This window comes from Phascolarctos cinereus, unplaced genomic scaffold (assembly GCF_003287225.1).
Source record: "Phascolarctos cinereus isolate Bilbo 61053 unplaced genomic scaffold, phaCin_HiC Scaffold_4;HRSCAF=312, whole genome shotgun sequence".
In the NCBI taxonomy this organism is placed as follows: Eukaryota; Metazoa; Chordata; class Mammalia; order Diprotodontia; family Phascolarctidae; genus Phascolarctos; species Phascolarctos cinereus.
This window is the reverse complement of record NW_027555847.1, coordinates 158,778,212-158,838,899: the sequence shown is the minus strand read 5'-3', so window position 1 is coordinate 158,838,899 and position 60,688 is coordinate 158,778,212. Positions and strand designations below refer to the sequence as shown.

At 39.5% G+C, this 60,688-nt stretch overlaps 1 protein-coding gene across 1 annotated transcript; it reads left to right on the top strand.

Moving 5' to 3' along the window:
• Positions 1–705: 705 nt before the first annotated feature.
• FAM221B (family with sequence similarity 221 member B) lies at positions 706–47,927 on the top strand. The gene is made up of 5 exons (XM_078152725.1): positions 706–1,119; positions 16,764–16,907; positions 43,417–43,527; positions 43,708–43,905; positions 44,604–47,927. The coding sequence occupies exons 1-5, from the start codon at positions 780–782 to the stop codon at positions 44,759–44,761; spliced, it is 951 nt and encodes a 316-aa protein (XP_078008851.1). The 5' UTR covers positions 706–779; the 3' UTR covers positions 44,762–47,927.
• The last annotated feature ends 12,761 nt before the right edge of the window (positions 47,928–60,688 follow it).

Below are 60,688 nucleotides of genomic sequence, written 5' to 3'. Positions count from 1 at the left end.
AGACAAGGGTATTTGCATCCTTGCCCATATGGCTATAGTTACTATATTTCAGTCTCACTTCAGGTAGGTGTGGCCTAAGATGCCGGAAATTAGCTCTAGTCCAAAGCTGATTTAATGACCATGTCCTTGACAATACCTTTTCCTGCACTTCTATCCTTTTCCCTAGCAGCAACTTCCCAGCCTTGGATTTTGGGCCACTATTTGTGCCTGATTGTTTGCTCTTTATGCTTATTGGCTAAATCATAGGCTTCACAGACTCTTCATATCTCTACTTATCTTACCTATTGGTCACTCATCTTCTTCAACACTTTGTCTGTCTTCCAACCCATCCCAACCCTCCCCTCCTCCCACAACTCTACTGGTGTGAGATCTTTATCCTGTATTCACAACCTTATGTTTCCCATATCCCACCAGTGACAATGCCTTACTAACCATGCCTTACTTTTCCTCTTTGCTCCCCAGAGTACTTAGTTGTATTACTTTTTCATACCCAGAGAGCACTTGGACTTCCTAGTGACCTTACCCTAGAACTAGAGCTGCCTACCTCCCTGAACCACCCCTACCCACCCCCCATCTTTTATACTCCTCCTGCTTCTCATTCTCTGTTCTTAACCCTCATCTCCTTACATCCCTGGTATCACTTCTGACTCTGAGTCTCCAGATTCTACCCTAATAAACCATGTTCCCTTTCCTACCAACAGATGGACGTTGATAAGACAAGTCACAAGGAATCTTATATTACCAATCATGAGGCTTCTGCTCCTGAGTTTCCCGCCTCTATGGTAACCCCCATTTCTGAGGAGGTCCTCAATCTTGAAGAATCCATCTTCTTTGAAGAACCCACCACTTCAGCTCTCAATGCAGAGATGTTAAGTAGATCTTCTACTTTTGAGGCCCAGACCAATGAAAAGGAAGAAGAGGTCCAGAGTGCAGAAGATCTCAAGAGCCCGGTGGAGAATCCACTCTCTGCAGGTTGCTTCCTTCCAGACAAATCCCCAAAAACCATAAGAGAAAAACCCACAGCTAAAGAACATGAGGAACAGTATGAAGAAGGCATCAGTGATGATCACACCCAAGCAAGCAATCAAAATGCCAGAGGAAAGAAGATAGTGAAGAAACGTAATAACTGCTTCCACAAAACCTCCCTCAACACTCCCAAGCCCAGTATCCATTCCTCATCCCAGAAGCCCTCATCTAGGTGCCCAAACCTGTTCCCCAAAACCATCACCACAGTCCTGAAACATATGTCTTTCCCTATCTCAAGGTTCTTTATTCTTAGTCCCCAAGCTACTCTTGTCTCCATCCCAGAACCCCTGTTCAAAGCCTCAACCCTTCTTCTCCATCTCCACCTCCATTCTTATTTCTTCAGGTTATAAGGACTTCACCTCCCAAGTTATAAGGATTTGCCCCCTGCCCGCAGGTCACATTGCACCCCTCCTACATTATATAACCTCTATTTTTTTCATATTACATGACCTTCTCCCCATTCATCACCTGCCCCTGGGAGACTGCTCTTCCTATCAGATTATACAGTGCCGTCCCCACTGTCTTCAAGTTTCCATGCCCCTATCAGGTTATATGACCCTCTCTGCTACCACCACCTTCAAGTTAAACAGCCCCCTTCTTTTGGATTCTATAGCTCCTCTCTCTTGGGTACTTGTTTTTGTTTTGTTTTATTTTGCTTATGTGACAATTCTTTTAATTTGTTATTTTAACATTTATTATTTATTTTTAACATTCTTCTCTAATTAAATTTTGGGTTCCATATTCTCTCTTTCCTCCCATCTCTCCCCCACCCACTGAGAAGGCAAATAATACGATATCAATTATACAGGTTAAATCATGCAACACATATTTCCATATTAGCCATATGACCAAAAAAAAAGGAAAAAAAGCAAGAAAAATTATTCTTCAGTTTGCACTCAGAATTCATCAGTTCTCTCTCTTGAGGTTGACAACACTTTTTCATTACAAGTCCCTTGTAACTGTCTTGGATCAGAGTAGCCACATCTTTCACAGCTGATCATTACAATATTACTCGTACTGTGTACAATGATCTCCCAGTTCTTCTCACTGTACTTTGCATCAGCTCATATAGGTCTTGCTCATTTTTTTCTGAAACACCCCCACCCCATCATTTATTTTATATTTTTAAAATATATTGTTTTTTTTCCAATTACATGTAAAAGTATTTAACATTCATTTTTTCAAATTTTGAGTTCCAAATTCCCTCCCTCTCTCCCCTCCCCCTTCATTGAGAAGGCAAGCAATTTGCTATAGGTTATACATGTGCAATCACGTAAAACATAGTTCCGTATTAGTCATGTTGTGAAGGAAACATAGACCAAAAAAAAAAAAGAAAAATTTAAAAAGTAAAAAAAAAAAAAAAAAGGATGCTTCAATCTGCATTCATACTCTATCAGTTCTTTCTCTGGAGGTAGACAACATGTTTCACCATGAGTCCTTTGAAATTGTCTTAAATCATTGTATTGCTGAGCATAGCTGAGTCATTCACAGTTGATCATTGTGCAATATTGCTGTTATGGTGTATAATGTTCTCCTGGTGCTGCTCACTTCACTTTGCATCAGTTCATATAAGTCTTTTCAGGTTTTTCTGAAATCCACCTGCCCATCATTTCCTATAGCACTATTTCATTCCATCACAGTCATATACCATAACTTTTTCAACCATTCCCCAACTGATGGGCATCCACTCAAATTCAAATTCTTTGTCACCACAAAAAGAGCTGCTATAAATATTTTCATACATATAAATCCTTTCCTTTTTTAATCTCTTTGGGATACAGGCCTCGTAATGGTATTGCTGGATAAAAGGGTATGCACGGTTTTATAGTCTTTTGGACATAGTTATTTGTGTGAAAAGTGTTTTGTAATAGTGTGCATATAGTTCCTGAAATTGCCTTGACAGGTAGACTCCCAAGTATTTTATGTTGTCCACAGTTATTTTAAGTGGAATTTCTCTTTCTAGCCCTTGCTGCTGGACTTTGTTGGTAATAGAAGTGCTGATGATTTGTGTGGGTTTATGTTATTTGGCTGAAGTTGTTAATCATTTCAACTAGTTTTTAATTGATTCTCTAGGACTCTTTAAGTATATCATCACATCATCTGCAAAGAGTGATAGTTTTGTTTCTTCACTGACTATTCTAATTCTTTCTCTTTCTTGTTCTTCTTTTATTTATTCTCATTGCTAGAGCCAGATTTTTAATACAATATTGAATAATAATGGTAATAATGGGCATCTTGCTTCACCCCTGATCTTATTGAGAATGCTACTAGTTTCCAGTATTTGCGTATTCAAGGAAGAATAATGTCTCTGGTGTGAGAGTTGTTGAACCCTTTTCAGGGCTGCTTTCCACCTTTGGTGTCCACCTGCTACCCACTTGCATTGAAACCACAGGTTCCCCACCCCAGCTTATGGTATCACACTTTATGTATAAAACATGTACCCATTTTGACTTTATCTTGGTATATGATGTAAGATCTTGGTCTATAACTAGTTTCTATTGTTTTCTCATTTTCCCAGCACTTTTGTCAAATAGCGAGTTCCTGTCCCAAAAGCTTGGGTCTATAAGTTTATCAAACATTAGATTACTATAGCCATTTGTTACTGTGTCTGGTGCACCCAGTCTATTCCACTGATCCACCACTCTTATTTCTTAGCCAGTACCAGACTATTTTGATGACTACTGCTTTATAATACAGTTTGAAATCTGGTACAGCTAAGCCATCTTCCTTCACATTTTTTTCATTGATTCCCTTGATATTCTTGACCTTTTGTTCTTCTAGATGAACTTTGTTATTATTTTTTGCAGCTCTATAAAATAACTCTTTGGTAGTTTGATTGGTATGGCACTGAATAAGTAAATTAATTTAGGTAGAATTTTCATTTTTACTATATTGACTTGGCCTACCCATGAGCAATTGATATTTTCCCAGTTGTTTAGATCTGACTTTATTTGTGTAAAAAGTTTTGTAATTGTGTTCATACAGTTCCTGGGTTTGTTTTGGCAGGTAGCCTCCCAAGTATTTTATACTGTTACAATTATTTTAAATAGAATTTCTCTTCCCATTTCTTCTCTGAGCAGCCTTCTTTCTTGTTATTTATTTATTTTTAATTTTAGCATGTGTTTTTAAAACTTTGGGTTACAAATTTTCTCCCTTCCTCCCTCCTGGTGTCTACCCTCATTGAAAAGACAAGCATCTTTGAACAGCGTTCCTTAAGGACCACATTGCTCACCTCCTGGCCTGAGGAGGGGGCTAGAAAAGGCCCTAAAAAATTGTCTGCTTTATCTAACCCAACCCTGGCCTGCTTACATTGGCAGGCAGAGATCTTACACTGCAGTCAAAACACAAAGAAAATGTACAAAAACTTTTGTGAAGATGATTTCATTCACCATTGGTACATGGAATGTACATACACTTACGGACAACACAAAATCCAGTGGACCTGAAAGATGAACAGTTCTTGTTGTGAGAGAACTTAACAGGTATCACATTCAAATAGCAGCCCTAAGTGAAACAAAGCTGGCAAATCTATTTGGAACCAAATAGATTACCAAAGTTGGAACTGGATGCATTTTTGGGGGGGAGTGTCCACAGTGATGGGGAGCACAGTGAGGCTGGCATAGGTCTTTCAATCAAAACTAATCTAGTCAACAAGCTTGTATACCTACCAAATGGAGTGAATGATAGGATCATAACAATGTGATTGCCACTTGCAAGAAAACACCACACCACCATCATCAATGCCTATGCCCCCACCATGACAAACCCTGATGAGGTCAAAGAAAACTGTTACAAAGACTTTGAGATATTCATCATCAATGTGTCAAAAGAGAACAAGCTTGTAATTCTAGGTGACTTTAATGCTAAAGTAGGCACAAACTATCAGGCATGGCAGAGAGTCCTTGAAAGGAATGGAGTCAGAAACAGCAACAGTCACTTACTACTGAAGATTTGTTTGTCTCATGACCTCATCACCAGCACTGTCTTCTGTTTGCCTAAATGCAACAAAACTTCACAGATGTACCCTCACAGCAAACGTTGGCATTTAATAGACCATGTTACCGTAAAGAGAAGAGACAGACAGGATGTGAGAGTGATGAAGGCAAGGTGTGGCACAGCATGCTGGATCAATCTTAGACTTATCCTCTCCAAGCTAAACATTTGCATTCAACAAAAGCAGTGGCCCAAGGCAAGACAACTGCAAGAAAACTTAATGTCAACAGATTAGAGCACTTCTCCATGCCTGAACAGCTTGTTACTGACTTGGAGGGACAGCTGAGCCAACACACAGTTGGCAACAGTGAAGCAGAAAAGGTGTGGGCAGCTTTCGGAGATTTGGTATATAGCACCACATTTACTCATCTGGGTCAGAACACTCACAAACATCAGGGCTGTTTTGATGAAAATGATAGGGAAATTCAGAAGCTACTAAATGAAAAATGAGAACTCCACAGGGTTTACCAGTAGGATTAATTCATCCATCTCTAAGAAGGCAGCATTTAACTCCATCAGAAGTAAAGTGTAAGTGAAGCTTACAGAGATGCAGGATTCTTGGCTCACTAAGAAGGCAGATGAAATTCAGTTTTATGCAGATAGTAACAATTCAAAGTGATTTTATGATACTGCAAAAGCTATTTATAGGCTAAAGACCTATGGTGCATCTCAACTACTCAGCACTGATGTAGCCACATTGATCAGTGATAAGAACATAATTGAAATGGGCTAAACACTTCTATAATTTCAACAGACTGTCATCAACCAATGCTGAAGCCATTGACCATATGCCTCAGGTTGAAGTCAGTCCCTCTTTATCCAAACTTCCAACTGAAGAAGAGGTTTTAAATCTTATTAGGCTCCTCTCATGTGGCAAAGTGCCTATTGTTGATTCTATTTACAACAAGATTTACAAAGTTGGGGTCCATTGCTCATACAAAAGCTGACTGGGTTATATGACAAAAAGAGGTTAAACCCCAGGAATTCAAGGATGCCACCATTTTACATTTCTGTAAAGGAAAGGGAAACAGACTGTTCTATGACAATCACAGGGAGGTTTCTCTTTTAGTCATTGCCAGCCAGATTCTTGCCAGAGTCCTCTTAAATAGACTGATCCTTCACCTGCCCAGGAGCCATGTGGCTTCCAAAAGGGCCAAGAAATGGTTGATGTGGTGTCCTGCCCAACAACTCCAGGAGGAATGCTAGGTTCAGAACAGAGTCTGTACACAACGTTCATCAATCTGACAAAGGCCTTTGATGCTACTATCAGTCATGAGAGCTTGGAAGATCATAGCAAAATTTGATTGACCAGAGAAGTTCATCAGTAGTATATACCAGTTCCAATGACATGCTTACGTGGCTTCTGGATAGTGAATGATACTCTCATGCTTTCCCAGTCACCATTGCAGGGAAGCAGGGCTGTGTGTTTGCTCCCATACTTTTTAGCATGATGCTTTCAGTGCTGTTATCAGACCCCTACAACAAGGATGAAAATGGCATCAGGGTCAGCTACTGCACTGATAGTAAATTATTTAACTTAAAAGTCTACAAGCCAAGATAGAAGTGGAGGGAGACTTTGTGTTTGTGTTTTGGTTTTGGTTTTTGTTTACAAATGATTGTGCATTCAATGCAGACTCAGGCCGAGATGAAACAGAGCATGGATTGTTTCCCTGCCACTTGTGCTGATTTTGGCAAGAAAACAGAGGTTCTCCACCAGCCAGGGCTGCACCATCTGTAAGTGGAACCATCAGTTACAGCAAATGGAGAAATTTTAAATGCTATTTATGGATAAGTTCACTTAAACCTTGGAAGTATACTTTCCAAGGATGTACACATAGGTGAAGTGGTTGGTGTATACATTGCCAGAGCTAGCTTTGTGTTTAGAATTCTCCAACAGAAAGTATGACAGTGAAGAAGTATTAAGTGGCCTATAAAACTGAAGGTCTACAGAGCCACTTTGCTGACCTCATTGTTGCATGCCTGTGAAACCTGGACATTGTACCAGTACCATGCCAGGAAACTGAATTGCTTCCATTTGAATTGTCTTAGGAAGATTCTGAAGATCACCTGGCAAAATAAGGTACCAGACACTGCGGTCCTTTCTCAGGTAAACTGCTAAGCATTTGAACTCTATTGCAGAGAGTGCAATTCCAATGGGCTGGCCACATTGTTCAAATGCCAAATGTATGTTTGCCTAAAAGACTATTTTACAGAGAACTCATTTGAGGCAAACACACAAACAGAGGTCAGAAGAAGCAATACAAGGACACTGTCAAGGTCTCTCTGAAGAACTTTGGAATCTATTGCAAGACATGGTTGACACTGGCATAGGACCGTCCAGCATGTGTGCTCTATGAGCAAAGCAGAATTGCAATAGCTTAAAAGAAACATGAGATGCTCAAATTTAGAGACATCTCAACTCCAAATGATTATATGGGCTATTTGCATCCTACCTGTAGTAGAGCTTTCTAAGCTCTTATTGGTATGATCAGCCACAGTCAGACATCCTGTACCTTGACTCTTAACACAGTGATACCATTTTGGTCCTCTTCAAGCACAAAGGACAATAACTAACAACTAGTTTATTCCCATTACACATAAAATTTTCTGATGGTTTTAGATAGATAGTACATATCATTTTAAGCAAAGCTCCATTTATTCCTATGCTTTCTAGCGTTTTTAATAGGAACGAGTATTGTATTTTGTCAAAAACTTTTTCTGCATCTGTTGAGATAATCATATGATTTTTGTTGTTTTGTTATTGATATAGTAAATTATGCTGATAGTTTTCCTAATATTGAGCCAGCCTTGAATTCCTGGCATAAATCTCACTTGATCATAGCATATGATCTTTGTGAATATTTTGCTGTAATCACCTTGCTAGTATTTTATTTAAATTTTTTACCTCAATATTCATCAGAGAAATTGGTCTGTAGTTTTCTTCCTCTGTTTTTGCTCTTCCTGGTTTAGGTATCAGCACTATATTTGTGTTGTAAAAGAAATTTGGTAGGACTCTTTTGCCTATTTTTCCACATAGTTCATAAAGTATTTTAATTAGTTGTTCATTAAATGTTTGGTAGAATTCACTTGTGAATCCATCTGGTCCTGGTGATTTTTTTTCTTAGGTAGCTCATTAATGGCTTAATCAATTTCTTTTTAAGTATTCCGTTTCCTCTTCTGTTAATCTGGGCAATTTATGTTTTTGCAAATATTCATCCATTTCACTTAGATTGTTAGATTTATTGGCATGTAATTGGGCAAAGCAGTTCCTAATAATTATTTTAACTTCCTTTCATTGGTGGTACATTCACCTTTTTCATTTTTGATACTAGTAACTTTGTTTTCTTATTTCTTATTTTTTAGTCAAATTAACCAATAGTTTGTCTATTTTCTCTGTGTTTTTTTTGTCATAAAACCAGCTCTTGGTTTTATTTATTAGTTAGTGGTTTTCTTACTTTCAATTTTATTAATCTCTCCTTTGATTTTAAAAATTTCCAATTTGGTATTTAATTGGGAATTTTTAATTTGTTCTTTTTCTAGTTTTTTTAGTTGCATACCCAATTCATTGATCTGCTCTTTTTTTATTTTATTGATGTAAGCATTTAGAGATACAAATTTTCCCCCAAGTACTGTTTTGGCTGCATCCTATAAATTTTGGTATGCTGTTTCGTTGTTATCATTCTCTTTGACAAAATTATTGTTTCTATGATTTGTTCTTTGACTCATTCATTCTTTAGGATTAGATTATTTAGTTTTCAATTAATTGAACATAATTTTTATTGCATTATGATCTGAAAAGGATTCCTTTAATATTCATGCTTTTCTGCATTTCTTTGTGAGGTTTTTATACCCTAATACGTGGTCAATGTTTGTGTAGGTGCCATGTATCGCTGAGAAAAGGTATATTACTTTCTATTCCCATTCAATTTTCTCCAGAGGTCTATCATTTCTAACTTTTTTAAAAATTTTCTAACTTTTCTATTACCTGCTTAACTTCTTTCTTGTTTATTTTTTGGCTAGACTTATATAGTTCTGAGAAGGGAAAGTTGCATCATTCTCATTTCTTTTTCCAAATTTTTCCTCTACCTCTCTTATTTGATTTTTAAAATCCTTTTTGAGCTCTCCCAGGGCCTAAGACCAATTCACATTTTTTTTGAGGCTTTGCATGTAGCTGCTTTGATTTCATTGTCTTCTTCTGAGTTTGTGCTTTGATCTTCCCTGTCACCATAATAAGTTTCTATGGTGAGGTTCTTCTTTTGTTGTTTGTTCATTTTACCATCCTACTTCTTGAATTTTAACTTTATATTAAAGTTGGCCTCTGCTTCTGGGGTGGAAGGGGCGCATCTCAAGTTTCAGTTTCATGCTGTTGTTTTCAGAGCTAGTTCTGAGGGTCTGTGAGTTTTCAGTTCTTTCAAGGTGATATGTTCTAAGGAGAGGTGTGGTCACTGCTCTTTTGTCCTATGCTCTAGTCTGTGAGTGACCACAAGTACTCTTTTCTGCCCTGGAACTGTAAGCAGGGTCCCTGCTCCTGCAAGTATTCCTCCTCACCCTGGAACTTCAATTGGAACCTCATATAGACAATGCAATAGAGTCCTGATCCCAGTGCCAGCAAAGGGTTCCCTATAATCTCTTTCTGATCAATTTTCCAACCCTCTTACTATCTGTGAGCTGAGAGCTCCAGAAGCCATTATCACTGCCGTTACCTGCTGCTGGCTTCTGGTGTAGCCTGGGCTGGTTCTTAGTCTTCACTGGACTGCACTTCACTCTCACCCCTTTGAGCCAGACCTTTCCTGCTGACCTTCTAAGTTATCTTGGACTGGAAAATTGTTTCACCCTGTCCTTTTGTTGGTTCTGCCACTTCAGAATTCATTTTCAGTTGTTATTTTAATGTTGTTTGGAGAGGAATTTAGGGAAACTCAAGCAAGTCCCTGCCTTTATTCACCATCTTGGTTCTGTCCGTCTTCCCCTGTCATTTTTTTTTTTTAGGCAATTGAGGTTAAGGGTCATGCAGCTAGTAAGTGTCAAGTGTTTATTCTGAGGCCAGATTTGAACTCAGGTCCTCCTGACTTCAGGGCTGGTGCTTTATCCACTGCACCACCTAGCTGCCCTCTCCCCTGTCATTTTTTTATAGCACAGTAGTGCTCTATCACAGTCATATGCCACAACTTATTCAGCCATTCCCCAACTGATGGGCATCCCCTCAATTTCTAATTCTTTTCCTTGACAAAAGTAACCACTATGAATATTTTGTGCATATAAGTCCTTTTCCTTTTTCTCTTGTCTCTTTGGGGTACAATCCTAGTCTGGATCAAAAGGTAGGCACAATTTTATAGCCCTTTGGTCATAGCTCCAGATTGTCCTCCGGAATGGTTGGATTAGTTCACTACTTCACCCACAATTCATTAATGTAGCTATTTTCCCTCACACTCTCCAGCATCTTTCATTTCTGGTACGTGTAGTTTTAATTTGTGTTTCTCTAATCTATAATGATTTAGAACATTTTTTCATAGGACTATAAACACCTTTGATTTCTTCCTCTGAAAACTGTCTGTCCATATCCTTTGACCATTTATCAATTAAGGAATGGTTATTTTTATAAACTTGACTCAGTTTCCTATATATTTGAGAAATGAGGCCTTTATCAGTGAAATTTGCTGTAAACATTTTTGATATTACTTCATTGTTTATGGCATCTTTTTAGCAAAATGTAGCTTCCCTTCTTGTCTCTTGTAATTGGGTCTATTTTTGCTTTTGCTTTGCCTGAGATCATGATTGCCACCCCCAGCCCTCTTCAGTTCAGCTGAAGAATAATATATTCTGCTCCAGCTATTTATTATAACTCTGTGTGTGTCTTTTTGTCCCAAGTATGTCTCTTATACACAATTTTTTTTTGGATTCTGGTTTCCCATCCATTCTGCTATCAGCTTACGTTCTATAGGTCAGCTCATCCCATTCACATTTACATTTATGATCAATAACTGTCCATTTCCCTCCAATCCATTTTCCTCTGTTTATCCTTCTCTCTTTTTTTATCCTGTCCCTCCTCAAAAATCTGCCTTACTTCTGACCACTGCCTCCTCCAATTTGCCCTTCTCCTTATCATCACCCCCCTTCAGTATCTCTTTTCCCCTTCTCCTCATATCTCCCTATTGGGTAAGATAGATTTCTATACCCAACTGAATGTATATATTCTTTCCTCTTTGAACCAATTCTGATGAGAGTGAGGTTCAAGCATTTCCCGTGACCTCCTCTTATTTTCCCCTCCATTTTTCTTTGAGACCTTGCTTGCAGCTGTTTTCATATACCTCCTTTGTGTGAGAAAATTTGCCCCATTCTACCTTCCCTTTTCCCTTCTAATTGTGCATCCCTCTTTCTCCACAACTACATTCTTTTTGTGGAGATCATCCCAACATAATCAACTCACACCCATGCTCTCTGTCTATACAGATTCCTCCTAATTGCCCTGATAAAGATGATAAAGTTCTAAAGAGTTGCATGTATCATTTTCCCATATAGAAATGTCCCTTTTGATTACTCTTTCATATTTAACTTTTTATGCTTCTCTTGAGTCTTCTGTTTGAATGTCAAATTTTCTATTCAGCCCTGGTCTTTTCTTCAGGAATGCTTGAAAATCCTCAATTTCATTAAATATCCATTTTTCCCCTGAAGAATTATATTCATTTTTGCTGGATAGATTATTCTTGGTTGTAAGCCTATCTCCTATGTCCTTCAGAATATTATATTCTAAGCCCTCTGATCCTTTGACATGGAAGCTGCTAAATTTTGTGTGATCCTGACTGTAACAGCACAATATTTGAATTGTTTTTTCTGGCTACTTACAATATTTTCTCCTTGACCTAGGAGCTCTGAAATTTGGCCATGATATTCCTGGGAGTTTTTATTTTGTGATCTCTTTCAGTAGGTGATTTGTGGAGTCTTTCAATTTCTATTTTATCTTCTGGATCTAAGATATCAGGACAGTTATCCATGATATTTTCTTGAAAGATGATGTCTAGGCTTTTCTTTTGATCATGTATTTCAGGTGGTCCAATAATTTTTAAATTATCTCTCCTTGATCTATTTTCCAGGTCAGGTGTTTTTTTGAATGAGCTATTCCACATTTCCTTCTATTTTTTTCATTCTTTTGACTTTATTATATTATTTCTTGAAGTCTCATGGAGTCATTAGATTCCACTTGCCCAATTCTTAAAAGCTATTTTCTCCAGTGGACTTTTGTGCCTCTTTTTCCATTTGGCCAATTTACTTGTTAAGGCATTCTTTCCTTCGGTGAATTTTTCCCCTCTTTTATCATTTGGCCCACTCTGTTTTTTAAGATGTTATTTTTTTCAGTACTTTTGTGCCTCTTTTACCAAACTGTTAATACTTTTTTTTATAATGTCTTTGCATCACCCTCATTTCTTTTCTCAATTTTTTGTCTACCATTTTTATCTCTTTAACTCTTCTGGGAATTCTTTCTGGCTTTGGATCCAATTCCATTTTTCTTTGAGACCTTGCTTGCAGCTGTTTTCATATTGTTGTATTTTTCTAAGTTTACGTCTTCATCTTCCCTGCCACCACAATAGCTTTATATAGTCAAGTTCTTTTTTGTTATTTGCTCATTTTCCCAGCCTATTTCTCCACTTTGAACTTTATGTTCAAGTTGAGTTCTGCTCACCTGGGGTTGGGGAGGCACTGTTCCAAGCTTCAGGCTTTTACATGCTGCTGTTTCAGAGTTAGTTCTGGGGGTCTGCAAGTTCTCAGTGCTTCCAAGGTACTATAATTCTGGGAGAGGTGTGGTCACTGATCTCCTGGTCTATGTTCTGGTCTTCATCCAGGAAGGGCCCCTGCCCAACTGCAGCCCCAAGTGCTAGTGCTCTTCTCAGCCCTGGAACTGAAACCAGGGCTCTTGCTCCCCTCTGACTGAAGAGAAGCACTCCTATTGACATCCTGGAACTGCAACCCAGAACTGCTTCTGGACAATAGAGTTGCCAGTCAGTGTCAGCTGCACCCAGTGCCAGCAAAGGATCTCTTGCAGTCTTTTTCTGATCAGTTGTCCACCTCACTTACCATCTCTAGGCTGAGAGCTCCCAAAGCTGGTGTTGTTGCTGCTATTAAGGATCAATTCCAGGCCACTAGAAGAGCTTCCAACTACTGCTTTCATCCAAAAAATTCATATATGCTATAGTAGTGTGATCTATACACCCTCTACGGTGAACCATGTACCCTTAAAGAAGAACACCAATTGTATATCTAAAAAGAGGGAACATTGAGGGGAAAGGGGAGAAAAGGATTCAGAGTCTAGTCAAGAGAGCATGGAAGAAGAAATGCAGATGCCCAGTCCCACTTGGGCCTGGAAAGAGGCCTGCAGGCTATACCATTTGCTTGACTCCAAAGAGGAAAAAAGATTGGCATAGCAGACAACCATATGAACTGAGGAGCGACCTATATCTATTGCTTCACTAATACTGTGTGTATAGATCCCAAGAGAAAGTGAAACCCAAGAGGAATATGATTGTTTAATGCCTTCTAAAAGGAGGAGCAGAGTTTTTCCCAATTGTTGAGGAATTTTGGCATAATCCCATATGTTTCCATTGGATTAAGTAAAAATCTGTCTTATATTCAATATCTCATTACCCTGAATGCTTGCAAGGTAGCTGAGGCCCTTTTGGGGGGAGAGAAACAAGTAAAATTCTTATATTCCTAGTGTAAACCTTAAGTGGAAACATGAGTCAAAGAGACTTTGCGAGAGACTATATCTGAAAACTATATCTATTTCTAAGGTATCAGAGGATAGGGCCCAGTTAACCACAGATAACATAAGAATATTACATAGAGATATTTATAGAATTTCCTTCTTATGTGATGACATTAAGGGATATACAATTATATGTAGTTTAATTTTGTGGATAATATTGAGTAATAAACAATTTGTCCCTCAATGCCATCTTGTGGTAAAGCATATCTTCAACACTTCATGGCAAATTAATATTGGCAAAGAACATGGGTTATATTCATTGGAATGTTTCTTATATTGGTTGTGGTGAACCCCAGAATCATTGAATCAGTAGCCCAAGAGGTAATACTAGGAGTTCTTACATCACATTTCTATTTGTTCACCTATCTATCAAAGTCTAAAACTACTCCAACCTTCCTGAAGTCTTTCAGTGTTTATCAATGGTCAGGACATCACTGAAATATGGTGCCACTTTCAGAATACTAAAAATCAGGCCCTCCATGAAACACTGGAAAATTTCTGGACCAAATAAGATGGAGGAGTAGACATTTTCTCCAGTCCCCACTAACTCTCAAAAACTCCTCCCAAAAAAAGAATTACATGCCAGAGGAAAATCATTTCCAGCTCTTCTCATAGTCTAAGACACTAAGGCACCTAACAAGACTTGTGAGTTAGTAGCAGAGAACACTAATTTCCAAGTCACTCACACAACACACCTACCACTAGTCCTCAGATTCAGACAGGATGCACAACCCAACCTACTAGTTTGTGCGTTGAGATCCAATTCACTGAGCAATTTCCCTGCTGCTGCTTCAGTCTGTGCCAGGAAACTTTGTCCCTGACCTTATCACCATTCTGTAGCAACAAATAGAAGAACCCAGTTGTGACCACCCACTTTCAGAGGAAGGAGAGGCACAGGAAAGTATGAGTATACTCTCTCTAGAGTAGCAATGCCCAACCAGAGAACTAAAGAAGAAAGGGAGCTAGGGGAAGCTGGCAAGCATGCATATGGAGCTGTACCAGGACTCAAAGAGCCTGGCATCCATCCAGGACCAGTTCTGTTCTATCCCCACCAAATCTTCTTAGGGCAGGAACTGAGATGAGTGAAAACTAGAAAGAGACTTAGATAACTTTGAGGTCCAGCCCCTAGAGAACCACCATCATAGGGGAAGGAGTCAGAAAGTGAAAAATAAGGAAATATAAGAAAAAAAAAAAACTAAAATTGCCAAAGATCTCAGGAAGAAGAAAACTAGATGACAAGCAGATAAATCAATAGGGGAGATATTAAAATAAAAGGGAAGATGTTCATTCACCAAGACATATAAAAGACTACAAACATCTCAAGTAACTATTGCAAAATAAAGGAAATTGAACCGGTACCTGATGACACAGAAGAACCTGTGAAATCCCCAAAGAGCACAGAATTGCATCAGGATGTTCCCAAAGGGTTCAGGAGGAAAATCAGAATCTTAAAACAAAAAGCTAAAAGTAAGCAAATAGCAGAATTTATGCCCTACACAGCAAAAATAATTGACAGAATAGACAAACTTGGTGGCAAGTCTCTCCAAAGAAGCAAAGGAGAGAACAATTGAATGATTGGGAATACAAATATGCTGAAGTGAAAGACAATCTGGAAGACAAAAAGAATGTCCAAAAAAATGTGATCCCTATATATGCAAAATCCATTTATCTCAAAGGTAGGATGCAAAGAGAAAATTTAAGAATCTTAAGTCTCCCAAGAGAACAAGACAAATTTAAAAAAACCTAACCACCATAATGCAAGAAAAAATCCAAGAAAGCTGCCCAAAACTTCTGAATGCATAAAAAAAGCACCAAATGAAACAATTCACAGATACTCTCTGGAAAATCTCAGACCCAACAAAAGTTTAGAATTGAAGATATTGATCTTGAAATGCCTCTCACTGTGCTGTTATTGTTTGGTTACCTGAAATAGAATTATCAATGATTAGCCACCAATAATACAGTTATCCCTTCCACATCACAGTCATTAGGGGTACAATGTCCCCATAATCTGGAAACACCATGTAAAATTTTTTGCTTCTCCCTTTGTACCAGAGAAGAAGTCTGAATTTTTATTTTTATTTTTGTTTTATTGGGTGTTTACAGTACCTAACTGTAAAATTTGGGTTGATATTATACAACAATATATATATATATATGTCTATTTGTATGTGTGTGTGTGTGTGTGTGTGTGTGTGTGTGTGTGTGTGTGTAATTTCTGAGTTTCTAAACTTTTTCTGTGTTATCTGCTGGCCTTGGCGTGTTGTCTGCAGCTTCCGTAAAACTCCCCAAAATTCCCACTTAGTTTCTTATGCCAAACCACAATATGTTGAAACCATGATGGCAAAAGTCAAAATGTGGAAGGGATAACTGTATTGGAGAAGTTTTCTAAAGACCTCAAAGAGAAGCAAAGAGTTTATTGATTGAAAGCATCAATGATACTGAAGTTCCTAATTCTCAGTGAACTTATAATGTCTATAATATTTCATGTTCGGTTTAGAGGATTTTAAAAATAAAAATAAACTCTCATTCACTGTGGAAAATAAGGATATTTCATCATACACCTCCCCACCATAATAATAATACTTTTACATGGTGCCTTAGCAAAATCCTTTCCTCACATGAGGTAGGTAATATATTATTAACCCTATTTTTTAGATGAAGAAACTGAATCTCAAAAAGTAAAGTGACTTAGCCAAGGTTAGTAAATGTCAGAGTCAATATTCAAACATTTCTCCTGACCTTAAGTTTGTTGCTCCTTCCACAATGTCTCCTTTGGTACATTAACACCCTCCCTCTAATCACAAAATCCCCTTTCCTCCAGGCCACATGACTATCCTTTCTTCTGGTAACCCAGAGCCAAACCCCCAAGTTATTTGTTCCTTATCCTCTCCCAGATTACTTACATGTCTCTCTTCCCTCAGGTTTCATGAACATCCTTCCCCCCAGATTACAGGGCTCCCCAGGTTACGTGGCCTACTCCCCACAGGTTATACAATGCTCCCCATCGCCCCAGCCGACAAGCCAGAGGTGCTAGCAGTTGCAAAGGCTATGCACAGGGAGAAGTTTGGATGTCGTGTAAAGCAGCTTTTCCAGTGGGAGAAGGATGCCACACTGAAAGCCATCCAGTCAGGTAAGCCTCATCAGTAGGAAGAGGGAATGAGGGGATCTGGACAGAGAAGACTGAATGAAGAAACTGAGGTCCACTCAGGGAGAGAAATCTTAATACCATACACGCAGATGAGGCATAAGAACCCTATTTATATAGATGAAGAGGACCTGAGGACCATACAGGTAAGGCAAGAGGGAAGGGGGAAAGGAAGGAGGGGAAAGATCACATAACCACTTAGTTACAAGAAAAGCACAACTGGTCCTGAAATATCTGGAGAACCAATTCCATAGAATTAATCATTAATCATTAATCAATCATCAGACATTTATCAAGTGCTTACTATGTGCAGGGCACTGTACATGACATTCAACTGCTGTAAACAATGTTCACATTGTAAATCCACCTATAAATCTATGCTGTCCTTGTACAAATTCAGGTAGGCTGCATGTAGTTGTCCTTTTGGGGAATCTGGCTTCAGTCCCAGCTGGGGCAGTCACAGTCATATGTGATAGTTAAGGATAGGCTGAGCACAAGCCAGGGGAGGCAGCTAGCACAGAGGTTAGTCAAGATACAAGAAGGACCAGTGGCCCAGTCAAAGCCATGTGGGCAAGCTTCAGAGCTGCCAGAAACAGCAAGTCATAATTTGGTCCAGGAACTGAAGGATATGGTTCATAGATCGGAGAGAACTTTAGACCAAGGCAGCTTAGGACCCCCAAAGAATTATCTAGGGGAATTATCCTTTAGATCTTTTGTCTTCTGAGTGCTAGGCCTACATAGGAGCTCTGCCCTCTTGGGGATGTTTTCATGCTCTTAAAAGGACCCAACTCATGTCCGTTAAGTTTAATCCCTATGGAAATGAATAATTATTCTCACCCATCCCCAAGAACTTTTGCTTCTCTGTGTCAGATGAGAAGCCCACATTTTCAATTCCATAGGGGTTCCATGGTGGTGGTTGTCTTTTGTTCTCAAAGAGGACCAAAATGACATCACTGAGTTAGAGTCTCAGTGTGTCCAAGTGTGGCTGATCAGACCAATATGAACTCGGAATGCTCTACCACAGATCGGGCACAAATAGTCCATGTGAACATTTGGGGTGGATTCTCTAAATTTGCACATCTTGCATTTCTTTTGAGCCACTTTGATTCTGCTTTCCTCATAGAGTGATAGCATCTTCTTTGATGAGGGCATACCATGCAGGGTGGTCCTGTGCCAGTGTCTCCTAGTGTGACCTTGAGAGTGTCCTTGTATCACTTTTTCTGACCACCAGGTAAGCTCTTGCCCTGTGTGAGCTCTCCATAGTCTTTTTTGGCAAACGCACATTTGGCATTCAAACAGCATGGCCAGCCCATCAGAGTTGCATTCTCTGCAGTGGAGTTTGAATGCTTGGAATTTTAGTTTGAGAAAGGACCTCAGTGTCTGGTATCTTATCTTGTATCTTATCTATGATCTTCAGAATCTTCCTAAGACAATTCAAACGGAAGCAATTTCAGTTTCCTAGTATGGCACTATCCAGGTTTCATAGGCCTATGACAACGAAGTCAGCACAATATCCCTGTAGATCTTCAGTTTAGTACTCAGTCTAATATCTCTTCTGTCCCACACTTTCCTTCAGAGCCTTCCAAACACTGAGCTAGCTCTGGCAAAAAGTGTGTCAACCTCATTACCAATTTGTACATCCCTAGAAAGTATACTGCCAAGGTAAGTGAACTCATCCTCAGTATTCAAAACTCCATAAGGGTGGTGTGGTGCTGGCTGATGGAGCACCTGTAGTTTCTTGGTGTTAATTGTTAGGCCAAAATTAGCATAAGCAACAGCAAATTGATCCATACTTTGTTCTCAACTCCAGAGGTTGCATTGAATGCGTGATCATCTGCAAACAAAAAAATCATGCACCAACACTCCCTCCACTTTAGTCTTGTTTGTAGCCTTTTCAAGTTAAAGAATTTACCATCAGTGCCATAGCTGACCTTGATGACGTGTTTGTTCTCATTGAAGGCATTTTGACAACATGGCTGAAAATATCATGCTAAAAAGTATGAGAGCAAGCGCACAGCCTTCTTTCACTCCACTGGTGACTGGGAAAGCATGAGATCATTGCCCATTATCCAGAACCCAGGCAAGCATGCAGTCATGAAATTGACGTACAATGCTGATGAACTTCTCCAGGCAACCAAATTTTGACATAACTTTCTATAAGCCCTTGCAAATGACAGTATCAAAGGCCTTGGTCAGATCTATAAACACTGTGTACAGACCTCTGTCCTGCTCCTGGCATTTCTCCTGGAGTAATCAGGCAGCAAACACCATATAGACCATTCCTTGGCCCTTTCTTAAGCCACACTGGCTCTCAGACGGATGACCATCTTCCAGGTGAAGGATCAGCCTATTAAGGAGGACTCTGGCAAAAATCTTGCCAGCAATGACTAAGAGAGAGACACTCTCCCCCCTCCCCCACCCTGTCAATTGTCACAGGACAATCTATTTCCTTTACCTTTACAGAGATGGACAATGGAGGCATCCTTGAACTTCTGGGGGATAACCTCCTTTTGCCATATAACCCAGTCAGCTTTCGTATGAGCAATGGACCACTCCCCCCCACCTTGTAAATCTCAGCTGGAACAGAATCAACAATAGGCATTTTGCCACACAAAAGGAGACTAATGGCATTCAAAACCTCTTCTTCATTTGAAACTTCAGCTAGGGAGGTATTGACTTCAACCTATGGTACACAGTCAATGCCTTCAGCATTGATTGATGATGGTCTGTTCAGAATGCTATAAAAGTGTTCAGCCCATTTTCTCCAAGATCATGTATCCTTATCACTAATCAGTGTGGCTACATCAGTGCTGAGTAGTTGAGATGCACAATAAATCTTTGTCCCATAAATAGTCTTCAAGGCATCATAAAAGTGCTTTGGATTGTTACTATCAGCTTAAAACTGAATTTCATCTGTCTTCTTACTGAGCCAAGAATCCTGCATCTCTCTAAGCTTTGTGTGTACTTTACTTTTGATGGAATTAAATGCTGCTTCTTAGAGATGGATGAACTATCTTGCTGGTAAACCCTGTGGAGTTCTCGTTTTCATTTAGCAGCTCCTGAATTTCCTCATCATTTTCATCAAACCAGTCTTGATGTTTGTGAGTTTTCGGACCCAGATGAGTAAATGCAGTGCTGTACATCAAATCTCTGAAAGCTGCTCACTCCTTTTCTGTTCCACTGTTGCCGACCATGTATTGCTTTCCCTCTAAATTAGCAACAAGCTGCTCCCACTCAGAAAAGTGCTCTAATCTGTTGACATTGATTCTTCTGGTAGTCATTTTGCCTTGGGGTCACTGCTTTTGTTGAATGCGAATATTTAGTTTGGAGAGGATAAGTCTATGATCAGTCCAGCACTCTGTGCCACACATTGCCTCCATCAGTCCTACATCCTATCTGTCTCTTCTCCTTACAATCACGTAGTCTATTAAATGCCAATGTTTGCTGTGAGGGTGCCTCCATGAAATTTTGTTGCATTTAGGTAAATGAAAGACAGTGTTGGTGAAAAGAAGGTCATGAAATGTGCACATCTTCAGTAGTAAATGACCACTGCTGTTGCTGCTTCCAACTCCATTCCTCCCCAAGACTCCCTGCCATGTCTGATAGTATGAGCCTACTCTAGAATTAAAGTCACCCAGAATTGTGATTGTCCTCTTTTGGCACATTGATGATAAATATCTCCAGGTCATAAAATTTTTCTTTGACGTCATCGGGGTTTGTCATAGTGGGAGCACAGGCACTGATGATAGTGGTGTGGTGTTTTCCCACAAGTGGCAATTGCATTGTCATGCGCCTGTTGTTCACTCCTTTTGATAGGCATACGAGATTGTTGACTACATTAGTTTTGATTGCAAAGCCTACACCAGCTTCACAACACTCCCCTTCACTGCAGCCACTCCAGAAAAATGTGTATCCAGCTCTGACTTCAGTAAGCTGGCCTTCATTTGCCAGCTTTGTTTCACTCAGGGCTGCTATTTGTATGTGATAACTGCTGAGTTCTCTTGCAAGTTATTCACCTTTCAGGTCTACTGGCTTTTGCATTGTCTACAAGTGTGTGCACATTCCATATACCAGTGGTGAGTGGAATCACCTTTGCTGAAGTTTTTATACATTTTTTTGTGTTTCAACCTCAGGGTGGGATCCTGCCTGCTGTGGTAATCAGGCCAGGGTTGGGTAAGCAGACAATTTTTAAGGCAATTTTCTAGCCCCTTCCTCACACCAGTAGGTGAGCAGTGCAATCCTTAAAAAGCTGCTCAAACACCCAGGGGGCTGCCAAATTCTGCTCTGCTTCTCACTGCTGCTTCCAGTGAGAAGACAACCCTAAGGCTTGGGCTGTCTGTGTACAGGGTTGTGATGACAGCTCCCAGTTTATTTGCACCTGCTACTTCATCACCTCCCTGTTGCCATAGGACTTTGAGATAGGTAAAAATGGTAAAATGATATGGGTGATGTCTTTCGATTCATTCATAAATTGGATTTAAGTGAGGTAGAGTTGCACAGAGTTGTCAACCTCACTCTCTTCCAGAGCCGTCATAGTGGCTGGACAGAATCAAGATGACTTGTGATGGCCCAAGACACAGTGGATGACCTTGGTGTCTTTGATGTCTAACCAAGCTCTAAGCATTCCACAGCACCTGCTTCAGCTGCCTTCATGGCCGTTGGAACAAATTGTTCTCATGTGCCCATTCCACCAGGGAAGTCTTCACATGCTTGGGGTAGACACCTCCCTAATTCACCGATGGGTGTGAGGCCCCTTGGTTACCCTCAACCTGGCTTTTAGCCCATCCACTGAAACAGATTACTGGTGTGGCTACTGCGCATGCTACAGCTTCTTAGTGCCACAAGTGAGAGTTAGGTGGATCAGGTGGACACCAAAGATGGAAAGCAGCCTCCACACCAGAGGTACTAGTCTTCCCTGAGCACACCCTACACTCCAAGGGGTTCCATGAGGAGCTTCCTCTAGGAAGAGGCTAGTTAGGAAGACTCTGTCATCATCACACAGCTCTTTTTCTGGGGCTCCTTTCAGTCCCAGGTCAAAGACAAATTCCTAACAATTCTTTGATATGTATCACCTGTTCAGATATATTGTGTATTTGTATAGTACATATATTGAATCCCTATCTTCTGCTTTGCCTATAGATCATGTGTTAGCATATGTATGGTGTGTAAGTATATGGATATGGATCAATTTATAGTTGTAAATATCTTGATCTGTAGATATATCGATACTAAACATATTTGCCGAGTTGCAATATCTCTTTATTCAGACATTCTGCGCATGTTGTAATGTGACATAAAGAGTAGAGCCCTGCCAGCTGGTTTAGGCCAGGTGTTACAAGTGACAGGGGAAGAAAAGCAGTTAGTCTTCTGCCTATACTGCAGTTACCAACCAAAACTCTTACAGAATTCTGCATAACCCCAGAGAGCAGCTAGCACCCACTGACACAAGGAAGGATACTTAAAGGATACTTAAAACCAGGTGAGAAAGCAGACAACCTATTTCCTAGGATCCATGGTCATAGCTAGATTTCACTGTTCTATTTTTTTTTCCTTTTTTTTAGTTTTTTTAAAATTTATTTTATTCTCCATTCATGGAACAAACAAACATTTCCATAACACAGCATGATAAAAAAAAAAAAGATGATGGCACATGAAATTGCAAATCTACCATGTACAGCTTGCTGTTCCCTCCAAATATACAACAATTATCATGTAATTTTTTTCCTTTTTTTCTTCCTTTCCCCCCACCGCAGAGATGCCCGCTAACTGCATGCCCCATTAGATACAAATAGGCATATATGTATATATGTTATTATTCTATATATACTTCTATTTATCAGTTCTTTGTCTGGATGCAGATAGCATCTCTTTTCATATGTCTTTTATTTTTAATTCGTTATTTATAATAGTCAAAATGACTTATTCAAAGCCATTCTTTTTTAAGTCTTTTTTAGGCAATTGGGGTTAAGTGACTTGCCCAGGGTCACATAGCTAGTAAGTGTCAAGTGTTTGGTCTGAGGCCGAATTTGAACTCAGGTCCTCCTGACTTCAGGGCCGGTGCTCTATCCACTGCGCCACCTAGCTGCCCCCAAAAGCCATTCTTAAAACAATATTGCTATTACTGCATACAATGTTTTCTTGGTTCTGCTTACTTTGCTCTTCATCATTTCATGCAAGTCTTTCCATGCCTTTCAAAGATCAATGAGCTCATCATTTCTTATAGCACAGTACTATTCCATCACAGTCATACACCACAACTTGTTCAGCCATTCCCCGGTTGATGGGGATCCCTGCAATTTCCAGTTCTTTATCACCACAAAGAGAGCTGCTATAAACATCCCATTCACATTCAAAGTTATAATCACTGTTTTTGAATTTCCCTACTTACTATTTTTGCTTACTATTTTCTCTCTCAGCCTCTTTTCTTACCCTATCCCTGTTATCTTATTTTCTTCCCCCACCCTCCCAACCCCCCTTTCACCCACCCCTCCAAGAGTCCCCTCACTGCCAATCTCAATCCACATACTCAACCAAAAGTCCTCCCATCCTCTCCCCCCACCCTCCTAAATCCCAACCCACACACCCCTCTAAAAGTCCCTCCCCTATTCTGTCCCCCAGTTTTCTCACCTCTCTACATGTTCAGGAGACTTCTACACCCTTCCAGATGTACACATTGTTTCCTCTTCAACCCAGATGAGAGTAAAATTCCAACATTACCAGCCCTCCACTCCCAGCTGCTTCTTCTGTATTAGTTCTTTTTTTCACACCCCATTTTTATAATATAATTGCTGCTCCCTTTTACCTTTTCCTGCCCAATTTTGTTTTTTAGAATCACCCCCATCATACACAACTCAACCCCAACCTTTCTTTCAAACTACCTTAGTACTGCTGACAGTTTTAAGAATACTGATAATATTTTCATATATATAGTAAGTAAACTATTTGACCTTAATGAATGCATTATAATTAGTTTTATTAACCAGCTAAACTGTGTCACATTCTGACATGCGACTCCTTCTCTGGACACTCTTCTCTAACCATTCCTTCAAGTGTGTTCTGGACCCTGGTAATGAAATCCTACCCTTATACTTGGACACTACTGCCACCTGTGCCCATGTACCCAAACTGAATCTTTTGGTACTAAATCTTGACTGTATCATAGAATTTTAGAGCCAGAGAGGTTCTAGAAGGCATCGTCCTTGTCCAACCCCCTATCACATACAGGAATCATTTCTACAAAATCCCTGATAGATATTCATCATTCATTTAATAGTCCATGGTAGTTGCATCCAAAGGCCTGATGAAAGAAACATGAAATTCCATATACCTACAGTACACTATGGATACAGATTTAAGTACCAAACAATGATGAAACTTAAAACTAGAAACCCAATATCACTCCCATGATTATAACTAGCACACAAAAAAATTGGGGGTGCAGGGAGGAGGGGAAGGTATAGGACCTATGAATTCACTGGTATGGAGAATATAGACTGACCACTGCTTTGCAATTAAAACCAAAGCCATTGTTAGCAAAACATGACTGTAATGACTTTTGCCAAGCTCTTCTTTTGCCTAAAAACAGGTTTCAGATCATTCACATGGACACACTCATTTACAAATTCACCATGAAAAAACCCACCTACTAGGCCCTTAATCTTATATTGAAATTTATACTCTTATGATGTACGGACACAGAGAAATAAAGCAGCTATTCATTAGAATTGGGGGGCCCACAGTTCCAAATGTCTAGACTTTCTGAAACTTTTCTTTCACTGAAGTAATTAACTGGCGCAAACATACACCCACACATAGGCAGAAGCCTGATAAGTGTTGAAAGTCCCTTTGACTAAATAAAGAAAGGAACAATAAATTCTTAACTAAAATAACTTCAAAAAATAAGTGAACATATGCATTTAAACAGCAAGTTCATATGCAGATGTGTCAAGATATAAAACATACACATGAACACATATCAGGTTTAATATTCAATTGTAAGAGCTTCTGCAATAATCATTTGCCAAAGGGAGGGTACAAGTGCCTCAGATAAATGTTCCCAATATTTGGTGCTTAAATAAGGTGACTCCAGCTACTTTTCCCAAGCTTACATCAGGATTCCAGCATCTATGAACTTGAGCTTCAAAATCGTTGGAAGTCATCTACTGCCTTCTACTTGCCATCACCGACAACCCTCTGGGAAAGATCCATAGCTTCCCAGAGTTTACTTCCTTGCACATCTGACATTTTAGTTATCCTTTCTGGTGGATTTTTTTTTCATTTTTTTTTAAGGCAATGGGGTTAAGTGACTTGCCCAAGGTCACACAGCTAGTGTAGGAGGCTGCCTTTGAACTCAGGTCCTTCTGACTTCAGAATTAGTGCTCCATCCACTGAGCCACCTAGCTGCCCCCTTTCTTGTGTTTTAAAACCTTGCTATTTGGACACAAATGGTCCTGGGGGGGGGAATTGTTTTTTTCACCTGTCCTCTCCTTTTCACTATTTTTAATGAGCTCTCTCTCCTGCTTAGTTCTAAGTTCTTTCCAGTGAATGTTTGACTCCTCCATTATAGATGAGCTTGTTCTGAGTTCAGGGTGGCCCCTTGTCATCAAATGAGCTCCCCTCCCCTGCAGGGAATGAGTCTCTCCACAGGTATACCAGGCATTTATTTCTCTAGGGAAAGTGTGTGTGTGTGGCTCTTCACACCTGACAGTTTTGGTCTCTAGGATGGCTCTCTATTTTCTAACTTTTCACAAGATCGGAAAGCTTTCTTAGAGCAGTGTCATTGCTATTCTTATTATCTGAGACATGGCTCCCACCTCTTATCAGTTTCATTTGAGAGTGCTTGAGCATTTTTTCTGTGCAGTGGCTAGAGCACCAGGTTTGGACTCAGGAAGACTCATCTTCCTGAGTTCAAGTCTGGCCTCAGACACTTACTAGCTGTGTGACCTTGGGCAAGTCACTTAACCCTGTTTGCCTCAGTTGCTTCATCTATAAAATGAGCTGGAGAAAGAAATGGGAAACCACTCCAGTATCTCTGCTAAAAAAAAAAATGGGGTCATGAAGAGTTAGATGAAACTGAAAAAAAAATCTGAATGAGCATTATTTCTATTCTTTTGCTGAGGAATCCTTTACCTGTCATGAAGTTCTTGGTCTCCTTCTTGTAGATGTCAAGTAAAGAATTTGAATCTCCCCAATGTTCATTTGGGGAAGAGGCTCACCTAGCCTAACAGTTGTTTTCCTAACAGTTCTGCTTTGTCTGCTGCTAACACTGTGAACAAGGCCTTCCACTACCTGGCTACAATTGCTTTTATCTATTTTTGCTCTAGATTAGAGAGACCCATATTATCAAGACCCGATATATACCATCCATCATCCTTTCCCAAGCACTGCACAACATCTTCATGGGATGTTAGTAAATGTGGGCTCACAGTTACTTAGAGCCTTTGCAAGGACAAGTAGCGAATAGGATAGGGCTACCCCGCTCCCTGGCAGGAAAGGTTATACTGCCCCATTTTTCCCATCCCATCCCATCCCCAATCTTAAGTAGGATTGAGAACCATAGATAGATTCAGGAGTAGGATAAAGCCCCACAAGTAATTGAGAGGCATGATGAGCCTTAATAGATGGGTACATGAGAGAGGCCTTGTCCCCTGGACTGTGTTTAAGGGCTTCATCCTGTAGAATTATACCCAGGTCCAGCATTCCATGTGAGTTCCTTCTGTGCAGCTGGAAGTAGAGAGACTAGACATCCCAGCTGAGCATACAGGGACTTTCTTTCCATACAACTGGGGCAGGGAAGGCTTTAACAAGGTGGTCTGGTGATCTTCCTAAAGCACAGATCTGACCATATCACCACTACCACCACTCCCACTCAATAAATTCCAGCAGCTCCTTATTATCTTCAAGATTAAGTATATAGCATATAGCATTGGCAACCCTAACCCTAATTCCTTTATAAGCCGGCTCCTTCCAACATTTCTAGTCTCTCTGTGTACTTTATGATCCAGCAGCACCTGCCTTCCTGTAGTCCCCTCACACTCCATCTCCCAGCTCCATGACTTTTCACTGGCAATACCCATACCTGTAATGGTCTTCTTCCCCACCTTTACCTCCCAGCTTCCCAAACCTCCTTGATACTCAGCTCAAATCCCAACTTCTGCCAAGAGATCTTTCCCAGTCCCTCCAGCTTCAAATGCCTTCCTCTCTGACATAACTTTTCATCTAGTTACATTTTGTATAAACATAGTTGTTTAAATGTTGTCTCTCTCACTAAAATGTGATATCCTTGAGTTCAGAGACTATATGTTTGCCTTTCTTTGTATCCCAGTTCTTTGTGTGCTTAGGATAATGCCTGGCATATAGCAGTGCTTACTAAAAGCATGTTGACTGACAGGTGGGACAAGGCAATCGTGCAGCCACGGACCTCTCCCTTACCCAACTGCCAGCCAGGGCAGAGCAAAGCAAGAGTTGGAAAGGATCCTGAAGACCTGTGATAGCTGAAGCAGGGATCCAAAAAGAGGGATTGCAGAGCAAAGCCAAGCTTGGATTGGAGGAGATGAATAAGGCTGGCAACTGCCCTAAAATCCCTTAGTCATAGGAGATCAAGCAGGAGGTGGTGCCAACCTCCAATCCCACACGTTCTCTCTATTCCTCTGAGGGCTCGCTAAGCCAACCTTGGTGAGTTTTCAGTCCAAAATCCCTTCCTTTATCTTTCTCCCCCTGCCCCAAACACAGAGAGGGTGTAGGGCAGAAGGATCAGAAAGAAATGTCTGTCTCATTCACAGAACTGTGTTTCAATAAATCATATGACCGTTAACAATTATCTAAATCCTGTGATTAGGGCCAGTGGGTGATGAATAAGAAAGGTTTGCCTTCTATGCAGGAATGAGTTTTCAGAAAAGAGATACAGATTTTCTTATCTTAATTTTTGAATGTCTCAGATCATACTTCTAGGCCTGCAAGCCAGGAAGAGTTTAGGCTGCTAGGAAGATGGAGTGGTACCTGTCTGTAGTCTGAGTGCCCTCTGGTGAGCAATGGAAAATACTACAGCCATAGGAAAAAGTCAATACATATACTACCTTCTGACATTACCATTAAGCTAGTGGTTTGAGGGGAGTGCCAAAATGAAATTCCATGATTGAGTAATTAATCAATTGCATGGTAGACTCCTTCTCTGTGGTTTGCCAAAAGCAAGGTAGAAGTTACCTGTAGATAGATGTAGCTTCACTCATACCACAAAATACACGCCCCACATATATGCTGCCTGTCACTATTCTATCACTCAGGAGTCTTCCATAATCAAGAGTGGAGGATCTGATGGGAGTTTTACCAATAATGTCTGTAGTGCTTCAGCATTGATAATGGATGATATTGAAGTTACTTGTAAAACAGTTCACGTAGTCCTTCTCCAATGCCCTCCATCAAATTCCCCTTTTATTACATATTGCAGTTTCTTCTGGGCTACTTCCATAGCTTAGTTATTTTCTCAATTACAGTGAGGATCAATAAGGGCTCACTACTTCTTCACCTACATATTGTGCTTCTTGACCAATATTTCTCCTTAGGGTCCAGGGGAAATTCTGCTTATCCTAGTGAACAGACTGAGTGACCTGGAATGGTCTCCTGGCTATGTAATACCACTAATTGTAGGGTGACCAGCCCAGAATAGTCCTCTCATCCCTCTCTTCTCCTTTTCCCTTGGAGATATTTTAAATGTTCATTATGGTTATGAAGTACCACTTCTGACACCAATTGTGTTGACTGAGCTCTGGATTTTCTGAGAGAATAAGGAGATATATAAACCCAATTAAAAGCAAAAGCAATCATACTTAAAGTGACCAAGATAGTAAAGACAGAAGGTTTCTGGGCAAAGGTTATCAGTTATACATCAAAAGTAGCCTTGAATAGCTCAAGTGGTACTGTCAGAGACCTTTCCTAGTCCCCACATCTCCTAATGCTTTCTCCTTCAAGGTTAACTTGTATAATTGGCTACATTTGAATTTTATTTGTATATGTCATATATGCTTATGTATATAAACATTGTCTCCCCCATTAGAATGTAAGCTTCTTGAGGGTAGGCATCATTTAACATTCATCTTTTGTATCTCTAGTGCTTAGCACAGTGCCTGGCACATAATAAATGTGCCCATAAATAAATATAGTAAGGGCCTTATAAATACTAATTATATTTAAAAGGCCCAATAAATGCATATTGATTAATTAAGTAGGATCAACACTTCGCACCTCAGAGTCCAGAATACTTACTTGTCATTCTCTGGGTGAGTGTCTCATATGCATCTTATGCCAAGACTGTCCAGCCCTTTTGGGGTGGGAAGTTTCTTTAATTTATACTACCCTAGAGCAAAGGCAACTGAAAAAGTAATTTAGCATAGTGGATAGAGCTCTGAATTTGGAGTTAAGAAGACCTGGGTTCAAATTCTGTTGTGGACACTCACTAATCCTAATCCTAAATAAATTATTTGACCTCTCCCAGACTCAATTTCTTCATCTGTAAAATGGAAAAATAGTGCCTACCTCCCAAGATTATTATGAGGATAAAATGAGATAATATTTGTAAGACACTTGGCAAACCTTAAAGCACTATATAAATGCTAGCTAGCATTAGCTCCCACACAAGGTTGTTGTAAGGATCAAATAAATGGATGTATATAAAGAGCTTTTCACTACATAAATATGAGCTATTAGTATTATCTAGGCACTACATATTAGGGCAAGAGTAGTTACTGTCCAAATGCTATGTAAGGCTTTTACAACTTATAGCCTAATTTATCTCATGCAAAACCTGCTTGGGTTAACTTTATTTCTTCTATTTGTCTTATCCTGAGATATTCCCTACTCATGCCACCTTTGTGGATGATGGGCTCAAGGTTTTATCACATCCAGGAATTGCCCTAAATATCAACATATGGCCCTTTCTCAAGACTCTGACACTAGCCATGTCTATGAACTATCCAAGTCTGCTTCTGTCTCCCATTCTTCTCCAAAGCCTACTGCTATACCTCTTGGTTTTTAAGGCCCACAGAACTTTGAAGCATAGAGTTATAGAATCTGAGAGGTAGAAGTGAACATAGAGGCAATTCTTAAAACATTCATCTACTCTATAACATTTTCAACAACAAGACCTCCAATCACAGGGAACTTGCTATCTATACTAAGGGGTCCCACTCCATTACAACACAACTCTGTTAGACAGTTTTTATAGAGAAGTGAAATCAATCTCTATCACTTATATCCACTGGTCCTCATTTTCCCTCTAAAGAAGAGGCTTTTAGCTTTTTCTGTGTCATGGAAACTTTTGGTAGTTTGGTAAAACCTATGGACCCCTTCTCAGAATAGTTTTTAAATGAATAGAATAAAATACATAGGATTACAAAAGAAATCAGTGCTACTAAAAATTTATAAAAAAAAAAAAGTTCACAGAACCCAAGTTAAGAATCTTGCGCTAATAAGTCTTATGTCACTTTGACAGAAGATCATAGAATTTGACACTTAAAGCTAGAAAGGAATTTAGAAGGCAGCTAATCTAACCCTCTTATTTGACAGATGAAAAAAAAATGAGACCAGGGTAGGTAGGTGGAGCAGTGGATGGAGCACTGGTGCTGGAGTCAAGAGGACCTGAGTTCAAATCCGGCCTCAGACACATAACACTCACTAGCTATGTGACTCTGGGCAAGTCACTTAACCCCATTGCCTAGCGAAAGAAAGAAAGAAAGAAAGAAAGAAAGAAAGAAAGAAAGAAAGAAAGAAAGAAAGAAAGAAAGAAAGAAAGAAAGAAAGAAAGAAAAGAAAAGAAAGAAAGACCTAGAAAGGTTTAGTAAATTGCTCAAGTCAGCATGGGTAATGAGTGGCAGGGCTGGAATTCTAACCCAACTCCTCCAATGCCAAATCCAGCCCTTCAAGTATTCAAGATTTCCTGATTAATTTGCATGCTTTAAAGAGTGGCCATGATTGAAGTCTTGAGAGCCTCTCTGGACAAAATTCTAATTTGACAAGGTGTGTTCAGGAGAGACAACATCCTTATTATCTGGAGCCATTGCCCAGGGGAACACAAATGACTAGGCTAGACCTGAAAGAACTTTTAGCCTAATAGAGCATAGGAAATTTAGAACCATCTAGCCTGGATTATCAATAGACTTTGTACACTAATTACTTTGCCCAACTGTATTATGTCTTATATATTCTCTTTTCCCTTGTAAACAAATCCTAAAAGACAAATTTTGATCGAATATCTTGTGCACAAACAAAATTAACACAACTAGGATAAGAAGGGAAGTTACTGGGGGAAAAAAATCTTTATCAAATATCTATGACCAAGGTTTGATATTCAGCGTCCATAGGGAACTACAGCTAAGCCCTAAATGGTACCAATAATGAATCCCCTGAAGTGGTTGTATGCATTCAAATCCCAGTTGCAATTATGTAAAATATACCTAATGAAAATATGTAGTATGAATTCGAATGTTACCACTTCAAGAGGATTCATTATTCACACAAATGGGACCTGTTTGTAACACAAATATGTAAAAACAGAAGCCATTCCCCAATCAATAAGGGGTCAAAGGAAGTGAACAGCTCTCAAAAGAATTGAAAACTACTAACCATACAAAATATTGCTCCCGTTTACCAATCAACAAGCATTTATTGAGCCTACTACATACCAAGGACTAGCGCGTAGTAGGCCATGCTAGACTCTGGGCATATAAAGACAAAAATGAAAGTCCTTACTTTCAAGGTGTTTACATCCTACATAAATCACTAATAATAACAGAAATGCAGATGCAAACAGTTCTGAGGTTTTGCCTCACACTTAGCAAATTGGCAAATGAGACAAAAGATGAAAGTGAGCAATGTTGGAGGAATAGTGAAGAGACAGGCATTCTAATGCATTTTGGGACAACTAGGTGGTGCAGTGAATAGAGTGCTGGGCCTGGAGTCAAGAAAATTCATCTTCCTGAGTTCAAATCTGGCCTCAGACACTTTACTAGTTATGTGATCCTGGGCAAGTCAATTAACCCTGTTTGCCTCAGTTCTTCATCTGTCAAATGAGCTAGAGAAGGAAATGGCAAACCACTCTAGGATCTTTGCCAAGAAAAGCCCAAATTGGGTCACAAAGAGTCAGACATGACTGAAACAACTCAACAATAAAAAATGCATTATTGGTAAAACTGTAAATTGGTCCATCCATCCTGGCAAATCCCACAGAAGCTAACGATAAGAAAAAAAAGGTCTCATACACACCAAAATATTTATAGCAGAACTTTTTGTAGTAGCAAAAAATTATAAACAAAGTAGATGCCTATCATTTGAGAAATGGCTAAACAAAATGTGATGTATGAATGTAATGGAACATTACAACATTATAAGAAATGATGAATATTATGAATACAGAGAAGTATAGGAAGATTCTTATGAACTGACACAAAATGAAGTAAGCAGAACCAGGAAAACACTATATAACAGTGGTATCAAACTGAAATAGAAAAGAGGGCCACTAAACCTCCCTGCACTGACTTAGAAAACCTACGTTCTATTGTATTTTTATTTATTTATTTTGTTCAATATTTCTCAGTTGCATTTTAATCAGGTTCTGACCATACTGGGGAGTATTGAAGACTGCAATGGAGCCTCACAGGCCTGTGTTTGATATATCTGCTATAGACAATTACTCCATCAATGTAAATAGAATAAAAAATAATAGGACAATCAAAACTGAATGCTATGAAATTATAATAAGCAAGCTCGATCCCAAGTAAGAAATGAGAGGGCACATGTCTCCCACCTTTGCAGAGGTGGGGGACGATAAGTGTGGAACACAGGCTCACGGTACGAGACATGGTAGATGTCTTAGTTGGTCTTACTGAGCTGTTTTTTCTTACCTTTTAAATTTTTATTCTTTGTTATAAGGGGTCACTCTCTAGGAGGGAAAATACCAGGAAATGTGAGTGAAATATATATACACACATATATATGTGTGTGTATGTATACACATATGTATATGTATGTGTAAATGTGTGTATTTGTATATAAACATAAATTTAAAATAATTAAATATTATTTAAATTAAATTAACTATTATTAAATATTTAAAAAAGAAACCACACTTCTGTACTCAAGAGTGTGTGAAGACAGGGGACAGATAGGAAGGAGAGAAGCAAGTGCTATGAGAGGGCACCTAGTGACAACAGTAGCAGCAGCAGAGGCAGATAATTAAGGCTGAGGTTTAGCAGATCTCTAAACCTCAGAGCCAGGTTGGCTCAGGGGCCAAGAATAATAATAATAATAATAACAATAATAATAACTAATATTTATATAGCCCTTATGTGCCAGGCACTGTGCTAACCATTTTACAATTATTATCTCATTTGATCCTCACAACAACCCTGGGAAGGAGGTATTATCCCCATTTTACATGTGATGAAACTAAGGCAAAACAGAAGTTAAGTGATTTGCCCAGGGTCACACAGCTAGTAAGTGTCTGAGGCTAGATTTGAACTCAGGTCTTTCTGACTCCAGGCCCAGTATTCTCTTCTCTAGAACAACTAAGAATTTCAAGCTTTGAAGAAGGTCAGGAAAGTTTTCATGAGTTAAAGATGAAAGAGCTTTGGCCATTGAGGAGTTGATGAAGGATCATCTCAATTTAAAGGGCTATCGTAATATGAAATGGACTGTCTCATTAAATAATGAGTTCCCCATTGGCAAGACTGTTCAAGCTAAGATTGATAACAACTTGCCATAGAGTGGATTCATAGAAGTTTTGACAAGACAATCTCTAAGGTCCGTTCCAATTCAGAGTATGTGTGACTCTTATTCCACTAATTCTTCTGTTATTGCATATTGCATGTGCTGAACTACCATTCAAGAAATTAGATTATTATTATTATTATATTTTGATGCACTCATTTTAATTACACCAGATATTTTTATCCTAGTCTTGTGCTACAAGATAGCTCTTGCCATTAGGCAAGGAAGAGAGGAAAAGGATGTTGAAATGCAGTACTCTTTTCAAAATTCAGAATTAGTCTACTCATCTACCAACACTCCTAGTGTTTGTTACTAGCCCCTAGTATATTTATACACATGAGCTTGTCCCACAGAAAACCAGTCCTGTTTGTACCAACCAGCTAACCTCCCTGCAGAAGCAAAATGGTTGCCCCATGGAGTGCTATAGAGCAAATGCTGATCTGTACTGGGAGAAGGAGTTTCCACACCAGAGGGGGAAGGGAAGGGAGAAGAGAATGAGCATTTTTAAGTGTCTATTACGTGCCAGGCATTGTGCTAAGCACTTTACAAATATTTTTCATCAATGAAATCACAGGTCCAATCCAAAAGATTTATATATGCCATATGTGTATACATTTATTTGTATATACATATATATGTGCGTGTGTGTGATATATGTATGTATATACTATAAAAACAAACATACATAACACTAAAGAGAAAACCAACCACCTGACACCCAAAAAAGGGACCTGGGTTGACTCTGAGAAGAGGAACTATTACTTCAGAAAGGTTTGGGGTACTGATATTCCTTTATAGGCCCTCCCTACTCTGAAGAGTATGCTGGCAAATATTTAACAATCAGCTCTCGGGGGGGGAAATATGTGTGTCAAACACATTTTTAAGTTTAATTTACATAACTAATATTTTCTCCATCACTTTTTAAAATCTAGTCAATCAACAAAATAAATTTTTTCCTCCATTAGATTGTGAGTTCCTTGAGGGCAGAAACTCTTTGTCTCTTTTTTGTATCCCCAGTGCTTACCATAGTGCCTGGCACATAGTAGGTGCTTAACAAGTGTTTATTGAATCAAGCCCTGATTTGTAGCTTTTGTCAATTTCTAAGTTCTCATGAGCCAGTTGTAGCAGGCTCTAGCACACATACACATACACACGCCCCACATAGTGGCTTCTTCAGGCTAAACATCCCAAATTCTGTTAAGCAATCCTTCCATAGCATAGCTTCAAGTCCCCTCCTGCTCCTGGTTACTATTCTCTGGAGACTATAGTCTAGTCAATGTGCTCTCAAAATGTGGGGTCCAGAACTGACTCCAGATGTAGCTTGACCCGTTCAGTTAGTCTACTGCTTTCACCCTGGCCTCTACACTTCTATTCTCCCATCCTGAGCTTACTTCAGCTTTATTGGCAGCCACATCATCCTGCCTGTTGACTCATTGGCTCCAAACCATTATAAGTTTATCCTTGTTAGCTTCACTTTCAGAGGGGGCCGTTCTCTGACATCATCCTCAGATCCTGGGGAACAACCTATTTGGGAACAAGTAGTCTTCTATTCACAGACAACAGTATATACATACAAACACTGTGCAGCATACAAGAAGTTTAAGATCCAGATGTTTGGGGCTGGCTAAATTATACACTGTGCCTGTATCTATTTTGTAAATATCCTGCCTGGTTAGTTTTGTGTATATTCTATGTTGCCATGCATCTGTAAGGTCCCTTCCTTCCAGAGTTACATCACCTTTTTCCAGGGGTGTGCTGGGAAATGTTTTAACAGCTAGCTGGAGGGGAAGGGGGAGGGGGGAGGAAGAAATGTACACACAACACACTTTTAAGTTTAATCTGAATTATTAACATTTATTCCATCACTTTCTTAAATCTAAGCAATCGACAAAATAATAAATCGATCCTTGTAGTGTTTGCCAATTGCCAAAGTATAAATGCTCACACTGAAATTTTAACAATCAGCCCCTAAGGGATGGTAAGAGTCAGCTCTAGCATTGCGTCTGCTCCTCTGTATGCCTAGTACAGAACTCTGCATACTATTGACTATTCTAAACTTGACTAAGTCAATAATCTGAGAAGCAAGGGAGACCACCTGGGAGTAGCTAGAGACAACTAAAGGTCAAATGTTTGGAGTCAGGAAAGACCTAGGTGAAAATTCTAGCTCTAACATTTACTAGCTGTGTGACTCTGGCTGGTCACTTGACCCTTCAGAGCCTCAGTTTTCTCATCTGTAAAATGATGATGATAATACTTGAATCACCTATTTCACCAAGTTGTAAGGAAAGTACTTTCTAGGTCTTAAAACATGTGTGTGTGAGTCATTCTTTTTATTATCATCTGGGCCAGAGTGCGCACAAAACTCTTTTCTCTTTTCAGACAAGTTGTCTTTTTTTCTCAAAGTAACTTTTTTTTTTAATAAGGAAAATGTCTAACAGAAAACTTGTCTACAGAGCATACATTTTTTCTCTGTCCTGAAATTATTTTTTGAGCCAAAATCCAAAAAAGACTTGTTGGTACAAAGAAAAGAGCCCTAGATTTGAAGTCAGAGGTCATGAGTTTAAATTCTTGCTCTGCCATTTACCGTGTGACCTTGAATAAGTCAGGCTTTCTGTGCCTCAGTTTTCTCACCTATAAAATAAAGGACTTGGAATAGTCGAACTATAACATCCCTTCTAGCTTAGCTCAGAGCTTCACATTTATCTCTTAAATGTCCTCTTGTTAAATTTGGTTAACCATTATAACCCATCAAGATATTTTAGAATCCTGCTCCTAATACCCAACATATTCCCTAGCCCCTCCAACTTTTTGTCCCCTGCAAACCTGATCAGCATGACATCTATGTCTTGGGTGACATCTTACACCCAAAGGTATCAAAAGATGTCTAGGCTAGTGAGGATAATTGGAAGACAGAATAGGATTCTTGGAGGAGAAATGAGGACACCAAAATGACAAATGAGGATTACAAAAGTGGAAGGAAATACCTGAGGATATGAGTGGTCAGAAGAATAGGTGAGAACACCTGGTGGTAGAGGAAGACAACTAGGGAGAAAAGTAAGACATGTATAACCTATATCAAATTGCTTATCATCTCAGGAAGGGGGAAAAGGAGGGGGAAGTGGGAGGATTTGGAGCTCAAAATTTAAAAAAATAAATGTTAAAAATTGTTTTTACATGTAATTGGGGAAAAAATAAAATATTCCCCCCAAAAAAAGGAGAAAAGGGAAGATATTTAATAGGTGAGCCTTAGGGGATATTGGGCCTTCTGCTAATGTAAACCCCCAAATCTGGGGATTCCCCTTTCATCCCTTTCTTTTCTTTTGTGGGCCCCAAGAATTGCTCTACTTATTCCCTTCTGGCTGTCATCCCCTTTGCTTCTTTTTTCACTCCTCATGGAAATACAGTTCTCCCTTCTTTTTCACTCCTCATGGAAATACAGCTATACCTTCCACATCATGGGGGTTAGGGGCAGGGCACCCCAAGATCTGGAAAATCCACATAAAATTTTTGACCCTTCCTTCATAGCAAAGAAGTCTGAGCTTTTTTCTTTTTCTTTTGTGAGGTACTTACAGTGCCTTATTGTAAAATTTGGGTTAAGTATTTGGTCATAGGCTCTGCGTTGTCTGTTGACCTCCTCATGTCATCTTCGGCTTCCTCAAAAATCCCAAAAGATTCCCATTTAATTTCTAATGCCAACCCACAACATATTGAAACCTCGATGGAGAAAGTCATGATGTGGGGGAGATAATTGTAGTTGTAGTCACCCAGTTTCTTCTTCCCCTCTTGACCTTGGGCACTCAGCCCTGGAAGATTTTCTAGGGATTTTTTAATGTTTGTAACTAAATGAGAACAGACAAGATAAGGTAGAGAGGGACATAATGAAACATAGCAGAAAAAAAATCTTAGCCAGTTATAAAATGTTAAGAGAAACTTCAATGTAGTGGAAAGAACAGTGGATTTGGGAGCAGAGCTGGGATTCAAACCCATGAGTCAGAGGACCTGGGTTCAAATCTTGACTCTGCCAATTATTATTTTACGTTGTTGTTGTTGTTGTTGTTGTTGTTGTTGTTGTCCTTCATTCTCAAAAAGGGCAATGACATCAGGGAGGTGATGCCATAACATGCAAGTGAATTAAGTGAGGGAGGGCTGTGCAAAGTCACCAGCTTCACTTTCTCCTCCGGAGTCATCTGAGTCCAGTGGCAAGACACAGTATGTTGATTAAGACACAACCTCCCTGGAGTTAGCTTTTCATGACATGTCTACTATGGAAGTGTTTTGCATAACTGCACATGTATAACCTATATTGAGTTGCTTGCCTTTTCAAAGAGGGTGGGTAGGGAGGGAGGAAGGGTGAAAATTTGGAACCCCAAGTTTTAAAAACACATTTTAAAAAAATGTTTTCACATGCAACTGGGAAATAAGAAATATAGGAAATGGGGTATAGAAATCTATCCTGCCCTACAGGAAAATAGAAGGGGAAAGGGATAAGAGAAGTGGGGGGAGAGATAGAAGAGAGGGCAGACTAGGGGAAGGGGTATTCAGAATGCATGCCATCTTGGGGTGGGGGAGGGGCAAGATGGGGTGAAAAATGTGGAACTCAAAATCTTGTGGAAGTGAATGTTGAAAACTAAAAATAAATAAGTTTATATTTAAAAAAAGACACAACCTCCCTGAGCCCCAGTTTTGTCACCTGTAAAATATGGGAGGGTTGGAACTGCATGACCTCTTAAGATCACTTCTAGCTCTGAATCGATCTATGATCCTAACAAACATCCAAAGTCTTGCAATCACAATTACATGTATATAACCTATGTCAAATTGCTTGCTTTCTCAATGGCAGGGGGCAGGAAGGGAGAGAAATTGGAACTAAAATTTTGGGAAAAAAAAAGGATGTTAAGACTTTTTACATGTAATTGGAGAAAAAATGAAACATTAATTTTTTTTTAAGTCTTGCAATCAAGACATGTTTAGTGAGAAACCTGACTCTTTGGTCAGCGTGAGCAGGCCTTGGGAGAGTGAGCCCAGAACACGCATGAACTACATTTAGTGTTCTTTGGAATATAAAGGAAACTTAACCTGCTCCTTTTCAGACTCTTCAAGAACCCACTCATTTTTAAATTGTTCTGAGAGCCCCACCTGCCCAACATGGCTTTTGTCCTAGGGATTTCTTTTCAGGCCTTCATAGACACTGTAGGATAGAAGGGGGAAAAAGTGAACATAGATGTGAATATTGGGTTTGGGGTGCACAACATACGCAGATGAGATTCATTTATTACTCAGCAGAAACTTCAGCCTGTATCTGTCTCATTCTCCTACTTTGGAAAGTCATCTTAGGTCATTCCCTGACAATCTCTGTCTCTCTCTCTCCTGACTTAAAAATAAAAACCAAGTCACTGTTTATTTTTAAACTTCTCTCTTCTCCCCGCCCCCCACAATGAGTCAGGAGGAAAAATATTAACTCCTGGAGAAGGCTTCAGGAACCTTGTTAGTGGCTCTTGGCTCTTAAGTCCATGTTAATGTCTAATTACTCCCATGTCCACATCTGCAACTTGGAAGGTTGGCTTTTCATAGAATTCAGCCTGGGCAGGGCTTTTTTAACTTTTCCAAGATTAAACCTTGACCTCATAAATAATGCCTACAAGTAGGTCACTTAATGTCTCTGAGCCTTGGTTTACCTATGCCCTGAGTCTAGGGCTCATTTGTGTCCTGCCTGCCCAGGGTCTACACAGTCATATATACATACAGTTTGGGTTAGGCAAGGCAGTCAATGATCTCTGCTTCATCATTTCTGGCTAGATCTGCATGTCATACAGACCGTCATTTTAATATCATTATAGGTGACTCTCTTGCCTTCTAGAAGGAAGTCTGGCACTTCAGCCACCTCATTGTTGTTGGAGTGGTTCATATTCTTTTTGCAATTCCATTTCTCCTGCTGGTTCTGCTTTCTCTTCCCTCTGCCACACTCTTTCTTTTTTTTTTTTAGGCTATCCATGTACAATCATATTAAACATATTTCCACATTAGTCATGTTGTGAGAGAAGAATCAGAACAAAAGGGGGAAACCATGAGAGAGGAAAAAAAGAACATGTGCTTTGATCTGCATTCAGACTCCATAGTTCTTTCTCTGGATGCAGATAGCATTTTCCATCATGAGTCTTTTGAAATTGTCTTAGATCATTTTATTGCTGAGAGAAGTTAAGTCTATTAAAGCTGGTCATTGCACAATGGTCCTGTTACTGTATACAATATTCTCCTGGTTCTGCTCACTTCACTCAACATCAATTCATCTAAGTTTTTCCAGGCTTTTCTGAAATCTGCCTAATCATCATTTCTTATAGCATGAGCTACATTTAGTGTTCTAAATTCTGTACATTCATATACCACAACCTGTCCAACCATTCGCAATTGATGGGCATCCCCTCAATTTCCAATTCTTTGCCACCACAAAAAGAGCTGCATGTAGGTCCTTTTCCCTTTTTTTATATCTCTTTGGAATACAGACCTAGTAATGGTATTACTGGATCAAAGGGTATGCAGAGTTTTGTAACCCTTTGGGCATGCCACACTCTCTTGATTATTCCATCTCTTAAAAGAGAGATATTCTTCAGACTGCCAAAGTCCTTCCAATCCCCCTCTACTCAGTCCAAAGCTACTCTTCTTTGACCTTAATATCTCTGTCTATCTACCCTTATTTCTCACCTTAAGCATTATTAAGATCCTCCCTTCTTTTGGTTCTGGGACCCCTGGTGAACTCATAATCTAGAGAACTTTCAATCATTGCTTAAGTATTCTCCAAACTTCTGTGATCATCTTTGATGGTTTTCTTTCAGCAATCTTCCAAAACTTCTTGGTATTCAGGGGGCCCTTTCCCTATCTCTCTTGACAAAGTCACTTCCATATAACTTTCACAGGCCTATCTTTGAATAACCTTAGTCATAGCCACTTGTACCTCTGCACCTGTTATAGCCTTAGCATATTTCTCAGCTCACTGTAGCAACTGGTTAATTGGAGGTCTACTCCCCTCCCCTAAAAGTATTTTCCCATGAGTAGAGCTCAGTCTACCCTCCTTAAGTCCCAGTTTTACTACTCTGAATTACGGTTTCAGGTCTCTGTGCAAGCCATTAAGCATACATCTAGCAAGGTCCCAGACAATTCAGAAACCTCTTTACATCTTGGATTCAATATGAGACAGGTTGGGGGAATCAGTTAAACAACTCATGGCTCCTAGCCCCCATACAACACAACTATTACCAAACCATATAAGACACATCTAACTCCAACAACATTGAATTAAGACTTGAAAGAAACGTAAAGAATAAAAAACAAGCCAAGTAGTAGAGTCTACTCTGCCTTTTATACAGTTGGGTTCAGTCTCCTACAACCACTCAAATGGGGACACATGGGAAAAAACATCCTACAGAAAGAGTGGGGAAATTGTCAACTAGTCCCCCTCACCTCTTAGCGTATCTCAGCGACTAGCAACCTCTCAGGATAGGCTATAGATCTCTGAAACCTCTTGGCTAGGCTCTGGAAGTATTATGATCTACTAAGACTCCTTCCCATCTCTACTCACTCCCATGACTCAGTCTCTCTTCCCTTATTGCTGTTTCTGGGTTTGGCTCTCTGCTTACAGCTCTTCAGAAGCACCCTAATCCCCATTCTCAGTCACCTCTCTAGTTGTCTACTCCTTTCCATATACCTCCTCTTCCTTTTTTTCTTTAGGTGTGAGCATCTGAAAAGCTTTTATGCTGGAATAACCTCCTAGGATTCTGACATCCTGCAGTTTCTCTACTGAACATCTCCCTTGGCTCTTAACTCTGAGCAATTGAAAGCATCCCGGAAAGCTTCCACTAAGGACAAAAGCTACCCCTGTCCCACATTTTAGATCCTCTCTACTTATAATCAGATTGTTGGGACAAAGGATTTCCTGTCAGTAAGAATCCTCAGAGATACTTCTCTGTCCCAGGGTGACTACTTTTTCATGATTGTTCTTTCGTGTGGGCCCCAGGGATTTACCACCTGCTCCCTTCTGGTTGCTACTAACTAATCATTGCTTCTGACTAGGGAGGATTTCACTCCTTCCTCCCCCATCCCACCCCCAACAGCATGGAAACAAAATCTCTTAACTCCTCTGCTCTTCTGACCCTGAAGCAAACACACAAAGGTTTGGTTCCAGGTTTTAAGAGTCTTTATTAGCAGTAAGTACAGTGAAACAGACCGTGAACAAAAATAATAAGGATGAGGAAACATATAGCTATCTTAAGTTTGACAATTAAAAGTATTCCTGATGTTCAGTGGATAAATATTGACTCCACTGATTATTTTTTAATTCACCTCTTTGTCTTCAGAGCCAGTCCTGACAAACCCCTCAATTCTTTTATTCCTGGGGCTAACACCATTTGATCCAGGGGCTCCTGGACCTCACTTCCTTTTTTTCTAAAGGCCCTTTTCATGGTTCTGCTATGTTTCTCTCATAAATCTCCAGTGGTTTCCTATTGCATCTCACATAAAATACAAGCTGCTCACCCTAGTATTTAAAGCCCTATATAATCTGGCTCTGCCTGCCTTTCAGATTTGTTGCACATTACTCATCTTTACTCACATTCTATTCCAACTAAATTGGCCTGCCCACCAAAACTCAGCTTTCCATCCTTTACACAGGCCTGGAGTGCGTTCTCTCTGGGCTCTGCTGAATAGAATTTTTAACTTCATTCAAGATTTAGGTCAGGTTTCATTTCTTCTATGAAGCCTTTACTGACCCCCCTAATTATTTGTGCTCTTCCTCCTCAGATTATCTTGTAGTTATTTATCTCTTTGCATGTTCTACCCCCCAGCCTAATGTAAGCTTTCATGGCCTTGCACACAGTGAGAGCTTAATAAATATTGAATGAACTTGGGAAAAAGAAGCAACCCCTTCCCAAGATGATATTCGTATCAACAGTGGTTCTTTGGGTACACGAAGGTCTCAAATGAGATTCTTTTGTGTCTCATTGAATCACAGGATGTAAAACTGAAAGATACCAGCTAGTCCAAAATCCTCATTTTATAAGTGAGAAAAGTGAGACCTAGAAAACTGAAGCGACTTGGCCAAAGGCACACAGCTAGTTAGTAGTATGTGCAGAACACGAGACTGTTTATTTCTATCTCCCTTTCATAAACTGAGAAGGTTGGATAAGATAGTCTCTAAGGTCCCTACAGCTCTGACATTCTAAAATTCTATTATCCTCCAACTTTGATTAGAAAAATCCACTAATAATGAAAACACTTCCAGGAGTAGGTGAGAATATTTGGGGACAATGGAAAATTCTTGAGGATAAGTAAGGTACCTAGAGGACAGATGAGGCTGGCTGGGGAATGTTCATAGATTTCATATAATACAGAGCTAGAAGGCACCTTAATGGTCATCTTATCCAACTCCCTCATTTTACAGATGAAGAAACTGAGGTCAAGAGAAATTTAATGACTTGACCAAGCTCATGTAGGTATTAAGTGGCAAAATGGTCATTTGAAGCCAGGAACCTTAACTCTCAGTCACTTGTTCCACTGAATCATAATATTATGTTACCTGCAAAAGAAAGGTATCAGCCCTGAAGGTATCCCTGAGCCAGTGAATGGGTAGGAATGTGTGATGAGATGAAGGAGATGCGGTATTCCAGACTTAGGTCAGTTGGTCAACCTAACTTACCCCTATTTTGTGTAGCATGACCCCTTCTTTTTTTAACCCTCTGCTCCTCAGGTCTTTACATCGGTTGGCGCTGCCCTCATTACCTATGGGACTGCTACCGTATTGGGAATGAGTCAAAGTGCTTTTGTGGACACCTGCTGGCCCAGCACCGGATCATCTCAGGTACGGAAGAGAAAGGTAGAAGCGGAACAGCAGAAGAATTATCTCACCGACAGAGAGCAGAGGGCAACCACATCCTCCCAGTTTTACAGCAGGAAGATCTCAGGCACTGGGGAGTGGACTAGATCCTGTCAGTTATAGGAGGGATGGATCCCTTCCCACCCACCAATTTTCCCCGTCCAGATATATCTGTTCCCTGTACCAAGACTGCATGCCGGTGTCAAATGTTCTGCTTCATCCCATCGCGGCCAGAAGAAGTAGGAGAGTTCTGGCTTCAGAAACGATCTGGTTTTAACCCCAAAGCTTGGAGGGCCCTTTGTCGCTGCAAACACAACCACGAGGAGCACCTTGCCACAGGGTCCCACGCCTGTCGACATCGCGGTACCCCTCCCCTGGGAATGGGTGATGGGAAATGCTAATGGGGAGATGTAGGGACTAATTGATTAGGGGAAATAGGATGGTGAAAAGGGAATGGATATGGAACATGGGCTACTCGGTGAATTAACTTGGGGAGTGAAAGCAAACAAGTGTATTGTTAGTGGTTCTTTGGGTGACCAAAGGACTCTAATGAGATTTATTTGCCTAGGATGATGGAAAAAGGAGTGGGATTGGGGAAGCCCCTTAAAGGAGGAAGCCCTCCTCCCAGTGAATCTTTGAGTTGCACAAAGGATTGAAATTTATTTGCAACTCATCTTGTTTCACACTCAAAAAAATGTCATTTTAGGGATGGAAATAGGGGATGGGGATGGCATTGGTAAAGGGGGCAAAATCAGAAGATGAAGGAGACTGGAGATAATGGGAATATGATGAGAGATTGGGAATAATATGGGCATGGCAATGAAGGTTAGTAAGAGACATCAGGGTTCAGAATAGGATTGGAATGAAAGTGGAGATAGGGATAAAGTTAAAAATGAGGATGGTGACAGGAATGAGAATTTAGGGATAGATGCATTATGAATATGTGTGAAATGGAGGAAGACGGAGAGATATAAGTTGGAGGGGAAACCAAGACTGGGGAATGCCTTCTTTGCCTCTATGTTCTCTGCTGCTGCTGCCTCCTTCCCTCTGCCCTCTCACAGGCTGCCAGTGCAACTTCTTCCAGTCCAACTTCCTTTGTGCTGCATGTGACCGACGATGGGAAGAACATGAAACCTTCTTTGAGTCAGAGGAGACCAGGAGGCAGGGAGGGAGACCAATTGGTGAGAAGAGCCGTTCAGCAAAGGGCGCTGTACAGTAAGGGGGAACATATGGAGAGTGGAGCAATATGGTGAGGGAGATTGTGTGCTAAGGCGGGGCATGGTGAGGGAGGCCTCTGGAGAATGGGTAGCTGCATGGTGAGTAGGATTGTATGTTGAGTGAAGCCACATGGTAAAACCATGATAAGTCATACTATATGGTGAAGGGGATCACAGTGGATAACCCAGGTAGTAAAGTGCTGTGGCACCCAGAACCATCCCTCCTGGGTCTCCTGCCTCCCTGTCTTCCCATTCTGCCTGCCTTCCCTAGGTTCTGGAGTTGACTGGGTTGCTGCCATCACTATACACGTTTCCTATGAGGTTTAGAGAACTATGTCCCCAGCCCCTTTAGTTTCAACCAAGACCAGGCTAGTTTATAGAAAGGAACTTTTTTTACTCAAAAATTAAAGGAAAAGAGACAAAACAAACAAAATTAACACATTGGCATAAAAAAGGAGATGAGGATTTTTTTTAATCCAAACTTAACTAAAGTCTAAACAAAGTCGGTTGGTTTGGCTGACCCAGCTCATGGGGCAACAAGTCATTGGTTCTTTTCCTTTACTTCAACTCCTGACCCAATTCCTTCCATCCTCATAATTAGATGGAAAGAACCAGGTGCTTCCTCCAGTTGTTTCCCATCTCCTCAGACAAAGGGAAGAGCAGGAGGGGGGAAACCATGGCTCAAATTTAGGTTAGCAGATTAGACCAATTCCCCAGATTCTCCTTCAGAGATCCCCAAGGGAGGAGTCCCTTAATTGTGTTCTTATAGAATATAATATGTTAAATAGACATTAAAATTGGATATGCATATTAAATCCCAACAAAGCAAGATGAGCATTCCCCTTACAAGGCCAGATGGAAAGACAGCTCTACTAGGGTGGTGAGGGAGGCCATGTGGAGAGGGAAGCCATATGTCAAGGAAGGTGGTATAGTAAGGTAGGCCATATAATGAGGCTGGCTATACAGAATGCTGAGAGTCATATGGAAGAGGAGTCAAATGGTAAGAAAGGCCATATGGTGAGAAATACCATTTGGAAAGGAGGGCCATACAGTGAAGGGGGCCATATGGTGAGGGAGGGTCATATGGTGAGGGGTTTCCCAATCTCCATAACCCACCCATCCCCCCGACTTCCTTTTAATGTATCTGTCCCAATTTCCCACCTCTTCCCCCAAATCCTTTTCTTTACATCCATTCCCCTAGGATCACTCTCCCTGGGTCTAGGACCAGCTCTTATATAATGGTTCCCCATACCTCCCAGACCATCCCCCCACTAACCATTTTCCATGCTCATCCCATCTACTGTCACTCGCTTCTCACAGCCACCTTTTGCTGAGATGCCTGCCATTCGAGATATCATCCTCCCTGCCTCGGAATTTGAGGCCCTTGTGCAGCAGAGCCCCCCATGACCTTCTGGGCTCCCTGGACCTTCTGGTCCCAGCCCCAGCAAGCCCTTCTGACCCTCAGCCCTCATCTACTCTGCTCTTCCCTCCCCAGGGACATGCAGTATTTCACCTGGCATAGGAACATGTGAGCTGGGCCACAACGCCAGGAAATAAAGATATGTCCATAGTATGAGGACATGGATGAGCATAGATGTGTGTGAGCATGCCAGTACATGTCTGAACTTTTGTGAACCTATGTACGAATTCATGTGAATGCATATACATGTGTAGGAGTATGTTCTGCATATGGAGGTGTATATGTGTGTGTGTGTGTGTGCAGTGCATTGTACATATGTGAGCATATGCATGTGTATGTCTTCATGTGTATTTCAGCACAGAAGAATGCACACAGATATGGCTATGATCCAATACTGGTCTGAATATAGTTGTGTAAGAGAGAGAGTCCCACCATATAGTTATGGGGTCCCAAAAGTCTTAGTGCAGTTTTAAGCTTTAAAAGCTTAAAACTACACTAAGACTTTTGGAACATCTTGTACCAAATCTTACTCTTAAATTTTTATCTCTTTGAAAAGAAAAAAATATAAAGGTAAACACTGCTAGCATCAACAATAGACCTCTCTTGGGATTTAAATTAGCCAGCCTAGATTTGGATCAATAACCCATACACGCAAGAGCATGTGTTCACATCAGTTTAGTAGGTGGTTCTAGGGACAAGAGTCCAAAATTCTAGAGAAAGGGAAGGAAGCTGAGGTGAGGACGACGGCCAGAGTATAGGATGCAGGATTTGGGAATACTGCCTGAGAAGTAAAAGTGACTTGAGTGTAAGGGAATTGCTAGCAGGTGGAGGCTGAGAGATTCAGTGCAGTCCCCTCGCTACTGGGTCCCAAAGTCCCTTCCCCACATGTTGTCATTGTGGTGAGCTAGACCCATACTCAGCTAGCACAAGTGATGAGGAGACATAGTTGGATCCAACCTAGAGCCATCTTTTTTGCCAAGTACCAATTGCCTATGCCTACAAAAGAGTACTCAATGGGAAATGAGCATCCATGAGTCTATGTGTCCATGTCAGGTGGGTATGAATATACATCTGCAAACTGGATAGTCTTATGAGTAGGTAGCTCCCTCCCTTGTACAGTTTCAGGGATTCTAAAAGGCCCCATCTCCCAAAACCAATCTCCCTTCCTCATATACTGATGATGCCCAAAATCTCACTGTTAAAGCTTCGTTCCTGAACTTGAGCCTTTACCCCTCTCTGTTAGTGTAAAAATGGCTATGCATTGAGGGGAAGGAGAGGGGAGAGCCCAAGGCCTCATCAGTCACTAGCCCTAGTCTGAAGGAAATAATCAGATTCTCCCTGGATAAAAGCAAAAGGAGCAGGAAGGCCCTGAATTTTCTGTCCAGAAGACCCACCAGGTGTGCCAGCCCAAGATCACAGCCACTGTTATAATGCTAGACATAAGTGGTACATAGGAATTCTAGGTTACAGTTCAATTCAATGAATATTTATTAAGAGCCTATGCAAGGAGAATACTGTACACAGTAACATCAACATTATTCGATGATAAACTTTGATAGACTTAGCTCTTCTCAGCAATGCAATGATCTAAGACAATTCCAAAAGGCTTGTGATAGAAAATGCTATCCACATCCAGAGAAAGAACTATGGAGTCTGAACGCAGATGGAAGCATACTGTTTTCTTTTTTGTTTGTTTCATTTTTTCTTTCTCATGATTTTTCCCTTTTGTTCTGATTCTTCTTTCTTAATATGGCTAATGTGGAAATACATTTAATATGATTGTACATGTATAGCCTGTATATCAGATTGCTTGCTGTCTTTGGGCAGGGTAAGAGGAGGGAGGGAGAAAAAAATTTTGGAACTCAAAATCTTACAAAAGTGAAAAGTGAAAACTATCTTCGCATGTAATTGGAACAAATAAAATACTATTAAGTGGAGGGTGGGGTGGGGGGAGCCTACTGAAAACTAGACATTGTGTCTGGGCACTAGAGATACATAGACAAATAGTGTCTGTTTTCAAGGAGATTATATTCTCTTGGAAGGAAATAATATGTGCATAGAAAATTGAATATAAGATATAGAGAGAGAGCTTATATGCATAGCTATATTTACATATTGAGATAGATATGTAAATATGTGCATATACATACATGTATATATACATATATATATACATATATATACATATATACATATATACATATATACATATATATACATGTATACATATATATACATATATATATACATATATATATATATATATATCAGTTTTCAGGGACATCAGCAACTTGGGGTAATCAAGACAACTTCCTGTAGTATATATCACTTAAGCTGAGTTTTGAAGGAAGCTGGGGGTTCTATGAGATGGAGGTGAGAAGGAGATGCATTCTATACGTGAAGAACAGTGCTGTGGAAAGGCACAGAGTTAGGAGATGGGATGTCATGAATAGAGAACAAGTAGAACAATTTACCTGGAATGAAAAGCATGTAAAGCATAATATTTTCAAAGATAACAGAAAGGAAAAATGACAATTGTTGAATGAGCTGTGGTAAGGACAGCCACACTAATGAATGTTGGTGGCACTATGGAGTGGTCCAACCATTCTGGAAAGCATTTTGGAGCTATACTCTAAAAATCATTAAGCTATGATTTTTAATGCAGCAATAAAGATCAAAGAGAGAAAAGGGATCCATAAGAACAAAAAAAAAAGATGTAGCAAAGATTGTAGCAAAGAACAAGGTGTAGTACCCATCGATTAGAGAATGGCTAAGTAAATTATAAGGCAGCTAGGTGGCGCAGTGGATAGCGCACCAGGTGTGGAGTCAGGAAGAGATGAGTTCAAAAACAGACTCAGACATTTACTAGCTTTGTGACCCTGGGCAAGTCACTTAATTTTGTTTGCCCCAGTTTCCTCATTAGCAAAATGAGCTGGAGAAAGAAATGAAAAACTACTCCAGTATCTTTGCAAAAAAAAAAACCCAAATGGGGTCACAAAGAGTGGGACATAACAATAACAAATAAAATTATGGTATATAAATGCAATGGAATATTACTGTGGCACAAAAAAATTGTGAAAGGGAGAAATTCAGAGAAATCTAGGACATGCATGAAATAATGCAGAGTGAAAAGGGCAGACAAGAGAACAATTTGTATGATAACTGTAATGTAGTAAAGAAAAACAATTGTGAAGGACTTGATCAGTCCAATGACCAATTATAACTCCAGAAGACTGATGATAAATTATGTTTGCCCCCTCTTTGCAGAGAGGTAACGGACTAGGGGTAAAGAAAAAGGCATTTTCAGACATTGACATCATCATCGTAGTATTTTATAGTACCTACTAATGCACTAGGAACTGTGTTTAGTACTTTACAAATATTATTTCATTTGATTCTCACAACACTGCAAGGTGGGTGCTATTATTATCCCCATTTTACAGATGAGGAAACTGAGGCAAAGAGATTAAGTGACTTGCCAAAAGTCACAGAGCTAGATTTGAACTCATCTTCCTGACTCCAGGCCCACCAGCATGCCACCCAGACAATGTGTGGGATTGTTTTGCATGACGATACTTAAAAGGTGACACAGGTAACTTTTAATTATACGTTTCTTTTAGCCAAAATGGCCACCTGAATTGGTGGCAAGCCGCCTAGCCCCCGCATACCAATTCCAACACAACCCTGAAGTTTTTCAGACCAAACAATGATTAAGAAATTCATTGAGAATTTCTTCCATCCCAGAACTATACAAAAAAATTAGCTAGCAGCCCACAAGCTAAAGGGCCCTCATCTACCCAGCACAACCAGAGACTGGATACCTGTAGCCTGAAAGGCCCTGTTCCAAGGGTAGTAAGAGTGGAGAGTTCCCCTCAAACCCCAGGGAAGCAGCAGCAAACAACCAGCACAGTGCTATCCAGTGGAGGCTGCAGAGCTCAGAACAGGACAGGACAGGACAGCAACAGTAGCTCTGAGGGCCCTAGCATTAAGTCCTGAGATGCTAAGTGTCCTGAGGATCCAGGGCTCTCAATCTCAAAAATTTAGGGAGATCAAACCCTGGGAAGCAGAGGTCAGAATAAGAATCCAAGGGACCAAGCTGGGTTGAGCACCCCACTCAAAGGTGCAGCAAGGAGTAAAGCCTGGCCTTAGCACAAAGGTCCAGTTCAGGAACAAAGACTGAAGAAATTAAGTTAGAAAAAAATCTAGTTTCAAAAATTATTGCAAACATAACTGCATAACAACTGCCAGCAGAGATTCAAAGGGAAATTAAATGTTCTTTCAAGGACTAGCTGAATACTTAGAAGAAGTGAAGCAAATAGATTTTTTTAATGAAATAAAAGCTCTTGAGAAAAAAAAATTGAAAGGAGAATAAGTAGCTTAGAAGTGAATATGGTGGGGCAACTAGGTGGCACTGACCCTGGAGTCAGAAGGACCTGAGTTCAAATCTGGCCTCCGACACTTGACACTCACTAACTGTGTGACACTGGGCAAGTCACTTAACCCCGTTGCCCAGGCAAAAAAGAAAGAAAGAAAGAAAGAAAGAAAGAAAGAAAGAAAGAAAGAAAGAAAGAAAGAAAGAAAAAGAAAAGAAATGGAATCCCTGAAAATTAGAATAAACAAACAAAAAAAGACTCTATGAAACAAATATTTGAACAAAATCAAAAACTTGAAAAAATAAAATGTAAAAAATCAGATATCAAACAAGAAAAATTGACCTGGAAAACAGGTCAAGGAGTAATAATTTAAAAATCATTGGACTTCCTAAAAGCTATGAATTGTTAAAAGCCTGGAAACTATAATTTCAAAAAAAACCAAAAATGAAATCTGCCCATAACTATTAAAAACAAAGGCAAAGTAGAAATATTACAAATTCACCAGTAACCTCTTAAAAGGAGACCCAAATGGAAAAGTCCTAAGAATATCATAGCCAAAATCCAGAGCTTCAACATCAAAGAAAAAATTCTGCAATAATATGGCGGATTACAATATGGGACCCCAGCTGAACTCTCCCAACGTTCCCCTCTAAACAACTTTAAAATAATACCTCTGGTCAAATTTTAGAGCAGCAGAGCCAACAAAAGGTCAGAGAGAGACATTTTTCCAGACTAAGACAACTTAGGAGTTTTACAAAAGAGGTCTATTGCACCAAGATGGGCAATTCAGCAAGAGTCAAAAGAATGAAAAAATAGAAGAAAATGTGAAATGTCTTATTCAAAAAACAACTGACCTGGAAAATAGATCAAGCAGAGATAATTTAAGAATTATTGGACTACCTGAAAGCCATGATCAAAAAAAAAAGAGCCTAGACATAATCTTTCAAGAAATTATCATGGAAAACTGCCCTGATAGCTTAGAGCCAGAAGGTAAAATAGAAATGGAAAGAATCCACTGCACCTCCTGAAAGAAATCCCAAAATGAAAACTCCCAGGAATATTATGGCCAAATTCCAGAGCTCCCAGGTCAAGGAGAGAGTATTGCAAGAAGCCAGAAAGAAATAATTCAAATATCAGTCTACCACAGTCAGGATCACACAAGATTCAGCAGCTTTCCATATTAAAGGAACAGAGGTCCTGGAATCACCTACCTAGCAAAACTAAGACAAAAATAGATATTTAATGAAATAGAGAACTTCCAAGCATTCTTGATTTTAAAAAAAAACAACTTAATAGAAACTATGACATTCAAACAGAAGAGTCAAGAGAAGCACAAAAAGGCAAAAATGAAAGAGTAATCATAAGGGACTCAAAACTAAGCTGATTTTATTCCTATTTTTGTGGAAAGATGACACAAGAAACTACTAAGAACTTTATCATTATTAGGGCACTTAGAAGGAGTCTACATAAACAGAGGGTCTGAGTTAAATATATTGGGATGATCTCCAAAAAATAAATATATGGGTGAGAAAGAGGGATGCACTGGGAGAAGGGGGGAAAGAAGAGGTAGAATGGGGAAATTTTTTTCTCACATAAAAGAGACACAGGGGACAGCTAGGTGGCACAATGGATAGAGCACCGGCCCTGAAGTCAGGAGGACCTGAGTTCAAATACGGCCTCAGACCAAACACTTGACACTTACTAGCTGTCACTGGGCAAGTCACTTAACCCCAATTGCCTAAAAAAAAGGAAAAAAAAAGAGGCACACAAGGAAGAGCTTTTATACTAGAGGGAGAAATGGGGGGGAGAGTTGGTGGGCAATGCTTGAATCTCACTCTCATCAGAAATGGTTCATCAGAAATGGTTAAAAGAAGGAAGAATAGGGGCAGCTAGGTGGCACAGTGGATAGAGCACCAGCCCTGAAGTCAGGAGGACCTGATTTCAAATCCGGCCTCAGACCAAACACTTGACACTTTCTAGCTGTGTGACCCTGGACAAGTCATTTAACCCCAATTGCCTAAAAAAAAAAAAAAAGAGGGAAGAATATATGTACACATACAGATGGGCATGGAAATATATCTTACCCAATAGGGAAATAAAAGGAAAAGGGGGATATAAGATATGGGGGGAAGGGAATGATAGAAGGGAGGGCAGATTAAAGGATGCAGATTGAGTGGTTAGAAGTAAAATAGACTTTTGAAAAGGGACAGGATAAAAAGAGAAAAGAATAAATGGAAGAAAATAGGATGGAGGGAAATATATAGTAATCATAACTGTGAATGTGAATGGGAGAGCCAACCCATTAAAATGGAAGCAGATAACAGAATGGATTAGAAACTGGAATTCAACAATATGTTGTGTACATGAGACACTTGAAACAGAAAGACATACACAGAGTTAAAATAAATGTCTGGAACAGAACATATTATGCTTCAGCTGAAGTGAAGGCAGGGGTAGCAATGATCTCAGATAAAGCAAAAGCTTTTGCTTTTTTAGACCCAATTAAAAGAGATAAGTGGGGAAATTATACTTTGCTAAAAATGTACCATAGACAATGAAGTAATATCAAAAACTTTTACAGCAAATTTCTCTGATAAAGGCCTTATTTCTCAAATATATAGGGAGCTAGGTCAAGTTCATAAAAATAAGATCTGTTCTCTAATTGATAAATGGTCAAAGCATATGAAAGGCAGTTTTCTGAAGAAGAAATCAAAGCTATCTATAATCACATGAAAAAATGGTCTAAATCACTATTGATTAAAAGAAAAGTGAATTGAAACAGCTCTGAGGTACCATCTCACACCTATCAGAAATGACAAATGCTACAGAGGTAAAAATAGGTACATTAATGAACTGTGGGTGAAGTAGTAAACTGATCCAACCTTTCTGGAGGACAATCTGGAGCGAGCCCAAAGGGTTATAAAACTGTGCCTGCCCTTTGATCCTGTAATATCACTACTGGGTCTGTACGCCCAAAAAGATCAAAGGAAAAGGAAAAGGACCTATATATACAAAAATATTTATAGCAACTGTTTCTGTGGTGGCAAAGAATTGAACATTGAGAGGATGCTTATCAATTGGGGAATTACTCAACAAGCTGTGGTATATGATTGTGATGAAGTACTGTTGTGCTATAAGAAATGATGAGGGGGTGGTTTCAGAAAAAAAAAAACCATAGCAAGACCTGTATGAACTGATGCAAACTGAAGTGAGGAGAACTGGGAGATTACTGTGCACAGTAACAGCAATGTTGTCATGATGACCAATTTTGAAAGACTTGGCTACTCTGATCAATACAATGATCCAAGACAATTCCAAAAGACTCATGATGAAAAAATGCTATCTACCTCCAGAGGGAGAACCAATGAACCCTAAGTACAAATTGAAGTATAATTTTTCTGGCTTTTTTTTTTTGCTTTTTTTTGTCATATGTCTAATATGGAAATATGTTTCACACAATTTCACATGTATAATTGATACCATATTGTTTGCCATCTTAGTTGGAGCAGGGGAAGGTGAGACAGAAGGAAAGAATCTGGAACTCAAAATTTAAAAAGAAAAAAATGCTTGAAAATTAATAGATAATAAATTAGAAAAAGAAAAATTCCTGCAAGCACCCAGAAAGAGCTCAAATAACAGGAAACTATACTCAAGATCACACGAAATTAGACAACTTCTAATATAAGTGAGAGATATCAGAATAAAATATTCCAAAAGATAAAAGATATAAACTTTTATTCCCCAAGAGATAAGTGGTCAAAGGATATAAATCCAAACGATCAACAACTATATGAAAAAAATGCTCTGACTCACTAACAATTAAAGATATTCAGTTTCAAACAATTGTGGGGTTTAATCTCACGTATGAGACAAAAACTCAAGAAGAAAATAATTGGTAGAGCTATATGAAAATATACAAACATGGAAAAAAGGGTGCAGGGAGTGGACATCAGATGAACTTCACTCTTCTTTGAAATGTACAAAGAAAGGTGGAAAGTATACACCACTTTGTGTAGAAATGCATCAAACCACAGGGAAACAAGTGAGGATGTAGAGGAAGGGCAGGTTTAAGAAGGAAGATGATTCTAGAGAGGCAATAGTCACAATTTTCTTATCCTAAAGGGAGGATTAAAAAAAGAAGGGGAAAAAAATAACTAGAGTATAAGGGGATGCCTTAGATCACCTCTTAGAAATTAGGGAATAAATAAACAAATTGTGATATATGAATGTAATGGAATATTTTTGAGCCATAAGCAATGACGAAAAAGGTAATTTCAGAGAATCCTGAGCAGTATGAACTGAGAGAGAGTGAAACAAGCAGAAAAAAGAACAATTTGTACAAGGACAACATTGAAAAAGAAAAACAACTTTGAAAGACTTAAGAACTCTGAGGATTCAAAAAGGAAGGGGGGAAAAAATAACTAGAGTCTAAGGGCATGCCTTAGATCACCTCTTAGAAATTAGGGAATAGATAAACAAATTGTGGTATGTGAATGTAATGAAATATTATTTAGCCATAAGCAATGATGAAAGAGGTAATTTCAGAGAATCCTGAGCAGTATGAACTAACACAGCGTGAAGTGAGTGGAAAAAAAGAACAATTTGTACAAGGACAACATTGAAAAAGAAGAACAACTTGGAAAGAATTAAGAACTCTGATTAAAGAAATGACCAACTGTGCCTCCAAAGCACCTGTGATGAAGCATTCTACCCAGCTCTTGACAGAGGTAGACAGAGACCTTCTTCCTGGTTAATTGTTGGGGTAGTAAGAGGGAGTTATCAATAGTGATGCCAAAAGAGTGCCATTATAACATTTTTTTCCAAATGCACAGAAGATAAGGGAAGTTAACAAAGAAACACAGATAAGCAGGACAGTTTCAAAAGTAGCATGTAGAATTTATCATATTCTTTTTTTTTTAATCAGGCAGTATGAAATGGAGACTTCATGGTTTCACATAGAATTCTCTTTTTGTGTTCTGCTATGTGTATGAAAATGCTGTTTTTGGGTTGAGTTCACAATTTAAAATATTTTTAAATTTGAATTATGCAAAAAAAAAAACCTTGAGCTGTATGGAATGGAAAAAACAAACTACACATAATGGAAGTTCCCTGTTTCATATACAATCCCTTTTTTTATTTGTTTTCTTTTTGTACAATGAATTGTCACATTTATGTTTATTCAGTACATAACCAAAAAATGAAATATATAAAGGAAAATATTGTATAATAAATCTATAAATGCTGGTACCCAGTTATAAAGGGCTTTAAATGCCAGAAGAATTGGTACTTTGTCTTGAATGCTATAATTTCTTTTTTTAAATAAATTTAGTATTTATTTTTAAAATTCATTTTTTTTAAATTTTGAGTTCTGAATTCTCCCTCTACCCCCCCACACTAATTGAGAAGACAAGCAACATAATATCAATTATACATGTGAAATCGTGCAAAACATTTCCATATTAACCATGTTGCAAAAAAAAAGGCAAAAAAAAATAGAGTGAAAAAATTATATTTCATTCTGCACTCAGAGTTCATCAGTTTTCTCTCTCTCTGGAGGTAGATAGCATTTTTCATCATTTCAGAACTGTCTTGGACTATTACATTAATCAGAGTAGCTAAGTCTTTCACAGTTGATCGTCATTATAGTATTACTCTTACTGTGTACAATGTTCTCCTCCTTCTGTTCATTTCATTTTACATCAGTTCATATAAGTCTTCCCAGGTTTTTCTGAAACTATCCTGCTCATCATTTCTTATAGCACTATAGTATTCCATCACAATCATATATCACCACTTGTTCAGCCATTCCCTAATTGATGGGCATTCCCTCAAATTTCAATTCTTTGCTACCACAAAAAAAAAAAGAGCTGCTATAAATATTTTTGTGTATATAGATCCTTTTCCTTTGATCTCTTTGGGATATAAACCTAGTAGTGGTATTGTTGGGTCAAAGGCTATGAACAGTTTTTAGCCCTTTATGTATAGTCAAAAAATGTAGACCCATTCACACATCCACCCACAATGCATTAATGTCCAATTTTTCTACATGCCATCCAGAGACGAGAGCCCAGCCACCAGAACAGTAGGGATCTTAGATATAAGGTGGTTCCCAATTCAAGCAATCTTGAAAACATGAATATGCATGTGCCTCTATTACATTGATCCGTGTGGTGAATCCAGACTCTGAGAATGATTTTAAAAGGACTTTTAAAATAAAGCTTATAGAAAGAAACAGAAGATGTTTTAGAAGGTATGCCAGTATAGAGGTTTGATCATCTTGACGAGCTTACTGGGTAGTGAGCCTTTCAGACTTTTAATTATAATTCCTTGTGAAGGGTATGGATATACCTCCTGGTATGTCCTACCTGGACCTTAGAGGGTGAGTTTCACTTCGGGAAGGGGGAGGAGCCTGCCCTCAAATTAAACCAATTGGCTCTCATTGTTGTGGGGTGGGTTGTTTGGAAAGAAGCCACCCCAAGGTGTCCATACATCCTTTTGGCCTCCCTTTTCCCTTCTGCTTTTTTTTTTACATCTTTAAAATTATCTTAATATGTAATATGTCCTTTTGATGTAATCCTTATTTGCCATGCTTTGGCATTATATTGACAAGATTTTGACACATATTCTTTAATTTTTTTATCACAAAACCACAATTTTATCAGAATGGATATTCAGTGTACCTTTGATGAACAGTCCATTTTTTTCCCCTAGTCTAGCCTTGATGATAGTTCATAAGTTTTCAATGGGGCTTAAAGCAGGTGAGTTTTCATATCACTAGTCTACCTCTCCTGGATTAATTCTTAACCTTTGTGATTTGTGTTCTGCCTTTCTTCTGAAGACAACCTGAGAGTGTAACAGTTTTTGAGTGGGAAGGACCCTATCCACAAGAGCTATTGATGGTTGTCTTAGAGTAGAAGCAGAGAAAATAGCTTTTTTTTTTTTTGTGAGGCAATTGGGGTTAAGTGACTTGCCCAGGGTCACACAGCTAGTGAGTGTTATATGTCTCAGGCCAGATTTGAACTCAGGTCCTCCTGACTTCAGGGCCAATGCTCTTATCAACTGTGCCACCTAGCTTCCCCTGAGAAGATAGCTCTTGGACAAGGTTGAGTATCTGGCCCCAGAGTTGGACAGGCCATGGTGAAGCCTCTTAACTATGTAGCTATACTATATGCAATATAGACATTATTAACTTGAGTGCTCATATGGTATCTGGGGGGACCTTTTTACTCACATCGGCAGAGATCTAGACAGAAACTATACCCTGAGATTTCGCAGAGTAAACTTTTGGTGGGAGCATAATTAGCTAGGAACAGTGATTTTAGTGAGGATAGCCCCCAAGATTCAATCTCCATGTTATGGGGTGCTGGCCCAGCATCACAACAGACATTTCTAGATTTGCATGGGTGATTCCCAAATCACTCTAGCCAGAATGAAAAGGGTAAAGTATATTACACTTTTTGTGGAGAATGAAGAGATTCAGACTAGTGGGATAAAGAACTGATTGGATGGCCAGAGTGGTTGTTAATGATTCATCATCAACCTGGCAAGAAGTCTCCCTTGGAGACTGTGCTTGGCCCTGGGGTTATTTAACATTTTTATCAATGACTTGATTAAAAACATAAATGATGTGTTCATAAAATTTTCAGATAATACAAAGCTGAAAGCTAACATGTCGGATAATAGCATAAGGATCCAAAAAGATATTAACAGACTAGAGCATCTAGTAGGCACCTAATAAATGCTAATTGTTTGATTGATTCAGTACTAAAAATGTCACCAGTCACCCCTGGGAGGAAACTCCAGAGCCTAACCAAAAGAGGGATGGACTATAGATTTTTCCATTGGACACAGGGGTAAAAATTCACACATTAAAAAATAATCTTCATCAGTCAGTCACAACCAAAAAGACAGACAAAATCATGATTCCTGGGGTTTTGGGGAAGCCACAAAGAACAGAGAATTATAATGCTCCCCAAGGACCTTTAACAAGGAGTGTGCCTCTGGGCACAGGGAAAATTTGCCTGTAGCCAAGTTTAAATTAACCTCCGTGGCTAATTTTAGCATATGCATACATAAGGTGTCAAGACATAATTGCATTTCCAGCTACGATCTGCCAGGTCTTATAGCCCTAGAGAGTCAACTATAAGCAAAAAGAGGGGTTGAGGATTGTACAGGGGATGGAAGAGTGAGGTCTTAGCCGGGGACATGATATCCTTAAATATTTGTAAGGATGTCATGTAACAGATTCCACTTGTTCTGCTTGATTCTAGGTGGCAAAACTAAGGCCAATGAATGGTTGGAAATTAAAGGAAGGTAAATTTCACCTCAACAGAAGAATTTTCTAGCAATTTAATAAGCTGGCATGTGAAGTTATGAGTTCCCTGTCATGGAAGTATCCAAGGAGGTACTGCATGACAATTTGTCAGGAAAGGTATAGAGAGGTTTTCTGGTATTGGGAGAGTAGATCCTAAGTTCCCAATCCAGGTTTCTGTGATTTTATTTATTTATGTATTTATTTCATTTTGCTGGTCTACTTGTCACCACTTGATACTTCCACCCTGGATGTTTCTCTTCCTTGGCCCCTCAGATTGGAAATTCAGTCTTGAGGCTATTAGGCCACAACCTGCCATACCCCCAGTACACAAGCCTGAGGACACAAAGGATGGGCGAACACTTTTAACAATGGGCATTTCAGAACCCTCACGCTAAACTACTGCTGAGTTTCCTCTTCACCAATTCCTTTATAAGAACAGAGAGGTGGGGAACAAATTACAGAGGATCAATATCCACCTGGGTCCTGTCTTGTACTCCAGTGTGGTCCTGGCTTCCCCTAGCATCCCAGTGTGGTTTCAACTGTGGCCCTGGCTTCTCCTGGCACCCCAGTGTGGTTACAGCCAAGGTCTTGGCTTCCCCTGGCTGTGCTTAAAAGCATTGTCTGGGAAACTGGGTGTTGTTGGGCTGTTTTTTTTTTTTAAAAAAACTTGTTCTCTGGATTTCCTTTGTCTTTATAGACACGTTTAGTTTTGTTATCTTTAACTGTCTTCTTTCTTACTTAATATTTAATCAGTTACCAAGTCCTCTATTTAATCTCTTGCATCTGTCCCTTCCTCTTTATTCCCACTGCCATTACCCTAGTATAGGCATTGCCTGTTACCACCAGACTGTATCATTACAGTAGACTCAACAGGTGTTCCCACCTCTATCCTTTACCTCCTCTGATCCATCCTTCATATGTCTGCCAAACTAATCCTTCCAAATGCATAGATCTGGTCATGGTGGCAAAAATGTCGTCCCTTTCATTTAAAATATTCAGGACAACCTATTGCCTGCTTGCAAAGTTCAAATATCTTTGCCTATTGTTCAAATCCCTCCACAATCTTACACCACCATATACTTTACCAGCCTAAATTTTATATTATTTTCTTCCGCGCACTCTGCATAAATAAAATTTAACGAAAGCAACTTTATAAATATTTATTGAGCACGCACTGTATGCATGACACTGTGCTGGGTATTGGTGATACATATGTAACTTCTCCTATAGGATATTTTCCCCAATTTACACTTGTGCTGGTAGATTGGGTCCCCAAAATATGACTGCTATTTCCTGGTTCTAAGGCATAGTCTATGGGTTTGTGCTCCTACTCTCTAATATATGCCCTTATTATCACTACTCTAGCTCATGAGCAAGCCCCTGTTAGTGTGCTTCCTATTAGCAATCATCCAGTAGAGACACAATTAACTCTTAGCAAAGCCACTTATTAAGATGACATATTTAGAACAGTAATTACAAAATGTTCTCCCCATAAGCCAGAGATACTCTCTTCTGCTGAAACACACAAGATACATAGGAAGAGTAGACACTGAATTAAAGAATATTGTTAGTGAGGTGTACACATATGGAACACGTGGCCAAGGCAACTCACAACTACAGGGCATGAACATTCTTTCTGTCCTCTATAATGCTGACATAGCTTCTCCCTAAGCACAATGTCTATGGGACAGCTAAGTTGTGCAGCGGCTAATGCACAGGGCCTGAAGCCAGGAAATCTGGTCTCAGACACATTATAAACTTTGAAACCTTAGGCAAGTCACTTAACCTCTGTTTGCCTCAGTTTCCTCATCTGTAAAATGGG

What these genes read in the sequence shown, in the direction of transcription:
- FAM221B (XM_078152725.1), top strand. Translation starts at nt 780, where the DNA reads ATGGTAACCCCCATTTCTGAGGAGGTCCTCAATCTTGAAGAATCCATC. An exon ending in ACTGAAAGCCATCCAGTCAG is followed by an intron (nt 16,908 to 43,416) that starts GTAAGCCTCATC and finishes TCTGCTCCTCAG; the next exon opens with GTCTTTACATCGGTTGGCGC. An exon ending in CCAGCACCGGATCATCTCAG is followed by an intron (nt 43,528 to 43,707) that starts GTACGGAAGAGA and finishes TTCCCCGTCCAG; the next exon opens with ATATATCTGTTCCCTGTACC.